The 72,089-nt window shown below is 40.5% G+C and overlaps 2 protein-coding genes across 3 annotated transcripts; both read right to left on the reverse strand.

The window, feature by feature from the left end:
- Positions 1-49,816: 49,816 nt before the first annotated feature.
- On the reverse strand, positions 49,817-50,491 carry LOC104226026 (uncharacterized). Its single transcript, XM_009777916.2, has one exon. It carries the CDS (start codon positions 50,489-50,491, stop codon positions 49,817-49,819), a length of 675 nt encoding a protein of 224 aa, XP_009776218.2.
- Positions 50,492-53,604: 3,113 nt separating this feature from the next.
- LOC104226025 (myosin-binding protein 2-like) lies at positions 53,605-57,552 on the reverse strand. 2 transcript variants are annotated; one of them, XM_009777915.2, is made up of 4 exons: positions 56,075-57,552; positions 55,823-55,975; positions 54,319-55,639; positions 53,605-54,228 (listed from the first exon to the last, which is right to left on the reverse strand). In XM_009777915.2, exons 1-3 carry the CDS (start codon positions 57,291-57,293, stop codon positions 54,360-54,362), a joined length of 2,652 nt encoding a protein of 883 aa, XP_009776217.1. In that variant the 5' UTR covers positions 57,294-57,552; the 3' UTR covers positions 53,605-54,228; positions 54,319-54,359. The 2 variants fall into 2 exon arrangements, with proteins under 2 accessions (XP_009776217.1, XP_009776216.1); XM_009777914.2 differs by having other exon boundaries at positions 55,823-55,978.
- Positions 57,553-72,089: the final 14,537 nt, after the last annotated feature.

Below are 72,089 nucleotides of genomic sequence, written 5' to 3' on the forward strand. Positions count from 1 at the left end.
AGCTTTCTAGGGGAATGCCCCTCACCATTCAAAGTTGTCTACAAAAGAAGTTTTGAGAATTTGCAGAGTTTTCCTTAGGTATCTCGCAGACGTTACCTCGTTAAAAACCTTGCCAGTAAAACCCTTCTTTTGGGACAAAAACTCGGTCAAAGGAAAAGAGAGCAACAAGTGCGTTTTTAGAGCCTCAAAGTTTTCGGGTAGTGTTAGTGTTCTGACAGCTCCAGTCGAGTACCTGCATAAGGGTTAGTTCTAAATTCGAAACAAAAAGGGAGATGGTCATACCTTGAAGTGAGATATGATGGCGATGCCTAGAGATTGATTTGTTACAATCGTGAGGGCTGATTTGTTTCAATTTCCTGAGGCGAAGATGCAGTATGGTTCTGTACTTCATTTTGTCAGGTTCGATCGAGGGTGAGGCCCGATTCGCCCTTTGTTTTAGTCGAGGGCGAAGGCACGAACGTTGGTACCACATTGTGTATTGCGAACATTTCCCTCGCCGCTTGTTGTTCCCCATAGACGGTTTTAATTCCATCCTTTGTTGGAAATTTTATCATTTGGTGAAGGGTGGATGGCACTGATCTCATGCAATGTATCCATGGCCACCCGAATAAGGCGTTATACCTCATATCTCCTTCGCTGACATGGAATTTGGTGTCTTGGGTCGTGCCGACCACAGTAACCGGGAGGATGATTTCTCCTTTCATTGTTTTGCTTGCCATGTTGAATACATTGAGGACCCGAGTGGGGGGCACGATTTGGTTGACCAATCCGAGCTGCTCTACCACCCTCTACCTAAAAATATTAACCGAGCTACCTGGATCCACGAGTACACATTTTATTTGAAAAGAATTTACAAGGAAGGAGATTACCAGTGCGTCGTGGTGGGGTTGAGATAAGGTTTCGGTGTCCTCTTCACTGAACATGAGGGCGTCTTCGGGTATATATCCCCTAGTCCGCTTTTCTGTGGTGAGGGATATTTTTGTTCTTCTCATTACGGCTTCCTGCGGGGCATCAGCGCCCTCCATGATCATGTGGATGACATGTTACGGCTAGTTCGCCTCGTTCTTCTTGGTTGCTTCCCTTTCTTGGAACTGATTTTTGGCTCGATCGCTAAGGAATTCCCGGAAATGTCCTTTGTTAAGCAGTCGAGCTACCTCTTCGCGTATCTGATGACAATCCTCGGTCCCGTGGCCGTGCGTGTTGTGAAACTCGCATACTAAGTTATAATTCCTTTGCGAATGATTTGACTGTATAGGTTTGGGCCACTTGGCGTCTCTGATTTTACTTGTTTGCCGTGAAAATGGTAACAAAAATTAAATTTGTAAATGGGATTCTAAAAATACGTGATCTATTTTTATGCTCTTGTTGTTGTTGTGGTCATTGTTATGTTCGTTGTTGTTGTTATCGTTGGCCCGAGATGCTGTCGGATGGGGAGTCGATCTTCCCCTTTCGTAGGCAGTCATTCGGACTATGCATCGCTGCTCACTCTCCTACCTGGGCCTGGTGCGACACTTCATCCCTTGGGTTTTTCCTTTACCAAGGGATAAATTGGCACTACCGGTTGTTGAGGCTGGGGCCCGCCGAATCTTCAACCTTTGGCTTTGGTGGGTCATGTCTCTATTCTCTGTCTCCTCTGCATCCCCTCCTTTTCCTCTTCTTCATCTTTTTCCCCAGCGGGGACCCCCCGGGGGATTGAGTTGGGAACCTAGAGGAAGCGGCGGTAAAAGGAATCGCCCTCGAGGATGCGTGCTCGAGGGGGCGGCGCTTGAGGATGTTGATACCGGAGATGGATTTTTTAGGATGGACCGAGATCTCGGGTTTCATCACATGTACATCCTTCCGTTCCTCCATTTTTGGTGTAGAGATCCTCTGTAGGCTTTTGTAATTGTATGTAAGGACCCCTCGAGAGCCGTTATATATGGATTTTTATGAATATGAATATACTTCCTTGACTTTTGTTTTGGATTCTTGCCTTTTTATTGCATGCTCTTGTGCCCTTTGAGGTCTTCGAATGTTTTCCTTTGTTGTTGACCGCTGATATATAACTCGGATGCGAGCGTTCTTTCCGATCCTCTGCTGATTGACATGGCTCTTTTTCGAGCCCCTCGTCGTACCTCGTACCAAGCCTGAATTGATCTGATAGATTCGGGCTATCGGGCCCTTCGAGTTGCATGGAGATAGTACGCGGGCTATCGGGCTATCGGGCCCTTAGAGAGCGAATCTGGGGTTGGCAAGCCATAGCCTTTTGTAGCGGAGCGTAGATTCCGTCGTTTTTCAATTTTGTATTTGATATCTGTAGAGCAAGTTTGTAGATGGAGAGCGCGCATTTTGCGTATATAAAATAAGAGAAAACTTGAAGCTTTATCTCTTTCGTATCCGTTTCTGCATTGCTTTTGACCAGGCATCCAGGTTTTGGTATTTTACGGGAACCTCATGGGTCCGCAGCTAATTAGGCAGACCTGGAGGCTTGAGCGACGATCAGCTTTGGGTACCTGGGGCTGTGTTTTGAACTTGATGCAGATAGCTTTTTAAAGCGTAAGAGATAGATTTCTGTTGAGAGGTTTCCTGTACCCAGGCACTATCTCGAGCCTTCCTGGATCCTTCGTGATCGGAGCTTCGCATGCTTATTTTTCTTTTTAGAAAAGGAAACCATGAGATCGGGTACCGCCTTGAGTTGAGTGATGGCGTTGAAAGTTTCCTGAATCTCGACTTCTTTTTTGGCGGAGATCCTCGAGGTCGATCGGATGCTGCATCGAAACTAGAGACAATACGGTTGACTCCTTGAGTCCTGGCTTCTCGTCGGCGGATGCCTCTGGGGTCGGGTATCACCCCATCGATCTATATCGAGGTTGTTGGCTCCACGGGGCTCACTCCGGATAGGTGAATCGTCGCTGTTTCCCGCATATGTGTGGGGCGTCTTCGGCTTCTTCAAAAGGCCTCCCTATTTTAGATAGTTACCCTTCCGCCTTAGCGTAGGGTTCTTCATTTATTCAGGCGCAAAAAGGTGTTGGCGCATGTTCTTGCTTTAGTTTGTCAATTCTACCATAGCCATGGCAACTACTTCAGTGCCGGCCCGGCAAGGAGTGGGGAGTGTCACTCCCGACACTCAAGATCTGCGGGAGTTTGCTCTAAAGACCGTGTCTTTGATAAAAGAAGAACATCTGGAGATGGTGAGGAGATACTGCGGATGGAGCGAGTGGGTAATGCTGCAGGGGATTTCCCCGGATGAGAGTACTACGAATTCTGCTGATGGATTCTTGAGCGTATACCTATATCCTTTCGCATTTGGCCCCATTGATAGGGTCGTGCTTGATTTTTGCTTGAAGTATCGGGTTACTTTGGCTCAGATACATCCGTCATTTTGGCAAGTGGTGCTGATGATAAAGTCCTTTGCGGAGAAGGCTAGGCTTAAATTCACGCTCAGTCACCTCATTAGGTTGTACCGGCCCTTCCATCACCGGGGCCTGCTAACCTGTAGTACCGTTCATCCACGCCTTTGGTCATCGACGATGAAGAAGATGGGGATCAGGAGTGGGCCAGTCGATTTGTCCGGGTATGGACGGCTGACATCATCCCCGTAGAGCTTATTCCATTTCCAGAGGGATGGAATTACGCACGTGAGTCGAGTGTCTGGCGATTTCTCAGATTTTGCTTATAGCGAAAAATCAATTGAGCAATTGTTCTTCTCCCTTTTGTAGAAACTTTATGGACGCAGGGAAAAGTTCTCGATCTGCCCACTAGGTCCAAAGGTTTTTGATCCATTCGACCTGCGACGAGCATAGGTGGCGAACTGTATTCTGTATCATATAGGGAGCGAGATATCAAGGTATGCGCACACGCTGCCTTTGCCTTGGCCTTTGTATATTTGAGATGACATTTTCCCCTTTCTTTTGTACCGGCTTTGTCGTTGTAGGTATCGGGCGGTTCCTTGGGATGAGGCAGTGCTCTTCCAAAGTGGGGAAGGAGTCATCGACGTACGAGCTGAGGGACGATGGCGATAAATGGGATTTGTACCCGTAGTGTGGTGGAGCTTTTAATGGGGCTCAACGGGCCCGTACCTTCGAAGAGGGGGCATCGCCCGAGCCTACTATTCCCAAAGTGTCTAATTCCAGGATGGTGGTTCCCCCGAGTGAATATGCTTTGCCCGAAGTTGGTTCTCCCAGGGCCAGAGGGCAAGGACCAATAGGAGTGTGCTCCGCCTTCGAGGAAGTCCGCCAGCTTCACTTGATGGTGAGTTTTCGGCGCAGTCATCCCGGTATTTCGCATCTTCCGTTCTTTATCAAGTTTTTCTTTTGCAGGCCTTTGATAGGCTCAGATCTGAACTGTTCCGTCAAGGGGCCAGGCTTCGGGAAGCTCTGGATGAGGGTGAGTCCTTTATGCTCCTTAGCGAGGAGAAAGAGGTTTAGTTGATGTATTGGCGATATGAGGCATACCAGAGCTCGAATTACGTGAGCTACTTGATGGAGCAGGTAACCTTTCATAGTACGCGCTTCGCTCCTTTTGACCCTTAAGGTTACCTTTTTTCCCATCTCAGCTGGAGAAAAAGACGGAGGCTTTCGAATACCTCTTGGGCGAAGCCGCCCGCGTCAGGATTACTTGCGGTGGGTTCAGGTGCAAGCTCAAGCTTTCGAGGAGAAAAGCGCCTCAGCCAAGGTTCCCACCTTTGAGGTCCAACATCGTTTGGCTCGTGATGATGCTTCAGTTCAAGTAGATATGATCGTGATGCTCGAGACCGATCTCTTAAAGGTCAGGGCTGAGATAACTGATGCTCGGGCTGAAGCATCATTGAGTCGAGCCAGTGCTGATCAGGAGATGGCGATTCATATGAAAGACGCTGCTGATGACTAGGCCGAGTTGAAGCGGTCCCTCGATTGTGGGAAGAGGATCGAAGAGTATGTTCATTATAGATACCGCAGAGAGGTACTCGAGGAGATCAGCACTAGGGGCTTCGTTCTCTCGGAGGAATTGGCTCGCGCAAGGGCGAACGAGCGTGCTACTCGGTTACTTCTTGCAGCCGTCACAGAGAGCGAATCTGGGGTTGGCAAGCCATAGCCTTTTGTAGCGGAGCGTAGATTCCGTCGTTTTTCAATTTTGTATTTGATATCTGTAGAGCAAGTTTGTAGATGGAGAGCGCGCATTTTGCGTATATAAAATAAGAGAAAACTTGAAGCTTTATCTCTTTCGTATCCGTTTCTGCATTGCTTTTGACCAGGCATCCAGGTTTTGGTATTTTACGGGAACCTCATGGGTCCGCAGCTAATTAGGCAGACCTGGAGGCTTTTAAGTGCGACTTTTGTTGTAAGTAGGCGTTGGGGCCTCTGTGCTTTGCCCAGCTGTTTAGGCTCAATCTTTGAGCACGGCCTTGACTCGAGCTTACCAGACCTCCCAATCTCCTATGCATGCATGAGCGGATGATAATCGTTTTTATTTCTCGCCCTTGGGCGTTTGTTGCTTCCACTATTTTGGGTTCAGTCTCCGAGTCGTGTTGCGCCTCGAGCTTCAATTGACCCTCAAGTTTTTCATGCATGCATGGGCGGATGACGATGGTTCTATTTCTTGCCCTTAGTTGTTTGTTGTTTCAAATATTTTGGGTCCAGTCTCCGAGTCGCGTTGCGACTCAAGCTTCAATTGATCCTCAAGTTTTTTCAATTTTCAAGCTGGCAACAATGGATCTTACGCTATTTGGTCATTGAGACCTTTTAATATACGGCCCAGAGGCTTGAATAGTTAACTATTTTGGATTCGGTCTCCTAATAGGGTTATGACTCGAGCTCATTTTAATCCTCAAGTTGTCAATTTTCAAGCTAGCGACAATGGCTCTTATGCTGTTTGGTCATTGAGACCTTTTAGTGTGCGGCCCGGATGCTTATTTAGTTGGCAACAATAGCTCTTACGCTTTTGCCCGTAGGCATTTTGTAGGCTTTGTATTCCTCTCTTTAAGGTCTTTTTGAAATAATTTTTCCTGACCCATCGTCGGTTCGAGAAGAACCTCGATTTCAAGTCATTATCGGCGATGTTTGAGCACCTCGGAAGGTTCTTAGCTCGTAGGCTGAGTAGGTCGAAGCCTTGTGATTTGGAGCTGACATGGTCGAAGCTCGTTTGCCTATTGAGGGAAGCCTGTTCTAACCGATTCTTTCCGAAGTATATTCGAAGTAATGGCCTTCGATTTTGTTTAGCGACAGTCGGGCGTCCCCGAGTTGTGTTATTTTGGCTGAATCAGCCATTTTGACCATAGTCATATATGTTTGGTCGGAGCCATTTTTGATCCCGAGTGATAGTTTAGGAATATATACCAAGGGTATGCCCTTTTTGGATTCTTACAAATGCAACGTATAGCCTAAACTTTGGGATTTTCAGTTTTATGCCTGTAGTAAGGTCTTACAAAATTGTTCGTGCCTATTGAGGTCTTACAGTTTGTCATGCCTGTTTAGGTCTTACAGTTTTGTCATGCTTGTTGAGGTCTTACAGTTTGTGTTGCTATGTAGAATAGATCTGGTTATACCGAGTCTGCCCGCACGGGGTCTTACGGCCTCGGGTTTCCCAGAGTAAGGCGATTGGCGACAGTCTCCGAGTCATCGCGTTTGGTTGAGCTTGAAGGCTGTCATTAGTTAGCTCGGAGTTAACTTGCTGGGGCATTATGAACCTGGAGTTTTGACCTTGGGGTCGTGCGAACGCCAAATTGTCGACGTCAGGTCTCCGAGTACTTCGGGACGCATTCGGTAGAGGGATCCTTGTCGAGAGTATACTGAAATTTCCTCTTTCGGAGTATGATTTGCTGAATGATATTCTTTTATTGCTTGGAGTAAATACATATCATTTCGTTGTTGTGAACTCCGCCCGCACGGGCGCGGCTCCTTGGACCATTTGGTCTGATACATGATTCCCTATTAAAACTCGATCTGTCATTCCCTGGCCCTTTTAAGCGGTCGGAGCTTTCAGAGAGGGGGATGTCCTCCACCATTTGATTGCAGAAGGAAGGCTTACGATCTTGTCGGGTCCTCCTTAAGGGGTACGCTGCTCCACTAAGAAACTCACTGATGGGACCCTCTTTGGGGCGGATGTCCGGCTGAGGGGAAAGAGTGCGACACGTCTTGTTAAGGCCTTGGGATCCTTGGGTAGAGCTAGCACTTTCGAATGTCCTAGCCAGATGTCTGCATACATGTTAGTAAAAAAATAATGAAGGAAGGAGGTAGTTTTTCTTTACCGCGTGTGTGTACGCGATGTTCCGGGGTTTGATAGGTTCCTATTATTTCGGTGCGTGGATTCTAGTACGGACCTCCGCCGTGCTTAATCGGACATGGCCGAAGATGTGGTTCGCTTACCCTTTCATCCTTTCGAGAATGGAGGTATCGATGTCGGCGATGCGTCATATGATGAGGAATTTCCTCTTGCTGTGTATTGCTTTTCTCTCACGGTTTTAATTTCGTCCCTTGCATGGAATTTCATCCTTCGGGCGAAGTAGGGGCAGCTCTGTCTTTGTGCGTGCGCTTGTGGTTGTCTGAATAAAGTGTCCATGCTTTGCGCCTCCTTTGATGGTAAGGGACTCGGCGTTCCCAACTGAGCAAGTCGTGCGGTATCGAGAGAATGGTCTTTCTCCTTGTTGTAGCGATCGCCATCTGGAATTTGTTAATGATTCGAGAGGTGGTCGTGTTTTTACCCAGCGGTCCGAGTCGCAATATTAACCTCGGCCCGACAACATTGATGTGTTGATCGAACCACCTGAATTCATGAACACATCCTTTATTTGAAATAGATCAAATAGGTAGAAGGTTACCAATGCGTTAGTGTGAGGACGAGGCGAAGTCACAGCATATTTTTTGCTGGATATAAGGGCGTCCTCAAGAATGTATCCCCGGAGCCGTCTTTTCCTGGTAACGAGCATTTTTACTTTCCGCTTTATGAGTATTGGAGGGTGCTCCCGTTCCTCCACTATCGTGGCAATACGTTGCGGATTATTTGCTTCGTTCTTCCTGGTTGCCTTCCTCCCTGGGGGCTGGGTTCGAGCCTGATCGCTCGATAGTACTCGGTGATGATTTTTATTGAGTAGCAAGGCTATTTTCCTCCTAAGTTAGTGGCCATTTTCGACCCTGTGGTCGCACGCGCCATGCGGTTCCTATGTCAGGTTATGGTTCCTTTGGGGGGGATTCGGTCTAATAGGTCTGAGCCGTTTGGCGTCCCTGGTTTCGCTTAAGGTGAACACGATGTTTGGTATAGCAATGCTGAAATCATACTCTAATGGGCGAGGTGCCCCTGTGGGCCATGCCTCGTCGAATCTGTCTCTGTTGAAAATTCCTCGAGGATGTTGCCCTCGGGCCATTTTCCAATCGTTGCGAGGTAGATTGTGTCTCGGTGTGTTCCTCCTATCCGCGACGTACGGATGGTACCTCCCTCTGTTTGGCATTATTTTCTTTGCCGAGAACCTGCTTGGGTACACTGAACCCGATGAGGTGCCTGGATGGTTGTCCATGACCCTGATTCGCGACTGGTGCCGGGTACGGGCATCCGACCAGATCTTGGCTGGGTACTCAACCAAGTTTCGTTTGAACTGCCCTGAAATCGTTGGGCTTGGTTTGTTTAGGCTTTTGGCAAAGGCCTGTGCTGCCCAGTCATCCGAGACCGGGGGCAATCGCGTTTGTTATATCAAGGAATGAGGTGCGAATTCCCGTGGCGCTTCACTCTCCCTTTGTTCGGCCCTGGATGTGTCGGGCTCTCTCGTCGCTGCTTTGATGGCATCGTCGTGTGTTTCTATGGAGGAATCTGCCGGTGTGGTAAGCGAGTTTGCGAGGTCAGGTGTTAGGCCATGATGCCACACCATGGTTCCCTTTGAGAGTGTTTCCCCAAATCTCTTCAACAAGACTAGCTCGAACTCATCATCTCGTGGTCCTTGCCTCTTCCCGCGCACGTACAAGCAGTGATGTGATCGTCGAGATCTGAGGTGCCGTTGTACTTAGGGAATTATGGCATTCCGTACTTCTTTGAAATAGGTTTCGGGACCGCTTCCTCGGGGGATGGCCATTGCATGAACTTCCACGAACCTCACTCGATCCTTTTGGAGAGATCCCCGAGCAACTTTGCTATGGCAGGGTTGGTTACCAATCCGTTGTTGCTTGATCTCTCGGATACTTGTTTGGTGGGGGGAACTGTTTCCGGCGCTGCTGTACTGGGAGTCTCCGGGTGGCTTTGCAACTGAGCGATAGCCAACTGTTGTGCCTGCAACATTTGAAAAATATCGTGAAGACTCACTTCCTGTGCTTCTCGAACCGGGGTTTTTTGGGCTTCCTGTCGACCGATATTCTGTATGATCCCATCGGTGCACGAGGTTTCGTCAACTTGCTGCGCGTATTGCAAACCCGCGTCTGCTGGAATCGGCCTGGATACGATATCAGGGTCGCGCCAATGACCTGAGAAGCCACACCATTGTCGCTGTGATTTTGGAGGTAGTTGTTCTCAACCCTATTTGTCGAGCCAGACATTTTAACCTAAAATCAAGGGATCTTGGACAAGAAAAAGTGTGAAAGATAATTTGCTTTGATCAATGAAACCAGCAAGAAAATAATCACAATTATTTTTAGCCCCACGGTGGGTGCCAAACTATTTACTGTGAAAATGGTAACAACAATTAAATTTGTAAATGGGATTCCTAAAATACATGACCTATTTTTATGCTAGTTGTTAGAGCAGATGATGCTAGGAATATGAAGTTTAATAATGAAATGCAAGCTAAAATGAAGCAACAATCAAATCGAGAGCCTGCTGCCCGGGTATAGGACTGGTCGATGGGGGACCTCGGGGTGGATATCCGGGTCGAGCTCGAGCTATCAGGGATAGTCTGGAATGGGATAATAGTTAGGTTATGATCAAACAAAGCTCTATATGGCCAAGGCCAAGCGATAAATAAAGAATAAGTAAGAAAGCGATAAATTCTAAAGTGGCCTCGAGCCAATGAGAGCAAGCTAGTTAGTGAGAAAAGAGAGAGAGAGATATTATTGATGTTATGGAGAAATAGTTGGAGCAACATCAGCCCTTTACAAGGTAGTGTGGGTTCCCTTTATATAGGAGGGGAACCCGACTATAGTACATGGGCAATAATTGTAAAGTTTGTAGATTTGACAGCTAGACGCCATGCTTCAGCGAAGGCTCTGGATAGGCCGGCCCTGTCACACTTAGCCGTGTGCCTAGGGAACTTCCCCTTCTATTCTAGCCTCGTCCTCTGTCTTCTTCGAGTCGGGCCCCGACGAGCCCCGAGGGAGGGAACTCGGTTGTGGTTTCACGTCCTCGGGGTCTTGAGGCATTCTTACGAAGTGGCTTGATAGCGAGAAATCAAATCCTCTGATTTTGCCGCATACATTACTGATGGCGAGCACGATGTCTGACACATCGATGTTGAAGTTGTATTATGATAGGTGGGCGCACCCTTTGGCATTGTGTTTCGATTGAACCTGGTTCTGTTGAGGAGCCCTCGGGGGTCATGTACTCGATCCATTCTCCGATCATTGTGAGGTAGGTTGCGCCTTGGGGCGTTCCTCCTATCCTCGAGGTATGGTTGATACCTTTCTTTGTTTGGTTTCGGCTCCTTTGCCAGGAGCCTCTTTGGGTATACTGAGCCCGAAGGGGCTCCCAGCTGGTCATCCTCGTCCTTTGATCTTCGATTGATACTGGTTGTGGATGTCCGACCAGGTCACTGCTGGATACTCGATCAGGTTCTGTTTTAGCAGTTTTGAAGCCGCCGAGCTTCGCCGTTCAGGCCTTGGGTGAAGGTCTACACTGCCCAGTCGTCGGAGACTGGTGATAGCTCCATCCATTCCATCTGAAAGCGAGACACAAATTCTCGTAGCATCTTGTTCTCTCTTTGCTTGATTTTGAAACGTCGGATTTTCTTGTCGCTACCTTGATGGCTCCGACATGTGCCTTTACGAAGGAGTCTACTAGCATGGCGAATGAATCTATGGAATTAGGAGCCATGTTGTGATACCACATTCGAGAGTGTTTCTCCGATATTTTTCAACAATACAGACTTAATCTCGTCATTCTTTATATCGTTGCCTTTTACGCGCAGGTGTAGTTAATAACCTATTTATTAGCGTCAGTGGTCTCATTGTATTTAGGGAGTTCCAGCATTCTGAACTTCTTCGGAATGGGCTTCGGGGCCGCTTCCTCGGGGAATGGCCTTTGAATGAATTTCTTCAAATCCATGCCCTTGAGGGCCGGGGGCGTACCTGGGATCTGGTCGACCCTAGAGTTGTAAGTTTCGACCTTCTTATCATTGGCCGCTATCATTTTCTCGCCTGACTTGATCCTTTTGGTGAGGTCCTCCAGTATTTTCACGATGGCGGGATCGGCTACCGATCCGTTATTCCTCGATCTTTCGGGAACTTGTTCGGCGGGGGGAGCTATTTCTGGTGCTGCTGTGTTGGGAGTTTTCGGATGGCTTTTGTAACTAAGAGATGGCCAACTGTTGTTCCTGCAACATTTCAAAAAATAACATGAAGACTAACTTCCATTTCTTCCCGGGCTGGGGTTTTTTGGGCTTCCTGTCGGTCGCCATGTCGTATACTCCTAACGGTATGCGAGGTTTCGTTGACCTGTTGTACGTCCTGTGAATCCTAGTCCGCTAGAATCGGTCCAGGCGCGTTATTGGGATTGTGTGGTGGCGCGTTGACACCCGGAATAGCCACGCCGTTTTCCCCATAGTTTTTGAAGTTGTCGTTCTCGACTCTGTTTACCGAGCCAGACATTTTGATCTGAAATCAAAGATCTTGAACAAGAAAAACGTGAAAGATAACTTGTGCTTGTGTAATGAAACTAGCAAGAAAATAATCACTATTATTTTTAGCCCCACAGTGGGCGCCAAACTATTTACCGTGAAAATGGTAGCAACAATGAAATTTGTAAATGGGACTCTAAAATAGGTGATCTATTTTTATGTAGTTGTTAGAGTAGTTGACGCTAGGAGTATGAATTTTAACGATGAGTTACAAGCTAAAATAGGGCGGTAATCAAACCGAGGGGCTTGTTGCCCGGGCTTCGGACTGATCGATAAAGGGCCTCGGGGTCGATATCCGGCTCGAGCTCGAGCTATCGGGGGTAACCGGGGAAGGGATAACAGTTAGAATATAATTAAAGAAGGCTCTTTATGGCCAATACCAAGAAATAAATGAAGAACAAGTATGAAAGTAATAAGTGAAAAGAGTGTCCTCGAGCGAGTAAGAGCGAGTAAGTTAGAGAGAAGAAGGAGAGAGAGATGTTATTGGTCTTGTGTAGAATAATTGGAGATCTCCTTTATAGAGTGCTAACGACTCCCCTTTTATAAGAGGGGGGAGTCCAAACTTAGTACAAGATACGTTGAGTGATAAAGGAAACGGGATGGGATAGATAACTAGCTTCATAATGTATATGTAGGCTAATGCTAGGCTGCCTAGGTAAACTTGATCGACTTTGCATGCACTCTTCAGAGGTTCCCCGTATTCGTCGGGGTTTCGGCCGATGTTATCCTTGGCTGGGTATCGACAGATCTTGAGGGAAGTAACCAGCTCGAGGTCCCGAGCCTTCGAGGCGACCTCCTGAAGCAATTTGCCCATGAGAAATTTGTCCTCCAATTTCACCGTACACATTAGCATACAACTGACTATCTCTCAAAATCTAAAGAATAACTCTCAGATGTTGCTCATGCTCCTCTCGGGTGCGGGAATAAATCAAAATATCATCAATGAAGACTATCACGAACGAATCCAGGTAAGGCTTGAATAGTCGGTTCATCAAAACCATGAAAGCTGCTTGGGCATTTTTCAACCCAATTGACATCACCAAGAACTCATAGTGCACGTACAGAGTGCGGAAAGATGTCTTAAGGACATTGGATGCCCCAATCCTCAACTGATGGTAGCCAGATCTCAAGTCAATCTTCAAAAATACCTTGGCACCCTAAAGATGATCAAACAAATCATCAACCCTCTGTAATGGATATTTATTATTGATTGTAACCTTGTTCAACTACTAGTAATCTATACACATTGTCATCGATCTGTCCTTCTTCTTAATAAACAACACTGGCGCACCCCAAGGCAAGACACAAGGTCTAATAAATCCCTTATCAAGCAAGTTTTGCAACTGCTCCTTCAATTCTTTAAACTAGGGCGGGGCCATACGATACGGCAGAATAGAAATGGGTTGAGTGCCTGGAGCTAAATCAATGCAGAAGTCAATATCCCTGTCGGGTGGCATACCCGGCAGGTCTAAAGGATAAACCTCAGGAAACTCACAAACAACATGCACGGAATCCATAGAAGGCACCTCAGCACTATAATCACGAACATATGCCAAATAGGCCAAACACCCCTTCTCGACCATACGTCAAGCCTTCATATATGAAATAACACTACGGATAGAATGACCAGGAGTCCCTCTCCACTCTAAACGAGGCCACTCCGGCAAGGCTAAGGTCACAGTCTTGGCATGACAGTCCAAGATAGCATGGTAAGGTGATAACCAGTCCATCCCCAATATGACATCAAAATCAACCATATCTGAATGTATTAAATATACACGAGTCTCAAGACCCCCTATCACAACTATACATGAACGATGGGCACGATCTACCACAATAGAATCACCCACCGGTGTAGACATATATACAGGAGCACTCAAGGAATCACTAGGCATGACCAGATATGGTGCAAAATAAGATGACATATAGGAGTATGTAGATCCTGGATCAAATAGAACTGAAGCATCTCTACTACAAACCATAACAGTACCTGTGATAACTGCATCGGAAGCCTCAGCCTCAGGTCTGGCTCGAAGAGCGTAACTTCGGGGCTAGGCCCCACCACTCTGAACTACATCTCTGGGACGGCCTGCTGCCGGCGGGCCTCCACCTATAGCGGTCTGACCTCCTCCTCTAATGCCTCTAACTCCACCACTAGTATCTCTACCTCCACCTCTAGCACCTCTACCTCCACCTCTAGCAGACTGAGCAGGCTGTGGAACACTCGGTGCCTGAACCTTAGCAATATGCCCCGTATCGCCACAAGTATAACAATCCCTCGGCTACTGAGACTACTGACACTGATGACTTAAATGACTACCCCAAAAACTCTGGAGCGGCGGTGCACTAATACGAGCTGGTGGTGCACTATAGGACTGCTGATCAGAATACTGCATATGAGAACCACGGCCACCTAATGCACCATGAGAAACCTGAAGTGTTGACTGAAAAGGCCTAGAAGGATGGCCTCTACCAAATGAATCCCTGCTTCCAGATAAGGCACCACTGAATCTGCTTGAATGACGAGGCCTCTTGTCAGACCACTGACAACCTCTTTATGATAGAACCATCTCAACCCTCCTGACCACATTGGCCGCGTCCTGAAAGGAAATCTCGATCCTCGTCTCCTTAGCCACTGTAGTCGAATAGGCTAAACGAGTCCCTCAATGAACCTCTTATCACTCTCTCTATCTCTCTCTCTCTCTGTGGGAAGTATAAGAAGAGCATGACGGGCCAAATCAATAAATTTGATCTCATACTGAGTAACAGTCATGGAACCCTACTGGAGATGCTCAAACTGATTCCGATAGTTCTCCCTCTAAGTGATAGGAAGAAACTTCTCTAGAAATAGCTGAGAAGTCAAAGCTAGTGACCCAGCTGGTCTATCCAAACAATAATCTCTCTAACAAGCCTTGGCGGATCTAGACAAATGAAAAGCAACAAAGTCGACCCCATTGGTCTCCACTATCCCCATGTTCCTGAGAACCTTATGACAGCTGTCTAAATAATCCTAGGGTTCTTCAGAAGATGCATTGCTGTAAGTGGTAGTGAAGAGCTTAGTGAACCTGTCCAATCTCCACAAGGCATTAATAGACATAGTTGGCCCTCTCCGATCTGTGCTATAATACCAAGCTGAACTAATCCAACTGGCTGAGCTACTGGAGTCTGAAACTGGGGAGCCATCTGCTCCAGAGTGCGAGTACCAAGAGTCTGGGCTCCTTCTCTAGCCTATGAGATGGCTGGTGCTACAGGAAGCAAGCCTGCTCGTGCTACACTCTCCAGAATGCCCACTAGACGGACTAGAGCATCCTAAAGTACCGGGGTGGCGATGAACCCCTATAGGACCTGAGCTATCCTCACTGGAATTGACTAGGCTGGAATCTCCTCGTCAAACTCAACCTGAGGCTCCACCGCTGGTGCTACTGCTTGATCTCTAGGCTGAGTTCTGCCTCTACCTCGGGCTCTAGCATGGCCTCTAACTCTGCCCATCGTGGGGGCTGCTACTGAGGGCTCGGGCTGCTGGTCAGCTGATGAAGCGGCACATGTTCTCACCATCTGTGAGAGAACAGAGTAGAAGTTCAATTAGCATTAAGAAATCAAGTTGCACCAAAGGAAAAAATAGATGTGAAGCTTTTTTTCCTAACTCTACAGCCTCTGGGGAATAAATACAGACGTCTCTGTACCGATCCCTCAGACTCTAATAAGCTTGTCCGTGAATTTTGAGACCTAAGCAACCTAGGGCTCTGATACAAACTTGTCACAACCCGTATTTCCCACCCTCGGGAGTGGTGATGGCGGTTACTAGTTAAAGCTAGGCAAGCCAACCATCTGTATTATTTTCCTTTTTCCCATTTTAATCCTTTAACAATTAAGAACCAACATCATGTAAAAAGCGGAATTTAATAAGCGGAAGAACAGAATATCACCATTTAAACATTACCGATACAAATCCTTAAACATAGACTACCCGGAACTGGTGTAACAATTTCACAGACTGTCTAGGAATACTACAAATAAGGGTCCGAAAGATAAATGCAACGCTGTCTCTGAAATACATAAAAGAAACAGAATGAAAATATATAAGGAGATGCCAAGGCTTGTGAACGCCTGTAGGACTACCTCGGGTCTCCAAATGGACTGAAGGCAACAACCCCAAGCTAAGGTCCGTATGCTCCAGTACCAGGATCTGCAGAAAAGAGTGCAGAGTGTAGTATCAGCACAACCGATCTCATGTGCTGGTAAGTGCCTAGCCAAAGTGACGAGGCTAGGACCAGACTACCAAATAAACCCGTGTACTTAAATCATATACAGCGGAAAAATAAAGGCAAAACTTTACAATTAAGATAGGAAGGGGGAATCATGCTGGGGGAACAACAAGTAGCAATAGAAACCAACAGTTAAATGTCAAGAACACCATAACTCAATTATCAGTAGAAATCAGGAAATCAAAGACAAGTGCACGCCATCACGCTTCGTGCTTTTACTCTCGTCCTCACCACAAAATCAATATAATCGGCACGGCATCACCATTCGTGCTTTTACCTCACATAATCATGGCAAGGAATGATCCTTCGTGCAATATCACTCATATAAAGGCACAAGATTGTACATCGTGCGGCACGACATCACCCTTAGTGCATTAACACTCTCTCACAATTATCATGCACGACATCACCATTCGTGCTTTAACACTCTCTCACAAATATCATACACGGCATCACCCTTCGTGCTTTACACTCTTCCTCACCCAAGATACAATCACAAAGTAATTTGGGAAAGGGAATCAATAATATCATAATAAAATACCGTCAAGGGAACTATAGCATAACAACAACATCCCGGCAAGGGAAACAATATCATGAGTAATAACATCCGACAAGGGAGATAATATCAAAAGCAATAACATCCTGGCAAGGGAGACAATATCATAAACCTCTTATCTTTTCCACAATTACTTCACAACTCAATTCTCAACTTGACCAACGCTCTACAATGTTCAATTACCAATAATACTTCCACAAGCCTTGTTCAACAATAGAAATCACCATATAAAGCATGAACAATACGAAATGGGGACACATTAATCATAGTATAATACTCACGGTCATGCTTGACACCGACATATAGATACTCGTCACTATGCCTATATGACGTACTCAACAATTAACATATAGCAAATAAGACACAACTCCTAATCCCTCAAGCTAAGTTTAGACCAAACATTTACCTCGATGCCACGAACACAATTCTAGCCTCAACTTCCGCTTTACCTCTTGTTTCAACCAACTCGCTTGTATCTAGGCATAAGTTACTTGACGATATCAATAAATTCTAAATGAATCAATTCTAATGCATAAAAATAGGTTTTCTAATGATTTCCCCAAAAAAGTCAAAAATCGACCCTGGGCCCATATGTTAAAAACACGAGGTTCGAACCAAAATCTGATTACCCATTTACCCACGATCTCAAATATATAATTTGTTTTGAAATTGGATCTCAAATCGAGGTCCAAATTCCCAAAATTTTAAAATCCTATGTTCTACCCAAAACACCCAATTTTCCCCATTAAAACCCTTGATTTTGTATTGAAATCAGGTGAAAAGATGTTATAGATTGAAGAAAATGAGTTAGAAATGACTTACAATTGATTTGGAGAAGAACTTTTCCTTAGAAAATCGCCCAAGAGAGCTTAGGGTTTGAGAGAGTTTGAAAAATGAAGAATTTTCGGCTAAGTTATGATTTACACAGGTGCAGATATTGCATTTGCGATGATATATTCGCAAATGCGAACTCGCAATTGCGGCCAAGGCTTCGCAATTGTGAAGGGAGGCTTGCCCTGTTAACCTTGCAAATGCAAACAACCATTCACAAATGCGAACATTGTTGGAGTCGCTTTTGCGACTAGAGCTTCGCAAATGCGAAGGTCACCCCCCTGCCCAGTCATCACAAATGTGATGGTTAGTCGCAAATGCGAGCTCACAATTGCGAGCCAGGCTTTGTAATTGCAAAGCATGCAGACCTACAACACACCAACAGTTTTCCTAAGTCAAAATTCACTTTGTGGCCTATCCAAAACTGACCCGAGCCCTCGGAGCTCCAAATCAAACATGCACGCAAGTCCAAAAACATCATACATACTCGCTCGTGCAATCAAATCATCAAAATAACATCAACAAATATGAATTCAATCTCAAATTCATGAAATCACTCAAGAACATTGAAATTACTATTTTCTCAAATAAAGGTCCGATTTATACCAAACGAACTCTGATTCTTACCAAACTTCACAGATTCAACTTAATTATTATATAAGACCTGTACCGGGCTCCGAAACACAAATACGAGCCTGATACCATCGATTTCAAACCTCTTTTCATTTCCAAAAACTCATATAATTTCAGTTGAACAATTTCCTTCAAAAATTCATTTCTCGGGCTTAGGACCTCGGAATTCGATTTCGGGCATATGTTCAAGTCCCAAATTTTACTACGGACCCTACAATACCATCAGATCACGGGTCCGGGTCTGTTTACCAAGAATGTTGAACAAAGTCAACTTCATTCAATTTTAAAAGTCAATTTCCTTATTTTACTTAGTTTTCACATAAAAGCTTTTCGGAAATGCGCCCGGACTGCACACGCAAATCGAGGTGAGAGAAAAAAGTTTTTTAAGGCCTCAGAACACAGAATGTATTCCCAAAAAGAGTGATGACCTTTTGTGTCGTCACATTCTCCATCTCTAAAATAATTGTTCGTCCTCGAACGGACATAAGAAAGAAGTACTTGAGTTGGAGAAAAAGATGGGGATATCGGCTCTGCATATCGGACTCGGACTCCCAGGTCGCTGCTTTAATAGGCTGACCTCTCCACTGAACACGAACAGAAGGGAAATTCTTCGATCTCAACTAACGAACATGCCGGTCTAGGATAGCCATCGACTCCTCCTCATAGGACAATTCCTTGTCCAACTGGACACTGCGGAAGTCTAACACGTGGGATGGATTGCTGTGATACTTCCGAAGCATGGACACATGAAACACTGGATGTATGACTGATAAACTAGGCGGCAACGCAAGTCTGTAAGCCACCTCTCGCACTCGATCAAGAATCTCAAACGGGTTAATGAATCTAGGGCTAAGCTTGCCCCTCTTCCCAAATCTTATCACGCCCTTCATAGGCGACACCCGAAACAACACCCGCTCGCCGACCATGAAAGCCACATTACGAACCTTACGATCAGCATAATTCTTTTGCCTGGACTGAGCTTTACGAAGACTATCCTGAATGATCCTGACCTTGTCCAAGGCATCCTGTACTACATCTGTACCCAACAATCGAGCCTCTCCTTGCTCAAACCATCCAACTGCCGACCAACACTGCCTACCATATAAAGCCTCAAATGGAGCTATCTGGATGCTCGACTGGTAGTTGTTGTTGTAGGCAAACTTTGCTAAAGGCAAAAAATGATCCCACGAGCCTCCAAAGTCAATGATACGAGCTCAGAGCATATCCTCCAAAATCTGAATAGTACGCTCCGACTGCCCGTCCGTCTAAGGATGAAATGTTGTGCTCAACTCGACCCGTATTCCCAACTCACACTGAACTGACCTCCATAAATGTTAGGTAAACTACGTACCTCAGTCCGAAATGATAGACACGGGCACACCATGATGACGAACAATCTCCCGGATATAGATCTCGGCTAACCTCTCAGATGAATAGGAAATTGCCACAGGAATAAATTGCGCTGACTTGGTCAGCCAATCAACAATAACCCACACTGCATTGAACTTCTTCTGAGTCCGTGGGAGTCCGACAACGATGTCCAAAGTGATATGCTCCCACTTTATTCAAGAATCTCAATCTTCTACAACAAACCACCAGGTCTTTGATACTCGTACTTTGCCTGCTGATAATTCAAACAACGAACCACATATGCAACAATATCCTTCTTTATCCTCCTCCACCAATAATGCTGCCGCAAGTATTGATACATCTTAGCAGGGCCCGGATGAATAGAGTACTGGGAAATATGGGCCTCCTCTAAAATCAACTCTCGAAGCCCATCCACATTAGGCACACAAACTCGAACTTGCATCCTCAAAATCCATCATCTCTGAATGTAACCTGCTTGGCATCACCGTGCCGTACTGTGTACCTAAGGACACACAAATGAGGATCATCACACTGCCGATCTCAGATAGTCTCAAATAATGAGGAACGAGCGTCTGTGCAAGCTAACACACGGCTAGGCTCAGAAACATCCAACCTTACGAACTGATTGGCCAAAGCTTGAACATTCAAAGCAAGCGGTCTCTCACCGACCGGAATATACGCAAGACTGCCCATACTGACTGAGTTTCTACTCAAAGCATCGGCCACCACATTGGCCTTTCCCAGATCATATAAGATGGTGATATCATAGTCTTTCAATAGCTCCAACCACCTTCTCTGCCTCAAATTTAACTCCTTCTACTTGAACAAATATTGCATACTCATGTGATCCATGAACACCTCACATGATACACCATACAGATAATGCCTCCAAATCTTCAACGCATGAACAATGGCCGCTAACTCCAAATCATGAACTGGAAAATTCTTCTCGTGAATCTTCAAATGTCGCGAAGCATATGCAATGACCTTGCCATACTACATCAACACCGCACTGAGTCTAATATGAGATGCGTCATAATAACCTGTATATGGCCCTGAACCTATGGGCAAAACCAACACCGGTCTCGTAGTCAAAGCTGTCTTGAGCTTCTGAAATCTCGCCTCACGCTCGTTCGACCACCTGAACTGGGCAGCCTTCTAGGTCAACTTGGTCATTGGGGTTGCAATAGACAAAAACCCCTCCATAAACCGACGGAAATAGCCTGCCAAACCCAAGAAACGCCGGATCTTTATAGCTGACGCGGGTCTAGGACAGTCCTTGACTGCTCTATCTTCTTCGGGTCCACCTGAATACCCTCTGCTGAAACAACGTGACCCAAGAATGCAACTGAACTCAACCAGAACTCACACTTCAAAAACTTAGCATACAACTGACTATCTCTCAAAGTTTGAAGAACAACCCTCAGATGTTGCTCATGCTCCTCCCGGCTGCGGGAATATATCAAAATATCATCAATGAAGACTATTATGAACGAATCCAAATAAGGCTTGAACACTCGGTTCATCAAATCCATGAAATTTACTGGGTCATTTGTCAACCCAAATGACATCACCAAAAACTCATAGTGCTCGTACCGAGTGCGGAAAGCTGTCTTAGGGATATCAAATGCACTAATCCTTAACTGATGGTAGCTAGATTTCAAGTCAATTTCCGAAAACACTTTGGAACCCTAAAGCTGATCAAACAAATCATCAATCCTCGGTAATGGATACTTATTCTTGATTATAACATTGTTGAACTGTCGATAATATATACACATCCTCATCCATCTGTCCTTCTTCTTGACAAACAACACTGGCGCACCCTAAGGCGAGACACTAGGTCTAATAAAGCCTTTATCAAGCAAGTCTTGCAACTGCTCCTTCAATTTTTTCAACTTAGGCAGGGCCATACGATACAGCGGGATAGAAATGGGTTGAGTTCCTGGAGCCAAATCAGTGCAGAAGTCAATATCACTGTCGGGTGGCATACTTGGCAGGTTTAAAGGAAATACCTCAGGAAACTTACGAACAACAGGCACATAATCCAAAGAAGAAACCTTGACACTAGAATCACAAACATATGCCAAATAGGACAAACACCCCTTCTTGGCCATACGTTGAGCCGTCATGTATGAGATAACCCTATGGGTAGAATGACCAGGAGTCTCTCTCCACTCTAAACAAGGTAAACCCGGCAAGGCTAAGGTTACAGTCTTGGCATGAGCATCCAAGATAGCGTGGTAAGGAGATAACCAGTCCATCCCCAATATGACATCAAAATCAACCATATCCAGAAGTAATAAATCTACTCGAGTCTCAAGACCCCCAATCACAACTATACATAAATGATGGACACAATCTAGCATAATAGAATCACCTACTGGTGTAGACACATATACAGGAGCACGGAAAGAATAACTAGGCATGACCAGGTACGGTGCAAAATAAGATGACACATAGGAGTATGTAGATCCTAGATCAAATAGAACTGAAGCATCTCTACTACAGACCAGAACAGTGCCAATGATAACTGCATCGCAAGCCTCAGCCTCAGGCCTAGCTGGAATTGCATAACATCGGGGTTGGGCCCCACCACTCTAAACTACATCTATGGGATAGCCTCCTGTCGGCTGGCCTCCACCTCTAATACCTCTACCTCCACCTCTAGCACCTCTACCTCTACCTCTAGTTGGCTGAGCGGGCGGTGGAACACTCGGTTCCTGAACTATGGCATGGGAACCCTAAAGCTGGGAGTTGCTCGGTGCTTGAGGGCAAAAATCTAGCAATATGCCTCGTATCGCCACAAGTATAACAAGCCCTTGGCTGCTGATACTGCTAACCCTGACGGCCTGAATGACCACCCTAAAAACTCTGGAGTGGTGGTGCACTGATAGGAGTTGGCGGTGCACTGTAGAGCAACTGATCAGAATACTGCATATGAGAACCACGACCATCTGGAGAACCGTGAAAATCCTGAAGTGCTGAATGAAACGGCCTGGAAGAATGGCCCCTACCAAAAGAATTTGTGCCTCTAGATGAGGCACCACTGAATTTGCCCGAATGGCGAGGCCTCTTGTTAGACCCCAGACCACCCCCCCTGTGCTTGAACCATCTCAACTCTTCTGGCCACATTGGTCGCATCCTGAAAAGAAATATCGCTCCTCGTCTTCTTATCCATCTACAATCGAATAGGATGAACGAGTCCCTTAATGAACCTCCTCACTCTCTCTCTCTCTCTCAGTGGGAAGTATAAAAAGAGCTTGAAGGGCCAAGTAGATAAATCTAGTCGCATACTGAGTAACAGTAATAGAACCCCGCTGTAGACGCTCAAACTACCTCCGGTAGTTCTCCCTCTAAGTGATAGAAAGAAACTTCTCTAGAAATAGCTGAGAGAACTTATCCCAAGTCAAAGCTGGTGAACCAGCTGTTATAGGCAAACAATAATCTCTTCACCAAGTCTTGGCGGATCAAGACAAATGAAAAGCAGCAAAGTCGAACCCATTGGTCTCCACTATCCCAATGTTCCGTAGAACCTCATGAAAGTTGTCCAAATAATCCTGGGAATCCTCAGAAGATGTACCACCAAAAGTAGTAGTGAAGAGCTTGGTGAACCTGTCCAATTTCACAAGGCATCAGCAGACATAGCTGGCCCATCTCCGGTCTGTGCCACAACACCAGGCTGAACTACCCCAACTGGTTGAGCTATTGGAGTCTGTAACTGGGGAGCCATCTTCTCCGGAGTGCGAGTAGCAGGAGTCTAGGATCCTCCTCCAGCCTGAGAGATGGCTGGTGCTACAGGAAGCAAGCTTTCCTGGGCGATACTCTCCATAAGGCCCACTAGTCGGACCAGAGCATCCTGAAGTACCGGGGTGGCAATGAACCCCTCTAGGACCTAAGCTGGTCATACTGGCGAAGCGGTACGTGTTCTCACCATTTAGAAAGAACAAAGTGGAAGTTCAATTAGCATTTAGAAATCAAGTCGCACGACAGGAAAGATCGACCCTGGGCCCATATGTTAAAAACACGAGGTTCGAACAAAAATCTTATTACCCATTTACCCACGATCTCAAATATATAATTTGTTTTGAAATTGGATCTCAAATCGAGGTCCAAATTCTTAAAATTTTAAAATCCTATGTTCTACCCAAAACACCCAATTTCCCCCATTAAAACCCTTGATATTGTATTGAAATCAGGTGAAAAGATGTTATAGATTGAAGAAAATGAGTTACAAATGACTTACAATTGATTTGGAGAAGAACTTTTCCTTAGAAAATCGCCCAAGAGAGCTTAGGGTTTGAGGGAGTTTGAAAAATGAAGAATTTTCGGCTAAGTTATGATTTACACAGGTGCAGATATCGCATTTGCGATGATATATTCACAAATGTGAACTCGCAATTGCGGCCAAGGCTTCACAATTGTGAAGGGAGGCTTGCCCTGTTAACCTTGCAAATGCAAACAACCATTCACAAATGCGAACATTGTTGGAGTCGCTTTTGCGACTAGAGCTTCGCAAATGCGAAGGTCACCCCCCTGCCCAGTCATCACAAATGTGATGGTTAGTCGCAAATGCGAGCTCACAATTGCGAGCCAGGCTTTGTAATTGCAAAGCATGCAGACCTACAACACACCAACAGTTTTCCTAAGTCAAAATTCACTTTGTGGCCTATCCAAAACTGACCCGAGCCCTCGGAGCTCCAAATCAAACATGCACGCAAGTCCAAAAACATCATACATACTCGCTCGTGCAATCAAATCATCAAAATAACATCAACAAATATGAATTCAACCTCAAATTCATGAAATCACTCAAGAACATTGAAATTACTATTTTCTCAAATAAAGGTCCGATTTATACCAAACGAACTCTGATTCTTACCAAACTTCACAGATTCAACTTAATTATTATATAAGACCTATACCGGGCTCCGAAACACAAATACGAGCCCGATACCATCGATTTCAAACCTCTTTTCATTTCCAAAAACTCATATAATTTCAGTTGAACAATTTCCTTCAAAAATTCATTTCTCGGGCTTAGGACCTCGGAATTCGTTTCCGGGCATATGTTCAAGTCCCAAATTTTACTACGGACCCTACAATACCATCAGATCACGGGTCCGGGTCTGTTTACCAAGAATGTTGAACAAAGTCAACTTCATTCAATTTTAAAAGTCAATTTCCTTATTTTACTTAGTTTTGACATAAAAGCTTTTCGGAAATGCGCCCGAACTGCACACGCAAATTGAGGTGAGACAAAAAAGTTTTTTAAGGCCTCAAAACATAGAATGTATTCCCAAAAAGAGTGATGACCATTTGGGTCGTCACATTCTCCACCTCTAAAATAATTGTTCGTCCTCGAACGGACATAAGAAAGAAGTACTTGAGTTGGAGAAAAAGATGGGGATATCGGCTCTGCATATCGGACTCGGACTCCCAGGTCGCTGCTTCAATAGGCTGACCTCTCCACTGAACACGAACAGAAGGGAAATTCTTCGATCTCAACTAACGAACCTGCCGGTCTAGGATAGCTACCGACTCCTCCTCATAGGACAAGTCCTTGTCCAACTGGACACTGCGGAAGTCTAACACGTGGGATGGATTGTTTTGATACTTCCGAAGCATGGACACATGAAACACTGGATGTACGACTGATAAACTAGGTGGCAACGCAAGTCTGTAAGCCACCTCTCGCACTCGATCAAGAATCTCAAACGGATTAATGAATCTAGGGCTAAGCTTGCACCTCTTCCCAAATCTCATCACGCCCTTCATAGGCGACACCCGAAACAACACCTGCTCGCCGACCATGAAAGCCACATTACGAACCTTACGGTCGGCATAATTCTTTTGCCTGGACTGAGCTTTACGAATACTATCCTGAATGATCCTGACCTTGTCCAAGGCATCCTGTACTACATCCGTACCCAACAATCGAGCCTCTCCTTGCTCAAACCATCCAACTGCCAACCAACACTGCCTACCATATAAAGCCTCAAATGGAGCTATCTGGATGCTCGACTGGTAGTTGTTGTTGTAGGCAAACTTTGCTAAAGGCAAAAAATGATCCCACGAGCCTCCAAAGTCAATGATACGAGCTCAGAGCATATCCTCCAAAATCTGAATAATATGCTCGGACTGCCCGTCCGTCTAAGGATGAAATGTTGTGCTCAACTCGACCCGTATTCCCAACTCACACTGAACTGACCTCCATAAATGTGAGGTAAACTACGTACCTTAGTCCGAAATGATAGACACGGGCACACCATGAAGACGAACAATCTCCCGGATATAGATCTCGGCTAACCTCTCAGATTAATAGGAAATTGCCACAGGAATAAATTGCGCTGACTTGGTCATCCAATCAACAATAACCCACACTGCATTGAACTTCTTCTGAGTCCGTGGGAGTCCGACAACGAAGTCCATAGTGATATGCTCCCACTTCATTCAAGAATCTCAATCTTCTTCAACAAACCACCAGGTCTTTAATACTCGTACTTTGCCTGCTGATAATTCAAACAACGAACCACATATGCAACAATATCCTTCTTTATCCTCCTCCACCAACAATGCTGCCGCAAGTATTGATACATCTTAGCAGGGCCCGGATGAATAGAGTACTGGGAAATATGGGCCTCCTCTAAAATCAACTCTCGAAGCCCATCCACATTAGGCACACAAACTCGAACTTGCATCCTCAAAATCCATCATCTCTGAATGTAACCTGCTTGGCATCACCGTGCCGCACTGTGTACCTAAGGACACACAAATGAGGATCATCACACTGCCGATCTCAGATAGTCTCAAATAATGAGGAACGAGCGTCTGTGCAAGCTAACACACGGCTAGGCTCAGAAACATCCAACCTTACGAACTGATTGGCCAAAGCTTGAACATCCAAAGCAAGCGGTCTCTCACCGACCGGAATATACGCAAGACTGCCCATACTGACTGAGTTTCTACTCAAAGCATCGGCCACCACATTGGCCTTTCCCGGATCATATAAGATGGTGATATCATAGTCTTTCAATAGCTCGAACCACCTTCTCTGCCTCAAATTTAACTCCTTCTACTTGAACAAATATTGCATACTCATGTGATCCATGAACACCTCACACGATACGCCATACAGATAATGCCTCCAAATCTTCAACGCATGAACAATGGCCGCTAACTCCAAATCATGAACTGGAAAATTCTTCTCGTGAATCTTCAAATGTCACGAAGCATATGCAATGACCTTGCCATACTACATCAACACCGCACTGAGTCCAATATGAGATGCGTCATAATAAACTGTATATGGCCCTGAACCTATGGGCAAAACCAACACCGGTCCCGTAGTCAAAGCTGTCTTGAGCTTCTGAAATCTCGCCTCACACTCGTTCGACCACCTGAACTAGGCACCCTTCTAGGTCAACTTGGTCATTGGGGTTGCAATAGACGAAAACCCCTCCATAAACCGACGGAAATATCCTGCCAAACCTAAGAAACGCCGGATCTTTATAGCTGACGCGGGTCTAGGATAGTCCTTGACTGCTCTATCTTCTTCGAGTCCACCTGAATACCCTCTGCTGAAACAACGTGACCCAAGAATGCAACTGAACTCAACCAGAACTCACACTTCAAAAACTTAGCATACAACTGACTATCTCTCAAAGTTTGAAGAACAACCCTCAGATGTTGCTCATGCTCCTCCCGGCTGCGGGAATATATCAAAATATTTTCAATGAAGACTATTATGAACGAATCCAAATAAGGCTTGAACACTCGGTTCATCAAATCCATGAAATTTACTGGGTCATTTGTCAACCCAAATGACATCACCAAAAATTCATAATGCTCGTACCGAGTGCGGAAAGCTGTCTTAGGGATATCAAATGCCCTAATCCTCAACTGATGGTAGCCAGATCTCAAGTCAATTTCCGAAAACACTTAGGAACCCTAAAGCTGATCAAACAAATCATCAATCCTCGGTAATGGATACTTATTCTTGATTGTAACATTGTTGAACTGTCGATAATATATACAGATCCTCATCCATCTGTCCTTCTTCTTGACAAACAACACTGGCGCACCCTAAGGCGAGACAATAGGTCTAATAAAGCCTTTATCAAGCAAGTCTTGCAACTGCTCCTTCAATTTTTTCAACTTAGGCGGGGCCATACGATACAGCGGGATAGAAATGGGTTGAGTGCCTGGAGCCAAATCAGTGCAGAAGTCAATATCACTGTCGGGTGGCATACTTGGCAGGTTTAAAGGAAATACCTCAGGAAACTTACGAACAACAGGCACATAATCCAAAGAAGAAACCTCGACACTAGAATCACAAACATATGCCAAATAGGACAAACACCCCTTCTTGGCCATACGTTGAGCCGTCATGTATGAGATTACCCTATGGGTAGAATGACCAGGAGTCCCTCTCCACTCTAAACAAGGTAAACCCGGCAAGGCTAAGGTTACAGTCTTGGCATGAGCGTCCAAGATAGCGTGGTAAGGAGATAACCAGTCCATCCCCAATATGACATCAAAATCACCTACTGGTGTAGACACATATACAGGAGCACTGAAAGAATAACTAGGCATGACCAGGTACGGTGCAAAATAAGATGACACATAGGAGTATGTAGATCCTGGATCAAATAGAACTGAAGCATCTCTACTACAGACCAGAACAGTGCCAATGATAACTGCATCGCAAGCCTCAGCCTCAGGCCTAGCTGGAATTGCATAACATCGGGGTTGCGCCCCACCACTCTAAACTACATCTATGGGATAGCCTCCTGCCGGCTGGCCTCCACCTCTAATACCTCTACCTTTACCTCTAGCACCTCTACCTCTACCTCTAGTTGGCTGAGCGGGCGGTGGAACACTCGGTTCCTGAACAATGGCATGGGAACCCTAAAGCTGGGAGTTTCTCGGTGCTTGAGGGCAAAAATCTAGCAATATGCCTCGTATCGCCACAAGTATAACAAGCCCTTGGCTGCTGATACTGCTAACCCTGACGGCCTGAATGACCACCCTAAAAACTCTAGAGTGGTGGTGCACTGATAGGAGTTGGCGGTGCACTGTAGAGCAACTGATCAGAATACTGCATATGAGAACCACGGCCATCTGGAGGACCGTGAAAATCCTGAAGTGCTGAATGAAACGGCCTGGAAAAATGGCCCCTACCAAAAGAATCTGTTCCTCCAGATGAGGCACTACTGAATTTGCCCGAATGGCGAGGCCTCTTGTTAGACCCCAGACCACCCCCCTATGCTTGAACCATCTCAACTCTCCTGGCCACATTGGTCGCATCCTGAAAAGAAATATCGCTCCCCGTCTCCTTATCCATCTACAATCGAATAGGCTGAACGAGTCCCTTAATGAACCTTCTCACACTCTCTCTCTCTCAGTGGGAAGTATAAAAAGAGCTTGAAGGGCCAAGTAGATAAATCTAGTCGCATACTGAGTAACAGTAATAGAACCCTGCTGTAGACGCTCAAACTACCTCCGATAGTTCTCCCTCTAAGTGATAGGAAGAAACTTCTCTAGAAATAGCTGAGAGAACTTATCCCAAGTCAAAGCTGGTGAACCAGCTGTTATAGGCAAACAATAATCTCTTCACCAAGTCTTGGTGGATCAAGACAAATGAAAAGCAGCAAAGTCGAACCCATTGGTCTCCACTATCCCCATGTTCCGTAGAACCTCATGAAAGTTGTCCAAATAATCCTGGGAATCCTCAGAAGATGTACCACCAAAAGTAGTAGTGAAGAGCTTGGTGAACCTGTCCAATTTCACAAGGCATCAGCAGACATAGCTGGCCCATCTCCGGTCTGTGCCACAACACTAGGCTGAACTACCCCAACTGGTTGAGCTATTGGAGTCTGTAACTGGGGAGCCATCTGCTCCGGAGTGCGAGTAGCAGGAGTCTAGGATCCTCCTCCAGCTTGAGAGATGGCTGGTGCTACAAGAAGCAAGCTTTCCTGGGCGATACTCTCCATAAGGCCCACTAGTCGGACCAGAGCATCCTGAAGTACCGGGGTGGCAATGAACCCCTCTAGGACCTAAGCTGGTCATACTGGCGAAGCGGTACGTGTTCTCACCATTTAGAAAGAACAAAGTGGAAGTTCAATTAGCATTTAGAAATCAAGTCGCACGACAGGAGAGAATATCTATAAAAAATTTCCTAACTCTGTAGCCTCTTGGGGATAAATTTAGACGTCTCCGTACCAATCCCTCAAACTCTACTAATCGTGTCCGTGAATTCTGAGACCTAAGCAACCTAGAGCTCTGATACCAACTTGTCACTACCCGGATTTCCCACCCGCTAGAGTCATGATGGCGCCTACTAGTGAGAGCTAGGCAAGCCGATTATTCTAATTATTGAACCTTTTTATTTTTTAATACTATAACAATTGCGAGTTAACATTTTATAAGAAGCGGAAATAATAAAGCCAAAGAACAAAATGTAACAATTTAAAATAATGCCGATACAAATCCATAAACAAAAGCTACTTAGAACTGGTGTCACAATCTCACAGACTGTATAGGAATACTACAAATAGGGGTCTGAAAAGTAAATACAAATCTATTTCTGAAATACATAAAAAAAATAGTATGGAAAGATAGAAGGAGACGCCAAGGTTTGCGGACGCCTGAAAGACTACCTGGGGTCACTTGATCGACTGAACGCAGCAACCTCACTATGGTCCAAAAGCTGTAGAACCGGGATCTGAACACAGTGCAGAATGTAGTATCAGTACAACCGACCCCATGTGCTGGTAAGTGTCTAACCTAACCTCTACGAATTAGTGATGAGGCAAGGACAAGACTACCAAATAAACCTGTGCAGTTAAATCATATACAACGAAAAAGTAAAAGCAGAAATTTACAGTTACAGATAGGAGGGGGAAACATGCTACGGGGAATATCAAGTAACAACAGAAAACCAATAGATAAATGTAAAGAACACCATAATTCAATTATCAGCAAGAATTAGGAAAATCAAAGAAAGTGCACGGCATCACCCTTCGTGCTTTTACTCTTGTCCTCACCAAAAGAATCAATATAATCGGCACGGCATCACTCTTCGTGCTTTTACCTAACATAAGCATGGCATGGAATTATCATTCGTGTAGTATGACTCATATCATGGCACAGAATTTTACATCGTGTGTTACGGCATCACCCTTCGTGCATTAACACTCTCAAAATCATACACGGCATTACCCTTCGTGCTTTACACTCTTCCTCACCCATGGAACAATCACAAATCAATAGGGGCAAGGGAATCAATAATATCAAAATAAAATCCCGGCAAGGGAACAATAGCATAACAACAACATCCCAGCAAGGGAAACAATATCATGAGTAATAACATCCTAAGAAGGGATATAATATCAAAAGCAATAACATCCTGATAAGGGAGACAATATCATAAACCTCTTCTCTTTTCCACAATTACTTCACAACTCAATTCTCAACTTGAGCCAACGCTCTACAATGTTCAATTACCGATAATACTTCCATAAGCCTTGTTGAACAGTAGACATCACCATATAAAGCATGAACAATACGAAACGGAGTCACATTAATCATAGTATAAGACTCGCGGGAATGATTGACACCGACGTATAGGTACTCGTCACCATGCCTATACGTCGTACTCAACAATTATCACGTAGCAAATAAGACAAAACTCCTAATCCCTGAAGCTAAGGTTAGACCAAACACTTACCTTGATTCCACAAACACAATTCAAGCCTCAACTACCGATTTACCTCCACCACCAACTCGCTTGTAACTAGCCACAAGTTACTTGACGATATCAATAAATGCTAAATGAATCAATTATAATGCATGAAAATAGATTTTCTAAAGATTTCCCCCAAAAGTCAAAAATTGACCCCAGGCCCACATGTTCAAAACCCAAGGTTTGAATCAAAAACCAATTACCCATTCACCCACGAACTCAAATATATATAATTCATTTTGAAATCGGACATCAAATCGAGGTCCAAATTCTCAAAATTTGAAAATCCTATGTTCTACTCAAAACACCCAATTTTCCCCATGAAAGCCCTTGATTTTGAATTGAAATCATGTGAAAAGATGCTATAGATTGAAGAAAATGAGTTAGAAATGAGTTACAACTGATTTGGAGAAGATCTTTTTCTTAGAAAATCGCCCAAGAGAGTTTAGGGTTTGAGGGAGTTTGAAAAATGAAGAATTTTTGGCTAAGTTATGATTTACACAGGTGCAGATATTGCATCTGCGATGATATGTTCGCAAATGCGAACTCGCAATTGCGAAGGAAGGTCCACCCTGTTAACCTCACAAATGCGAACGACCGTTCGCAAATGTGAACACTGTTGAAGTAACTTTTGCGACTGGAGCTTGAATAATGCAAAGGTCACCCCCCTGCCCAGTCTTCGCAAATGCGATAGTTAGTCGCAAATGTGAGCTCGCAATTGTGAGCCAGGCTTCGCAATTGCGAAGCCTGCAGACTTGCAACACACCAGCAGTTTTCCTGAGTCCAATTTCACTCTGTGGCCTATCCAAAACTCACCCAAGCCCTCGGGGCTCCAAACCAAACATACACGCAAGTCCAAAAACATCATACGGGCTCGCTCGTGCAATCAAATCATCAAAATAATATCAACGACTATGAATTAATCTTCAAATTCATGAAATCACTCAAGAACATTGAAATTACTATTTTCTCAAATAAAGGTCCGATTTATACCAAACAAACTCCGATTCTTACCAACTTCACAGATTCAACTTAATTATTATATAATGCATGTACCGGGCTCCAGAACAAAAATACGGGCCCTATACCATCGAATTCAAACCTCTTTTCGTTTCCAAAAACTCTTATAATTTCATTTGAACAATTTCCTTCAAAAATTCTTTTCTCGGGCTTGGGATCTCGGAATTCGATTCCGGACATATGCCCAAGTCCCAAATTTTACTACGGACCCTACAAGATCGTCGAATCACGGGTCCGGGTCCGTTTACTAAGAATGTTGACCGAAGTAAACTTTATTCAATTTTAAAAACCAATTTCGTTATTTTACTTAGTTTTCACATAAAAGCTTTCCGGAAATGCGCACGCAAATGAAGGTTAGACAAAGAGAGGATTTTAAGGCCTCCGAATACAGAATTTATTTCCAAAACGAGTGATGACCTTTTCGGTCGTCACAAGGTTGCACCGTACTCCTTAGAATCGCAAAATCACACGTTGCTAGTGTGTTACGAAATATCGTTGGATTTTGGTTGAAGAATGAAAATCTTCATTGCCGCAGTGAACTTAATTTGCTAAAGAATAATTTGAAGTTGGTAAGCATTGGGTGATCGTTGGCTATTACTAAATTCAAATTCATGTTGAAGTTATATCCATTTGATGTTGTGTTTCTGCTATATAAATAGTAATCACGTTATAGCTCCTCCAAGATGGAAATATATGAATACTTATGTACTTTGTTTGCTGAACCTTTCTTGAGATTTTTAGAGATTCCATTAAGAATTAGGATTGTCTCTTTTAATATTTGAGTGTGGCCCCCATTTAGCAAGACTTGGCCACAAAAACGCATCAAACTTTGCCACATATCATGTGAATTAAGAGTCACCGTCATATAAAATTCATGGCTGCCACGTTGAGGGGTAGTGTCCTCCCATAATATTATTCACCAAATTTGTCAATCCCCACTAATCCAATAATTAACCAATTATCCACACAAATTAAGAATTATCTCAAAATACTTAAAATACTACTCACTTCCAATACACTTTATACATCTTACTATCATGGTCATGTGGTACGTTGTATGGAACTAGTCTATAAATACTGGGTATTTTAGCTCGGGCCATATTTTATCCCAACATGTCAAACCTAGACGAAAATTCATTTCCTTTGACTTGCTTCCCATCTCACCTTCACGAATTTACTCATCACTTCTTTGAAATAGCATAATCTTTATAATCTCCAAATAATCTTTTCCTTGGACTGATGTCAATTACCCTACGACAAATTCAATGTACAATACTATAGGGTGCAACATCATCGTAATTTAATACTGCGAAGCGTAACATCATCGTAATGTAATACTGTAAGGCGTAACATAATCGTAATACAATACTGCAGGACATAACATCATCGTAATATAATACTGCAGAATGTTATATCGACATAATATTGTGGGGCGTAATACCATATACATGTAAATATACATATATACGCGTATATAACTCTATCTAGTCATGGGTCAATGTAAATGAATGCAATGCATGAGAATTACGTCAATAAAATCTTTTGAAGTGTCATAGACCATTATGCCTTTGATTAATATCATGAAATAAACTTTATCAACGTATGTATTTTATTAGACCCATGAACAGATGATAGAATAATATGACACATGGGGAATCAAGAACATAAGCATCTCTAGTATTTCTATGAATAGAGTCGTTTATGAAAATTGTGCATTTTGCTCATTTCGGTTGTGTCGTATGGATCATGCCAAAAGAAAGAAGGGATAGCCTTAACATACCTGAGCCGATTCTCATGACAATCCTTCCAACACACGTCAATTGCGACAACACGTAACGGCGAATTGAAGTAGGCAAAAATCCATATGATGTTCTTGAGAAGGATTGTACCGTGCTCTCTTAAAATTGCAAATCCCATTGCTATTACACAGTGTAACTTCATATGTAATTTTTGCTCAAAATCCGTTAATTTGCTTAATTCTAATTCACGTTTCTTTGTGAATCAGAAGTCTTATAGTGAAGTAAAGAGATTCTTGAAATTGTGAGCTTCATCTATAAGCTTTAGCAAGCTTATGTATTTCCTCTTAACTTATGTATAATAATCCCTTATCTTGGAGGTCTGTGGGCCACCGATTCTCCTAAATATGCCACATAGCACATAAATGAAGAGTCATTCTTTGGGCTTTTTATTGTCTGCCACGTAATGTTTAAGAGTTTATCCAAAATCTTAATTAATTACCAATTTCTTAATTAACTTGGTAATTCCCCACTAATCCAATAATTAACCAATTATCCATATTATTAAGAATTATCTCAAATTACTTAAAATACTGCTCATTTTTAGCACACCTTGTACACCTCACTATCATGATCATGTAGTACCTTATATGGCACTAGTCCATAAATACCAGGTATTATAGCTCGGGCCGTATTTTATTCCAAAATGTCAGACTTCGACGAAACTCACTTTTTTCGATTCGCTTACCCTCTCACCTTCACGAATTTACTTATCACTTGTTTGAAATCACATAATGCTTATAACCTCAAAATAACCTCATTCCCGAGCTTATGTCGATTACCTTACGACGAAACTTTAACGTACGAAAACGCGGGATGTAACATCTCATTTCCGAGCTTATATGAATTTAACTATGGAATACTTTCACATACGAAAATACGGGATGTAACAATTTTCTCTTCATTTATTTCTAAAATTATTTAGCAAATTTAGTGTGTGTATTTTATTTTGCAGCTCAAACCTACTGACTTAATCAATGTTGTTTCCTTATTACACTTGAAATTGAATTTTCATCTCACAATTATTTCTTAGACCTTTTGTGTGATTTTTCATGTTGGCTTGACCATCAGGCATTTTTTATCCTTTCTAACTCGAAGAAGTTTTGACATTTTTAGACTTTTCATTTTTTGTATCAGACCAAATAATTAGGTGAAGGGGAGTAGCCAAAATTGATACAATCACCTAACTCTTAGTTGCACAAACTCGATTCAGAACATGCAATTGATATTCTATCGATGAAGAAAATAAAATTTCAGAGATAGATAGATAGATACATAGATAGATAGATAGATAGATAGATAGATAGATAGATAGATAGATAGATAGAGATTGTAATTCTTACTGGGGGGAAATCTGAGAGTACAAGTCCAATTTGCCTAGTTTATAACACAGTGTCGTGCCGTCTAGCAACCGTCCTAACTAACTGATTTCTTAAGTTCTTTCTATTAACTAATTGCCCCTTTATCTTTTAATATATATCAGTTTAGTCCTTATCACAATACTCTCCCTCAAGCTAGAGGGTGGAAAAATTAAAAACTCCTAACTTGGATAGAAGAAAGTGATGTTGTGGTTCTCCAGTCCTTTAGTAATTATGTCTTCTAGCTGAAGTTTGGTAGAGATGTACTGAGGAGCTATCAAACCACTCTTAATTTTATCCTTCGCAGAGTAACGATCAAGCTCTATGTGTTTAATTAGTTCATGAAAAATATGATTTATTGCTATCTAAAGAAGAGATTTACTATCACAATGCAGAGCGACTACCATATGAACTGTGACATTCAACTCTTTCAACAACCCCAGCCACCATATAATTTCAGTAGTAGTTGTTTCTAAACTTCTGTACTCAGTCTTAGCTAAAGCTTCTACTGATTGTTTGCTGCTTTTTGGATTTCCAAGAAAGTAAGGAATCTCCAAGCTTGATTACATAACATGTAATAGACCTCTTGGAATTAGGACGTGTATCCCAATCTGAGTCACAAAAAGCATAAATATGATCGATTGGTCCCTTTCTTAGAAGAATACCAAGACCAGGAGCAACCCAAATATATCTGAAAACCCTTGAGAGAGCATCTAGATGAGATTGTTTGAGATGCTATATAAACTGACTCAACAATTGTACTGCAAATCAAAGATCAGGTCTTGTGATAATCAATGGTTATTGTAGTCTATTATAGTTAGCTTATGATTCAGCTTTATAGGTGTAGATGTTTGTTTAGCTGTAATAGGCCCTACTTCTAAGATCAACTAAAGTGCATACTTCCTTTCATTGAGCATAATCCTTTTCTTTCATCTCATAACTTCAATTCCAAGGAATTATATATATAAGCACCCAAGTCCTTTACCTTGAAGTTACTCTTTAGTGTGCCTTTAGCCTCTTCTACCAAAGATAGACTACTACCAGTGATAAGCAGATCATCAACATACATCAGGATAATTACAATAACTGAAGTTGTCCTATTTGTAGATAATTAATGATCATAAGCCCTTTGAGCATAACCTACTTCAACAACTTCTTCAGTAAATTTGATGTTCTACTATATTGAAGCCTATTTTAGACCATAAAGAGACTTCAGTAACCTGTAAATTTTTTCTTCCCTGTTTATTGAAGTCTTGAGGTAAGGTCATGTAGATCACTTCATAAAGTCCCCCTTAGAAAAAAGCATTATTCACATCCATCTGAAGAAGATTCCACCCATTAGAAGCTGCTATACTGACAATAATTTTATTTTGGCAACTAGTGAGAAGGTCTCGTGATAATCCAACCCTTATTGTTGAGTGTATCCCTTAGAAACAAGTTTGGCATTTAACCTCTCTACCTCTCGTGTAATTTTGTATCTGATTTTCTATATCCATTTGGACAATATGACCCTTTTGGTAGATCAACAATCTCTCAAGTACTATTGTCTTTATGTGCTTTGATCTCCTGTCCCATCTCTTGTTGTGGGAGCTTTCTTGAATAAATTAGATTCAGTTAGAACAGAAAACATCCCCAAGTAAGACTAATAAACTATTGATAAGTGATTATGAGATACAAAACATGAAATACTGCATAAGCTAGCTTCATATTGCTTAATATTTGTGGCAAAATCCTTAATCCAAATGGAAAGTTTAGATACTCTATTAGATATCCTGATTTCTACTTCATCTACTATCTACAACAGCTAATTTAGAATGTTTTCTAGCACTGCCTTAGGTAATTTAGGTAGATCTAGCTGGGTTTTATTGACCACCTACTCAGGAATAGGTCCCTCATATTCTTCTACTGCATTTTGCTTAGCATCATCAACCTCTACAAATTTATTGCATGGTTAAAAAATATTTGTGGTGATTGTAGGAACTATGTCTCCTAAGCTATTTGGACATCAGTGCCAATAGAAACTAGTCGATGGGAAATAATTCGTTATTGGTGTCTATCCCTTCCTTAAAAGGGATACAATATTCTCTAAATACCACATCGCTGCAAACCAAAAATCTCTACTCACCAAATGTAACGAACTGACCGGTCCTTTTGAATGTTTTAGCCCCGATACCCTATTTATTGACTCTTATATTCTATATTCTGATTATTTGACTTTTTGATGTGCCTGGTTTTCGTTTCGGGTGTGTTCCGGAGTGAAATTGGACACATAGTCCCTAAGTTAGAGGGTTAAGTTGAAAGAGTTAACTGTAGTTTGACTTATTTTAGATGACTCTAGAATGGAGTTTGATAGTTCCAATAGCTTCGTAAGGTGATTTTAGACTTAGGAGTATATTAGGATGTTGATTTGGAAGTCCGTACATCGTTTCAGCGTGAATTGGTGAAAGTTGGAAAGTTAAAGGTTTATAAGGTTGGGAAGTTTGATAGGGAATTGACTTGATTGATATCGACGTTGGATCCCGATTTCGAAAATTGGAATGAGTCCGTAATGACATTTATGACTTGTCTTCAAAATGTGAAGTCAATTAGAGTTGTTTTGGTGTGAATTGGCATTAGTTTTGGAATTCAAAAATCATAGCTCATAGGCTTGATATTGGGTGGCGATTCGTATAATCGATGTGGTTTAATGTGATTTTGGGCGTCGAGTAGGTCCATTATGTATTTTGGAACTTTGGTATATTCGGACGGGGTCCCCGGGGGTGTAATTCGGATCGAATTCGGAACAAGTTTTGACTTGTGAGATTACTGAAGCACTGCAGCTTCTGGTGCAATCACACCTATGCATTTTGGGTGGCAGGTGTGGCGCCATAGGAGCGGCCTTCGAGCCGCATTAGCTAGTTTGGTCATGGTCATCTGGGGCCGCAAGTGAAGTCCATGCTCTGTAGAAGCGGACTTGCCGATGCGAGGAATGTATCGCAGAATCGGTGGATGCCAGGGAGGCTTAGATCGCAGAACCAGACAACGTCCGCAGAAGCCCTTGCATAGAAGAGAATAAAGTTCCGTAGGTGTGAGACTTCTGGGCTTAAGTCGAATCCACACCTACGATGGTTATTCTGTAGGTGTGGCGTAACAGAAGTGATAAAAAGGCCACAAAAACAAAAGTCGCTGCGCAAAAATAAGAAAATTCGAGGGTTTGATTTATAATCCAATTTTGGACTTAGAGAGCTCGGAGTGAGGTGAATTGTCGGGAGATTTTCAGAGAGATAATTCGGATAAGGATTCCTAACTCGATTTTGATTAAATTACATGAATCTAATGTTCTTTTCATCACTAAATTAGTGTTTTGGAGTTGGTATTTGGGAAAAATATATAAAACTTCTTAGGCTAAAATTTGAGTATTTGTAAGGCGATTTGAGGTCGGATTTAAGTAATTCTTGTATTATTGAACTCGTTATCAAATGGGTGTTCGGATTTTGTAATTTTTGTTGAGTTCCGAGGCGCGGGCCTGGGTTTAGTTTTTGGATTGACTTTCTAATTCTTTGCAAAGATCAGAATTTCATTATTTAAATTAGTTTCCTATAGTTTGTATTTATAGTATGACGTTGTTTTGACTAGATTCGAGCCATTTAGAGTTGGATAATTGAGGGAAAGGCCTACTAGTGGTGTGATTTAGCGTGATTTGAGCTAAGTGACTTGCCTAACCTTGTGTGGGGGAATTACCCCTTAGGATTGGTGTTTTTTGTGATAATGGTGATGTGTGTAAGCCGTGTACGCACGGTGACGAGTGTGTACACGGGCAAAATATGAAAATTACCGGTTTTAGCTATGTAGATTCCTTTCATGCCTTAAATGAGTTATCTTAATATATTATATTCATAATTATTAGTCTATTTTCACATGTCCACTTGTCTTACTCTCTTACATACTAATTGCCCTACATGTTTAGTTGAAGTTATTGTTTCCTTTATTTCTTATTCATTACTTAATTTGACTTTTGTAAACGACTCTAGAATAGGGTTTTGATGGTCCCAATAGATTTGTATGGTGATTCTAGACTTAGGTGTACATCCGGATTTGGATTTGGAGGTCTGTATGGTAATTTGAAGCATTTCGGCAAAATTTAGAAAGTTCAAATTATGGAAGATTGAGAGGTTTGATCGAGTGTTGACTTTGGTGATAGCTTGATTTGGTATATTTTGGCACGAGTTTTAGAAGTTAGAAGATTTGGAAGTTTATGTTCGATTCGTGGTGCGATTCATAGTTTCGACGTTGTTTGATGTGATTTGAGACCTCGACTAAGTTCCTATTGTATTTTGGGATGTGTTGTTATATTTGGTTGAGGTATCAGGGGCTTCTGATGTGTTTCGGATGGTCTACAGGCAATTTCTGTAGGTTTTTGAGTTGTTGATTTCTGGTGTCAGATAACCTTCTTTGAGTTGACCTGCCATATTTTTTCCTTCATCACGTTCGTATAGTAAGTTCACGATTGCAAACCTGTGAATTCTTCTGCACCGCGTTATCGTTTGACCTTCCGCGTTCACGTAGAGTTGGCTTTGTTGGGAAGCCCCACGTTTATCTTCGTGTTCGCATATCCCTAACCACGATCGCGTACTTTGAGCATGTGATGAACCGCGTTCGTACCCTCCTTTCTATGATCGCGTAGAGCTTAATTGGAAGCTAATATTTTTCTTCTTCGCGATCGCGATTTATTTTACCTGGGCAGAATATAAAAGTCCTCTAAGTCGAGGGTTTGACCATTTTCTTCATATTTTGTGTTGTAGACCTCGGATTTGAGCGATTGTTTGTGGATTTCAAGCAAATCATTGGGGTAAGTGTACTTTACCCGAAATTTATTATATTCCATGATTCTATCATCATTTTTATCTTATAATTAGTGTTTTGAGTGGAGGAAAATGGGAATTTTGAAGAAATCTTTCAAAATGAAAAATGATGATTTGAGGGACGAATTAGTATCGGAATTTGATAATTTGTGTATGGTCGAACTCGTATCAGAATTGATGTTCGGCTTTTGTGAATTTTATTGGGTTTTGAGTTATAGGCTCGGGGGTTGACCTTTGGGTTGACTTCTTAGTGTTTGATAAAAGATGAAACTTTATTATCCGGAATGGTTTCTTATGAGTTTTATTTATGTTTTGATGTTATTTTGGCTAGATTTGAGCCGTGCGGAGGTCGTTTCACTCGAGAAGTTCATTTTAGAGTAACGGTCTATCTTCTTTGAGGTAAGTATCTTGTCTAACTTTATGGGGGGAAACTACCCTTTAGGATTGGAGTCTTTGGTGCAAATTGTGTCATCTGAAGTCCGTGTACCTGAGGTGACGAGTACGTGCTCTGGCTTATTTGTGGAAATTCGACCGTTCAGGGCTCTTAGGTTCTTATGTTCATTAGATATGAAGTTTCGTTGTTATGTTAAATTCCCAATATACTAGATTCACCCTTACGTGTTTTAATTGGGATTAATTGCTCCATGTTTTACCCTTATTGTCGATTAAGCTCTTATGTGCCTTAACTGAAATTGTTGTCTCTCTTATTGCTATGTTATCCTTCCGTAAATGTTTATAATTAATGTTGATATCCAGTTTTTCCCTATATATTTTATAGACATACATACTTTTAAAATAGCATATATAAGCATGCACAAGGTTTTTTATAATTTTTCTATAATTTTAAAGGCTTTAAAATGATTCAATTCTTCCCTTTTTACTTATAAAATTTTCAATAATTATCCTTAAAATTATTGTTGTTGTAATTTAGCAATCTAAATCATATATTTATACCAAAATATTGCCTAAATAATTTTTTTGTACATTTTTTATAATTGCATTTATTTTTTTAAAGCCAATTTGTATATAATTGCAATATTCACCCTATTAATGTACAATTACATTTTATTTTATATGCATAAAATGATCTTCTATATTTTTAAAATGTTAAATATCTACTTTAAATCATTTTAGTACACGAAATTATTTTTTTAGAAATCATCTATTATTTATTATAAATTAGATAGAGTTAAATTGGCTATTTAAAACCTAGCCAAATTGCATTTCAATTTTAGCCTAAATTAAACCTAATACCCCAGCCCAATTCCTAATTGAATTACCCGATCCAGACCCCAAACACATCCTACCCGACCCAAAACTCATCAGATTCTGGCCATTGATCTAAAAGATCAGCGGCCCTCGTCTGTTCTTTTCTTTTTAATTTCAAACGACCCCCTAAGCCTAATTATTTCTCCACATTTGTCGCCCTAAGATCCTCTCCACTCTCAAAACACTCTCAACCTAACCCTAATCTTCAATCGCCGACCTCCCATCTCCGGTCATCTCCTGTGACCTCGCATCGTCTCTTAAACCTCCAATGGCTTTTCTCATGCCATGCTCACCTTCTCTAAGGTTTTCAAGGGCCCAGGGCCATGCCGACTTGCATCTAGGGTTCATCTCCTGCCTGTTCTTGGCTATTTCAGTGCGATTTCAAGCAAATCATTCTATATTTGCTACGATCCTTGGATTTCTGGACAGGTTTCTTCATCTCTATATGGGTTCTTTCGAAACCATAATTTCTTGTACAGATCTAGGACGATTTGAGTTTGTTTCTTGAATGTTTTACACTGTCCTTGAGGTTCTTTACAAAAATCGTATGATTTCAAGTATTTTTCATCTTCTTATAAAACTAGGGTTTTCGGAATTTCTTTTAAAACCTTGTTTAACTGATTCTTTGTGTTTAAACTTCTATTTCTTGCATATTTTGATTGATTCTATGAGTCTCCTACATCTTTAACTCGTCTATGTTGAAAGCCCTAATTTTTTAGGGTTCCTCGTTTGGTTCTATGTGTCATCATGACTGACTGGTTCCTGTTTTTGAGTTTCTGTGATTTCTCGTGACTATCTTTCCTTGATATGATCCTAATAAGTTTCTTAGCCTAACTTAAACTGATTCCATGTGCTTGTGTCCATCTTGACTATTCAAGACTTGCCTTTTTATCATTGAATCAGTATTGTTTGACTCTCATATTTGCTAGAGTTGTATGTCGACTCTTGACTATCCATGTCTTACTTTATTTATATGCTAAATACTAACTCTTTCCATGACTTTTTCTTTGATTGATTCTGAATTCCTTGTTTCTTGGTTTAATTTGAAAACATTCCTTTAAAACCTTCGATTCTTACCTTCCTACTCAATATGATCGATTTGCTTGCCTAAATTAACTTTCCCTTACCTTGTCTACATTGTTACTTGATTCTTACCGACTATCTTCTTAATTAGAATTTTCTGAACTTGGCCCGAATTGCTTACCCTATACCTACTGTATTTGAAGTCTGTCCTTATTGGTCGTACATTGATTTTTTCCTTATTTGTTATTTAACTCCTTAATTAAAGGGAAGTAATTACACTGATTAGTACATAGTTCCATAATTGTTGTTGAACTATGATTCTTGCCTTATTTTATACCTATTTTCAAACTGTAAGTACCCTACTCTTTCATTAACACAACACACAAACACATTGGTTCAAAACTCTCTCACACTCAAAACTTTTCTACTCTCTCTCTCTCTCTTTGGTTACTTGCTATTATTCTGAGTTAGCCGACTGCAAGCCAAGGCTAACTATTTTGCTATCATATTCCTCACTTTGTGTTTACTATCTCTCTACTGGTATGTTCTGATTTCAATTCAAGTATCAAAACCAATATGTTTCTTTTACTACTTCAGCTTATCATGTTTCTATTTGTTTCTATCTATGGTTCTGTTATTCAACATGCAATTGACATGTTTACATTACTGCTTTATCTAGCATGCTACTTTAACCTTCTTAGGGCCTTTCAAAATGTGTTATACCCCCCCCCCCAGTAGTCTGTCTCAACATGAATCTACCATATTTTGAATGATTGTCTACTTGTTATCCAGTTTTGATATGGAAGTTGATCTGTCACTTTAAATGGCTGATTCTATGATTGTTTCTGAAACACCTACTGTGTTGGTACCAATAGCTATCCTCTAATCCCTTAAACCCCACAAGAACTGCTATGCTCCTGTATACTATGTGCTCTATGTGTCCCCAATTCCCATTCTCTGTGTGAAGGATTGTTATTTGAGTATTGCTGAACTTGTTTGACTGACATGCTATTTGTTTAATTACACCACTATTTTCAAAAGTTGTTTTACTAAACAACTCTCTTATTTACAAAATTATTTCAACTAAGTCTCTTTTTACACTGCTTTCCTGCTAAAACTTTTTCAAACTACGTCAAGCACTCTCATTTTACTCCTAAGTCCCTAGGTTCTGCCCCCTCAAGTGTGTATACTGCCTTGGGATCCTTCTGAGATTCCTCTGAACTATGGCACATTGAGGCTGGCCTTTCCATACTACACTTACTCAACCCCTGTTATGGAAAGTCTATGTGTGAGCACTGCCCGGGATCCTTGATATCCTTAGGGAACTCTGACGCACCTAGATAATGATATTGTTTATGGAATTTGGCATTTGAGGCTATTGGAGGCTTGGGAAAACCATTTGGGCCTGTGACAGGCACCTTATAGTATAACTTCTTCTTTTATTTTATCTATTTATATAATTCATTCATTTGGTTTGTAATAACTATTTGTAAATGAATATTGGGGTGATTAGTGAAAAGGGGTGGGTAGTTACATGCATGTGGGGTAATGTGGGTAGAAACCATGCCTGTAGGATTTTATACTTGCTATGTCTGTCTTACCATGCTAGAAATCATGCCTATAATGTTTAAGTGGTTCCAACAATAGAAATCATGTCTATAGGTTCTAAAAATATCAACTTCACAAGTAGATATCATGCCTATAGAATGTGATCAAGTTCAGTTTCTGTTACAACAGATACTTATGTTTGTTTTCATTGGATATCATGCCTATAAGTTTCAAACACCATTTTTTTAACAATTAGATACCATGTTTATAGGGAACAAAAATCCGAAATTCTACCTATAGAATAAAAATTAATAAGTCAGTCCAATTCATGTTAGTTTACTTCGAAACTGGCCTAATCAATGGTCTGTTTGCCTTAAATGAATTCTTTCAAATACTGCCTTCACTATCACTAGACAGTATGCCTATAGGAACTCAAGAGTTCGTTTTAAAACTGTTCACTGCTTTACTATATCAACGTAGTTATGCTCCTAGGATATCACTGTTCTGCGTTAGGCAAGCCTATAGGCGTTTTCAAATCCTGCAACTCTGAAATTGTTTCTGCTACTTAAAGTATTTCGGATTTAACGGGTTTAATTAGTAGGTAAGTCAAATAAGATCCTTCATATATTGGCCTAATTCAGTACTTTATAACTCCTGCTCGCTTAGATATCATGTTCTAGGATTTGTTCTCTTTGAATGTTGTTTGAAGACGTGCATTTATGTAGTATGTTTGAGGAGGTAACTGTGAGCCTCTAGTTTGCTTTATATGCAGTCCTAAAATACCTCCTAGAATTTTCTCCTGTTAAAACACCTTAGGGGTTGTCTAGAATTGCGCAGCTTTAGAGGTCCTAAAATACCTCCAGGACCACAAGGAAGGGATGGGTGGTGCACCCATAGGACATTGTCAAGGTTATTAGAACGCTTTAGGCTATGACCAAGGGGAGGGACTTGGGTAGAACGGGATATGATGACTACGCGCTAATGTCACATGTAGCCCCTCACTGGGGAGTGTTTACCGGGCATTGCGTGGGGTGATCCTGTAGGCTAACCAATCTAGGACCCCTCTTCCCAAATCCCCTTTGCTTAAAAACTTTACTTTTTATGCACACAACTTGTTCAAATTCTGTGTCTTATTATTTGAGTCATACAATGCCCAATATGCTTTAAGTTCGGCCGGGACCCACAGTTGTGGACCAAGAGGGGTGCCTAACACCTTCCCCTCAAGATTATTTGGAGCCCTTATCCTAAATCTCTGGTAATGCAGACCATTCCAAGAGTTAATCGCTCTAGGTGCCCTAACGCACCATAATTCCTTAGGTGGCGACTCTTCAAAATACCCAATTCCCAAAAGGAAATTAGTTATTACCCCCCCCCCCATAAATGTCAAAACCCGGACCTTTCTTCCCGGTAAAAAAGGGAGGGGAAAAAGAGGGCGCGACAGCATGGCGACTCTGCTGGGGATACCTTTAGGCTCTTACCATACCAAACTTATCTTTTTATGAATTAGTCCAAGCATGCTTTATCCCGTACCCTTCTCCCTTATTTGAATTTAACTGTTCGTTTTCTTTTAAGCATTTATGGTTCTTTATCCCTGAAACTGACTTGTCTCTTCGTTTTCTTTTTCCTGTAACTATCGTTCAATTATTTAAATATTGTATTTATTTTCCTACATGCAAATACTTGACTACGTGTTATTAATTGCTACATAAATCATGCTCCACATCATATTCCACTCATGCGTATCAAATTTTATAGCAACGCTTAAATGAGTCTTTGCGTTCTTCCAATTTACCACCCTTAAATTTGGAAAGGATTATTTGCAGTAAAACCAGTCGATCAGTGGTGCAGTCGACGGTTCCGTGTCTTCCCCCTCAAGTTGTCCACTTGAGGGTACCAGTCTAAAATCCCATAGTAGCCTTACTCTGGTCAATATTGTGCACACATCATGGTCAAACCTAATCGGATCAATATGTTGTCCACATAATGATCCTTTAAGATAAGCCTTATCCAAAAGTCCATCGGGTTTTCCATAATCCCAACGGATACAATCATGTTCTATGCATTAATTTGGAGAACTAAATGACGATATGCTGATCGTAAATGTATAAATAGTCGAGTCTGGTGGGGGTAAGGCCTAACCCTTTTGTTTTGTAGAAAATGAGGCACGAGGTCCCCAGATTCGGTATGGTTAGCAACATCCCACCACTGCTGCTAGATTGGTGGGAGGACCTTTCCTCAAGTGACAAGAAACATGTGAGAAAGTACCTGGATAACTTGCCTTTCTTGCTGGATATTGAGCCAAACAACAAGTTGATCGAGGCTGCCACATTATTTTGGGATAGTGAAAGGGCTGTGTTTCGTTTTGGCGACATAGAAATGACACCGCTTCTAGAGAAAATTGGAGGGCTTGCGGGATTGACTTGGGATAGTCCCGGGCTATTGTTACCAGAAAACTGTACTGCAGGGGATTTTTAAAGATGATGGGGCTGAAGAAGAATGTCGACCTAGTATTCTTGAAGGAATCTTAAATACCTTTTGAATACCTATATGAGAAAGTATGGCTATAGCAAGTCTTTCTGTACCTACCATGATGAGATCTCTCTCACTTCTCTAGGTCACATCCACCGCATAGTGTTAGTATTCATTGTATGCTTCTTAGGCCTGATAGAGTTCCCAATGAAAAAGGGAAGAATCCATACTAGGTTGGCCATGGTCGCTAAGACTTTGATGGAAGGGATTAATGGACAGACATATGCTATAGTCCCCATGATCATAGCCGACATCTACAGGGCTCTGGAGTGCTGTCAAAGAGGGGTCAAGCATTTCGAGGGTTGTAACTTGTTGCTGCAGTTATGGTTGTTGGAGCATTTCTAAAAGGGTCACTATCGCCAAGAATTTCCGCGAAGGGTTTGGAACGACCATATTGCCTTCCATCACCCCAAGAGGATGACTTACATTCCAGATAGATTTGCTCACCCAGAAAGTGCCAAAGAATGGGTAGAGTTTTTCGACAATCTAACCATGGAACAGGTGCAATGGATGTTTGAATGGTTCTGAATAGACAAATTCATCATCAGATCCAGGGATGCTCCACACTTAGTGCTGATCAGGTTGAGAGGGATATACCCATATGTCCCTATACAAGTTATAAGGCAAGCAAGTAGAAAACAGGTTGTACTAAGGGTTGTCAAGATGAGTCAATTCAGGGCAGACTTTCAAGACGATGACGTCCCTTACAAGTGTCAAGCTCAGCACATGTGGCACTATAAAATCATTGTGAAGAAGAACACCATTGAGCCAGACAGGTATCATGCAGGGTGCGAGCCTCTCTACCTGGCATGGTTAGAGGATAATCTGAAAGGAATGGTGATACCAGGGGCCGGTCGAGGGAATAGAATCATAGATGAAGAAGCTGAAGCTCAAGTCAAATACAACCGATTGCGCAAGAGGGTCCACGACTCTGATAATGAACATCGGGAAATACATGAGAGGAATGTGAGATTAATCGAGGAATGGAAAGAAATGGCAGTTACTTCCAACAGGAAACTGGAATATCTGGAGCGAGGAATCATGGAGCTGGAAGGTAAAGTCATAAAGAGGATTGAAAATTGCCAGAACGCTGAAGGAGCTAAAGGAGGACATCTGGCTAGAGCCTACTTGCTGTTGGGGCTACATAAGCTAGGGGATCTATATGATGGAGTCCGGAAGATCGAATCTGGGGAAGGTCCTTATGGGACCAAATAGGCTAGACTTATTTGCTTTTTCCTAAAATGTAATAAGGCCAGATACCAGTAGCGGCTTATTTTTTATCATCTTAGTGTCGTTTTGGGATTTGTCTATTTTTATATTATCAAATAAAAAATTTATTAGAATTAAAAGTTTTCCAAATTTATTTGTCGCTAGGCCTACCTCGGGCACAACGAGGTTCCCAAAGTAGGGCACGAATTTATATTTCCGCAATATGTGTTTAAATACTGCAAACATTTCAGGATCCTCACTGACTTGTTACCTTTTGTTTTTGCTTATTTTTCATTATTCACATCCCCTAAAACCTATTTTCAAATGTAAGGCTCACGCGGCGATATAAGGAAAGATTGTGATTGAAAATGAGGAATGTGAATAAGAGGCGGTACCTCGGTTGTGATTCTTGATTATACGAGGCGGTACCTCGGTTTGTTTTCACTATACACGAGGCAATACCTCATTGTGTTTCTTGCTGTTTGTTTCATGTTTCAAAGCATTGCAGAAGGAATATTTCTTGTTGCTTCGATCTTTATTATTCTAGAAGTTGTAGTCCGTATAGGATCCTCGTAGCAATTTAGTTGCTTCTTTTATGTTATTTCTATTGTTAACTTACGGTACTAGTTCTTGCTATTATCTTATTCTATAACAGTTATTCTTCACTTTTCGTTACTTATCCGTACTACATTTTTATACTGTCTATTTCATATCCTAATAGGTATCTTCACCTGGCCTCGTCACTACTTTACTGACATTAGGCTTGATACTTAATAGGTACTGTTGAGACCAAAAACACTCATGCTACTATACGTTGTCGTCAAGTAATAGAGTAGTGAGTAGAGTATCGTTCCCACGAATACTTATGATTAACTTTTGGCTGGGTCAAACTCCAACAGCTTATCGATTCAAGAGATTTCTCACAAAATATGTAATTGACTAATTTACTACCTAAAAATTATCGTGCAACGAAATAACTAAAAATCAACCACAACACTTATGTAATTTCGGATAATAATCAGTAGGAGAGGATATTCCAGGATCATAGGCTAGTTAACAATAATGTTGCATTCTTGGCTTAAATGACTAATTGGTTTATCTGGATTATTGATTGGCATGGTTGATATTACTCATAAAAATATGTCGAGTTCTTACCTGCCTATTCAAGCTAACTTAATGCCTACATGTCTATGGAATTAAGATTAACAAGAATGCATTTATACTTCCTGTATTTCAACCAAGCAAGGCAATTAGGTATATTTCTATTCTAATTGCGAATCTGTTCCCCGATCTCCGGGTTCAAGAACTTGCTCTATTTAAATCTATATGCAATCTAGAATTCTCACTTTCTAGTTCAACTCTAGATTTGTAGATAGTATTTCATTGTTAGCTACTCAGCAAAATAATTAAAAACAGAAATAAATAAACAACCCAATATGATAAACCCCAACTCATCAAATTAAACTTCAAACATCACATTCATGTGGCACCCATGACCCCAGAATATTAGGGTTTTGAGACACTCATGTTCATACAATCATAAAAAATAATGTTTTTTTTTTACATAAAATCAATGAATACTAGAAAAAAATAGAAGAATTGATCAAATCCGTGCTCCCGAGTGTTCCGTACTTTTCTTTTCTTCTCAAAGTTTTGTACTCACCTCAAAGTCATGTTTTTGGTGTATTTATACCGTGTAGAAACTAACCAGGATGAAGATACCCTTTCCAAGCCGAAGTAGGAAACTACTCTGCGATTTTTTTTAATTATTTAAAATTGTCGCGTCGCTGGGTACGGCGCACCACATCAGAGATCCATTTGGCTTGGCGCGGCACCGCATGCGGCATGCTAGGCCATTTTTCACAAATTCCACCTCGTTTTCGATATTTAGCTCACGAGTTGCACCTCGACTCTATTATGTACTTATTTTATGTCCAATTCATGCTTGTACCTGCCAAACACGTCCCACAACTCCTGAACTCTAATAATCGTAAACTATAATTATCTAAAATATTCTAAAAAAAAGAAGAAAAAAAAAGAAAAAAAGGTTAGAAGCATTAATAATTGGTTTGTCTTCCAACAAGCGTCTGATTTAACGTCGCGGCATGACTCAACACGTTTTCAAGCATCGGCCAAGTCCACGTATTGCGACGTGCAATGTCACCACCCCAATAATGTTTTATTCTATGCCCATTTACCAAGAAGGTACCACATGAGCTCGTATCACGCAATTCCACTGCTTCATGAAGCCTCACACTTACCACAATGAAAAGACCTGACCATCGAGAATTAATCTTTCCGGGGAAAAGCTTCAACCTCGAATTTAACAAGAGAACTTCTTTACCTAGCTCAAACTCGCGATGTTGGATGTGCTTTTCATGCCACCTCTTGGTCTTTTCTTTATACAATTTGACATTTTCATACGCATGCAATCGAAACTCATCAAGCTCATTAAGTTGTAGCAATCTTTTTTCAACGGCTATGTCCATATCCATATTTAACTTTTTAATCGCCCAATAGGCTTTGTGTTCAAGTTTGACGGGCAAGTGGCATACCTTCCCATAAACCAACTTATACGGAGAAGTACCTATATATGGAGGTCTTGTATGCAGTTCGATATGCCCCCATAATGTGTCGTCCAGCTTTCCGACCCAGTCCTTCCTATTTTTATTTACTATTTTCTCCAGAATCTGCTTCACCTCTCTGTCTGACACTTCCACTTGACCACTCATTTGGGGGTGATAAGCGGTGGCAACCTTGTGCTTAACTCCATACTTGGCTAGAACTTTATTCAACAATTTGCTATAGAAGTGAGTTCCTTTATCACTTATACCGTGTAGAAACAAACATGGACGAAGATACCCTTTCAAAGCCGAAGTAGGAAACTACTCTGCGATAGGGGTGGGCATAATACCGGCTGAACCGAAAAAACTGGTCGAATCGTAAATTCCAATTTTCAATATCAGTTTAATCAGTTATTCGGTCGGTGTACGATTTATAAATTAGTAAATTTTGGTATTCAGTGCAGTTAACGTTTTTAGCGTTTCGGTTTTTGGTTAAACCGAAAAAACCGAAGTTTGCAGCGTACAATACAACCGAAGGGATAGTTATTAGTTAGGTGTTGGTTTGTCGGGGGAATTCTTCATTCTTTGCCTCCCCATTTTTGTGACTCTCTTTTCTATAGCAGAGTGTGCGATTTTTGTACACTCGTGCCGCGCTTGTGGGGATCATCAGCGAGCATGTATTTTTTCCTATCAGGCACATTTTACACTGTCGCATCGCGCCCTGCGGCGCCCCATGCGGCACGATAGTGTTATTTTCATAAAGTAAAATTGTTTCATCCTCTTTAGACATCCAGACTTGGTACACGACCTTCGAACACGATCTCGGCTTAACTTATTGGACTTTTACTTAGACTTCAAAGCTCAAAATTGATCGATTCAGCTCTGAATTAACCTTTTGGCTCGAAATCACTTCCTTTAAGGCATAAAACACATACTAAGTGTAATTTACTATTATTTAAGCACAAACACATGTAAAATGCAGTAATTAGAGTGCAATACTACGGCTAAAATATGAGTTTCTAGCCTACCATCAGGTACCATTGTGTTGTACTCATACTATGCTTCTGCACATATTTTTTGTGCAGATTCAGGTATGTCAGCTCGTGCCGATCGGTAGAGATTTCTTGCTTGCTGCTTTTACCGGAGACTTCAAGGTATGCCTGCTCGGCGTCTGCAGGCTCGGAGTCTCCTTCCCTTATTCTCGGTTACTGTTGTATTTTCTCGCAAACAGTGATGTATCAAATGTTTTAGTTATTACATAGTGCTTATGACTCTATTCCACAGTTCTTGGGGATTGTATGGTTGAGACTTTGCTTTTAGTAGTTATATGAGTTATTCAAACTGGGTGGAGTATTTTGTTATTTACATCTGTTTAATTGTTGTTAAATATTAGGCTTACCTAATCGTAGAGATAAAGGGCAAGAAAAAAAAGAAGATAAATATTTAGAAATCTCAATATAGGATTGCATAAAAGCATGATAGATAACCACTTTGCGGTAACCCAAAAAGAGGAGAAGTTTTATTTTGTGTCTCATACAATTGACACTAGTTGTATGAGACTCCTTTTTGTCTGACAAATTTGTGGACCTCAATCTTATATTTCTGGGTCCACAGAAATCTGAGTCCACAAAGCTGTGAAACAAAAAAATTGTCTTATACAACTAGTATCAATTGCATGAGACGCAAAATTAAGAAGGATTTTCAGAATATTCCCTAATGAGTACCCTAGGGATTAATGTAGTCAATCAGTCAGAATTACATATTGAAAGATTGTAGGAATACTTGTTTTTGCAATTCTTTATTAGAGAAAAAAACAGAAATAAAAAAGACACGTTCTGATGACTGAGGTATGTGTGAACAGCCCGGACTTGTGTGCATGTGTATTATTGCTGCAGATGATGCATAGTACAATTTGATATAATAATAATAACAATAATAAATCACGAGTTTTAAAGAAGGAAATTAGAAATTTATTTCTCAATATAGTTGGCTGATGAAGAAGGTAAAAATGAAGTATTGGATACTAATGATAGTTAGATTTTGGCATAAGGGATATCTACAAAAAATAACAGCCATTTTAACTCCATGGGGCAAGAAAAAAATTCACAGGTATGGTCTTGATGGGAAATAAGCCAAAAATGTGGGATCATCCTTATAATGTCCCAACTACCAAATTTGTTCAACATTTCTATCCATTTTGAGGACAGTTAGAACAAAATAAAATTCAAAGGATTTAGTGACAGTTAGAACAAAATAAAATTCAAAGGATTTAGTTAGACTCAACCTAACAAGTTTCTTTCTTGTATCCATTAAGGTATGTGAGATCAATTAGAATGAAATTTGATCTCAGGATATTTCAAGTTTATGAAATGAATTCAACTTTCCTTCGTATGTGAAAGTATTGTTTTTAATTACTTCATTTACACTTTAATCTTTACAATTTGTAATTTATGATTGACAAAACAAAAATAAGAAAAAGAAGAACCTAGTTTAGATATATAAATATTATGCGACACTCAATGAGTCAAAAACTCAAAATAATGAATTTAAAGTAAAGGTCACTAGACAAATGTAAAAAAAAAAAATATTGTCACATCGACTCAATGTGACAATATGAAATCAATTTGAATCCTTGGAGATTGTACGAAAACATTACCCTATGACATGTTATTTTTGATGGGTCCACATTGCAAGTTACAATAAATATTAGCGTAAATTAAAGATTAGCCTTAACCCTTTTATGAATGACTGGATCACAAGGAAAATATGCTTAATTAACAGAATTGCTTATTAAAGTATCATGTTGGAGGAGAAGGTGAGCTAATCCATCATGACTATGTCTCATAAACCTTCATTATTCTAAACTGTCATTAATTATGCTGAGTAAGCATGATTAGGTACTTACCTTGCATATAAGTATGTTAGTAGTACATTTTTGGAAATCATTCCGTTAAAGCTACCTCTGCTGTAAAACTCCTTTATGGTTTTCGCTAATTAATGCATGTGTCGTCGTTTTCTTTTCTTTATAATTAGAAGTGGACTTAGTTATAACACATAGTTATTGTCAGATACCTACCAAAGTGTTGTTTATGCGTAAAGCAAAATGCATCTTTGAAAGCAATCTTCGTTTCCTTCTCGTTTTTTCCTACTATTTAATCACAATACATATTGCAATATTTTGTACATCCTATCTGTGCAATGAACTCTGCAACAAAAAAAGGAATTGCAGTTTACTTACCTCCCAAACCCCCAAACTGGAAAAAGAAACTTAATAATGAAAGTGAAACAAACAAAAACACTCACTTCATATATACTTACAAGTGGATACATTTTGTATACAACTAGATAACTCTGCCTTCCAAAATAATAAACAAACCTCATATGATGAAATGATGCAAAAGAAAAAGGATAAAGAAAAAGGAAGTTACTTACCCATCTATTCTTTACCCCCTAAAAATTCAAAAAATATAGAGTATTTTTTTTTTACTCCTAATTGTCTACAACTATAAAAATAAAAAAGACTTTTTGAGTACCTGACACTGGAGTCTTTGTTGGACCTCTCCAGCTTTGCAAGCCAGGCATTCTTTTCCCTTTGACAGCATGCAAAAGACTGGGTGGCTTCACCCTATACCTAGTCTACAAGCACATATATTCATCATCCCCCCTTTTGCCCAAAAAAGGTGGAGATTTTGACCCAACCCCACAAAAAACTGTTGGATTAACTTTTCAAAAATGGCATTAACCATTTCCAGGAGCTTCCCTCTCAATTAAGGGATTTCCTTTTGCTGAATTGCTTTCACCATGACTTCACATTTTTATCAGCTATTCGTAGATTGATCAATTGTCTCATTGATTTTTATTTTTTTCAAAGCAAAATAGCTGCCAGTATACTCCGAGATCATTCTCTGAAATTGGCAAAAAGAAAAAAAATGATTAAGTTAGACAATCTGGTAGAAATATATGATATTATTGAATCAAAGAGAAAATATAATTACCAAGTTATCTTCTTTGGCATGGTAATGGGACAAGAACTTGACTATAGTATGGTACCATCACTCAAGCTTCTTGCACGAAGCTCAACGTTCCTTAGATCACGAAGATGTTGTAGGATTTCCTGAAGAAGATCCATGCCTTTATCGCCTTTCTTCAACGAGCTTACACAGCTCTTTAGGAACTCCCTATCTGCCTCAAGGGCTTGTAGCCTTTCATGGAGATGATCCAACTCTTCTTCCACAGCTAGCTTCTTGTTCTCTAAATCAAAGTCATGAACCCCATTTAGTGTAGCATCTCCATTTTCATCACTCATTGAGTCAAATAGAGGAAGAAGTCTCTTTCCCTTGGCATTCACAATTCTTCTCTCATGAATATGATGATGTTTCCCATTAATTTCCTTCAAGTAACCATTGGCATGAGAATCTTCCTCTATATGGTTTCTATTATCTTGATATGAATCTTCCATCAGCCTAACATCCTCAAAATGTTTTGCATCTTCATCATCCAAGCTGACAAGTCTTTCCTCCAAAACCTTTAGCTGCTCAAGAATCGCCATTCTCTCTTCCTCGAAATCAGCCAATGATTCCTCCAAATTTATAACTGCACCAACAGGAGTGTTATGATTCATGCCTTGTTGGTGACAAAAAAAGCTATCATCTTCCTTTGCTTCTGGATTCAAATCAATAGAGAGTCCATCACTATCCTCAGAGGAGAATGTGCTACTGTCCTTGCTTCTCTTCAACATCCTCATCTTCTCCTTTGCCTCATATTCCAATAATTTTTTCCTATATGCTTCCAATTCTTTCTCTAACTCTTGCTTTTCCCTCTCCCTCTTCACCATAAGCTCATTCATTAGCTGCAAGGCTTCTTGATCGTACTCCGATTGTTCTTCCATCATTCTTTGGTATTGCAAAGCTTCCATCTGCATTGCTGCTTTCTCTTCTTGAAGCCTATTGATCATAGCCATTGTCTGACTTGCAGCCACAGCAGAAGCACTTCTCTCTTCTTCCAATTCTGTGTACAGAGAATGTACAGCCTTCCTCTCAGATTTTAATGCTGATTTCAGATGTTCGACTGTTGAAATTGTATCTCCACTCTCTAACTCGCTAACCACACTTCCATCCAGAGAATCTGAATCTTTCTTCTCAACAAGTAGAAATTTCTGATGGAAGCTATCAGTAGAAGTTGGTGTATCGGGAACTTTATTTTCTTCGGTCTCATTTAAGCTGGAACAGATTGAGGACGGGTTGTTCATCCTATGTCCGCTCAAATCAACTGATAATGTTCTCAATTCTACTTCTGTTTCTTGATATTCTTTATGACCTAATATGACACACAAAAGAGTTTTTAGTAACTTTGGAAAGCAGAAGCTTATGGGACAGGGTTTACTCCTCATTTTACTTCTTACAAAGAAATTATCGGAAATGAAAGAAACAACAGATTCCTTGCTGCAAAGAGAGTAACAAAATGTGGTTTTACAGTGTAAAGAAAGAAATCTGAACTTACCATGAACTTGTACTTGATGGAAATGAGCAGAATTTCTGGAAGGTTTTTCATGTATATATGAAGTAAGTGCTTCATCTGCTTGATCCAAATCAGGAATTTCAGTCCCAATTGACACTTCTCCATCAGTTTCATTGTTTGGCATTTCAGAAATTTCTTCTGAAACCAACAAAAAAAGGTCCTATATACTTGAAGTAACCAAAAATACTAAGTCATAGAAGATGAAGTGATAGATCTAGGTTTTGTAGTAAATACCTGGTGAAACATCTGAATTTTCCTCTTTCTCTTCTTCCCTTTCCTTAGCTGCAAGAATTTGAACTTGGCGATATCTAGATGTTTTTTGAGCATTTTCAGTCTTGGCAAGTTGTTCATAAACCTCCTGGCATTCTTTGGCATAGAAAACTAAATCATTCTCCATAGATTCAACAACTGCAAATTCAAGCTCCCTCTCATTCCCTCCCAAACAAACTGCAGCCTCCACTTCTATACTTGTATTCTCCAGAACTGCTTTAATGTCTTCCTTGACATCTTGATTTTCATCCTTCTCTTGACTTCTACTCTGATCTTCTTCTTCATTTGCTGAATGGATTAATTCGACGGGGACCAACATATGACCACTGCAATCAATGAAGAATTCCAGATGCTGAGGGGGAATTTCAAGAGCTAGATCCTCAATCTCACAAGCTTGAACACCTTCATCTTTCAACATCTTTTCGTTGTATTTCTCCTCAATGTATTCAGTCACTCCTTCAAGAATTAAATGTACATTTTCACCTTCCAACTTTTTAACATCAGAAGAAAGGAACTGATTGTCACCATTTTTCTCGATTTTATCTTCATCTCTCGCAGCATAATCTGATCTATTTTGATCCAAGTCATCACCTTTTTCGAAAAGATCATTAGCCTCAATGATCAAATTCCCTTTGTGTGTATATTCCAAATCATCCCAAGAAGGTTTGATCAACATATAAGGAGTTGAAAACTTGGTCTCCAAGCTCACACCGCAGCAAGAACAATTCAAAGCCACCTCACCACCATTTTCCAGTGTCATTTCCTTGCCATTTTCTATCATTTTAATGTCTTTCATCCATGGAAAAAAAGCGAAATTATCAGAAACCCCAAGAAAACCAGGGCGAGCGGACGAGCAATCCTCGCACGTATCTTGTGATTCAGCTAGCCTTTGATGCTTTGAGCAGAATCCCAATTTGGAAACCTCCGTGGCATGAGCCTCACAAAGAAGATCTCTATGTATGTTCCTGTTTTTTCCATGATCAAACAGATGATCAACTCGAGAACACCATAAACATGGTGGTTTTAGACCAAAATACTCTGCAAACTTGATGATCAGATAGGATAAAAGAGAGTTGAGAAGAAGTAGTACTATCAAAGTCCATTCCAAGACTGCATAAATCAGAATAAGAGTGATCTTGTTGGTGTTTCTGTATAACATGGTTGCAAACTTGTTAGCTCCCATTTTTTGTTGCTCTGCTCTTTCTACTATACACACAAAGGAAAATACGGAGATTGCACAAGAATGAGGGGTGAGGTGGTGGGTGTTGTTTGGGGCCGGGCAGAGGGGGGGGGGAGGAAGCTAAATCAAGAATCAATGGAAGATAATCTTGAGAGAGAGAGGGGGGGGGTTGTGTAGAGAGGGTTGGTGGGGTGTGGAGGAGAAAGAAAGGTAGGAAAAGGGTGGAAGTAGATGAAGAGGAGTTTTTTATTTTAGACTGAAAAAAAGGGCGGTTTGAATAATGAGAAAGGGAAAGCCAAAGGAGACTTGATGCTTTAGAAAAGAATTATAATGATGTGACGGAAGAGAGAAAAAGAAAATAAGGCAAATGATTTTTTTTACTAAAAGAAAGAAGTAATGCCTAATTATTTAAGAAATTTGGGAGCCTTGTTAATTCTGAACAAGTTTAGTTGTCACACAATTACACATTCAACGGTTAACATATTTGCTGAATCCTTCTTCGCGTTATGCTTCGGTTAACTGATCTAATGAGTAATGCCTAATTATTGCTTCACATTCACCGAACCATGAAGTCCTTTGCCTAAATTTCGTTTACCTTTTTTACCCCTCAAAAACTAATTTTACATAGGATAAAATTATAATTTAATTATATTTCTGATATTTAGTATTTTAAAATCAATTAAAATTTTAATTATTAAATGTTATCTTATTTGAATTTTGTAAATATTTCTAATATGTAGGAATAAAAACTATTAGAAATTACAATGCAACTGAAACCGTTGGTCACACACGAGTTTGAATAATGATCACACATAGGTAAAATCTATTTAATAGATATTTATAAAGTTATTAAACTTGGCACGTGTTTGGCCAAGTTTTTGGGAGGGCAAAAGTATTTTTTTTTTCCAAAAAATACTTTTTTAGAAATTTAAGTTGTTTGACCAAGACGGAGAAGTAATTTTGGGCAGCAGGAGAAGGAGTTTTTCTATTTTTGGAAAGAAGCAGAAAATTCTAGCTTGTTCCAAGAAATAAAAGCAGAATCGAAAAATTAATTCCCGAATCTTTAAAATAATTATCAAATTAAATTGTAAAAGTTACCTACATAGGTAACAAATTTACAATTACATTGCATAATAATTAGAAATCCCAAATAACAAAATCAAAGAAAGATTTTACTAGCAAAAGAAGGAGATACGACATCGCTTGGACTAGTTTTTTTTTTTTAGTTTCTGTCATTCTTTTAAAAATTAAAGATATCATATACATGAATTGTCACGGCCCCAATTTCCCATCTTAGGATGTTGTGATGGCACCTAGTCTCTAAGACTAGGTAAGCCTAACATTTAATAATAACTTAACAAAATAATCAAACAGAGATACTAAAGCAAAACTGATAAACTCGTATAAACTTCCAAAATAGGATCTCAACCACACTCCTCCCAAAATCGGTAGAATTGAGTCATAAACTCTACAAATAATCTAGAAAATCTACTGCAACACTGTCTGAATAAGAAAATACAAAATGATATGATATGGAAGATGACTCCGAAGCATGCGGACGCCGAGCAGGTCTACCTTGAAGTCTCTGGAAGGCAGCTAACAGTCAATCACTAATGTCCAGCACAAGCAGACATATCTGGATCTGCACAAAAAGATTAGCAGAAGCATTATATGAGTACACCATAATGGTACCAGTAATTATAAGTCTAACCTCGATAGAGTAGTGACAAGACCAGGTCGAGAAACCTACCAGGATAAGATAAACAGAATAGAAATATAATAACAAGATGCAATGGAAAACGGAGAGATGAATATAACGAAGCAGTCTAATAATATAATGTAATGACAGAATTGTAAGTAAAAAGACAACGATAAGGAAACAATGAATGAGAACCATAGTAGTCAAATACGGAACAAATTGATAAAACAAGGAAGAATAAAAGTAACAAGAACAGTTCAAGAAATAACTCTTTCCAACACGAGATGCACAACAAGAATCACAACCGAGGTACCACCTCATATACAACAAGAATCACACCCGATGTACCGCCTCATATATAATAAGAATCACAACCGAGGTACCGCGTCGTATTTATATTTCTCAATTTTATTTACAATCTTTCCTTAGATCACCGAGGGAGGCTTATATTTAGTTTTGAAAATTATTTTTTCCGAAATAGCTATCCGCATTTTATCTCCCACCTTATCGCACCGTGTGGCTTCAAGTAGTTCCCCTACTAGCAATACGCTTATCAAGCCCGCCTTATCTCACCGCATGTGTATCAAACCCTACCCCTTATACCACCGCATGCATATCAATATCACAACATAATCACAACTCGCGCCTCAAGTGCCCAAATGCTGCAAATTGCAAAAAAAATAAACAATATCAATATTTTCACAACAAATAGCCCATGGATCAACCACAATGTGCACAAGAATCTCAACAATAACAAAATAAATGTAAATTGTTCAGCAAGAAAGGTATCCTAACAATCAACAACTTCACCTCAACGTGATATCGACTTTCCCAACTTCAACACCAATAACTTAACAAGAAGAAACTTCACGAAATAACAATTTCAAATACGAGTAATTCAACAATTAGAGATGTAACAAGTCCATTAGGAAAGAAATAACTTCAACTAAGCATATATGGGCAAAACGACAAGTAAGAGGTAAAACAAGTATTAACTATATCAATTAAAGGAAAGAAATAACTTCAACTAAGCATATATGGGCAAAACGACAAGTAAAAGGTAAAACAAGTATTAACTATGTCAATTAAAGCATGTAAGGGTAGATTATCATGTAAGAGCTGATTAATAATTGGAGATATAACATATTGTGAAAATTCGAATAAAGGCATGGAAAGAGTATAACAACCTAAACCGATCAATTACCGCATATAACTCGTATACACACTTGTTACCTTGTGTACACGGCTTTGACATAAAACAAATAGTATAACCAATGCTAATTCCTATGGAGTAGTTACCCCACACAAAGTTAGGCTAGATACTTACCTCAACTAGACCAACTCAATCCTCGAAATAGCCTTTCCACTAAAATTCGCCTTCACACATCTCAAATCAAACCAACATTGACTTAATATCATCAAACAATGTAAGAAAAATAATTACAATAGATAAAGCTATGATCTTTACTTTTTTTCAAAAAGTCCACAAAAGTCAACCCAGAGTTCACCCGGTCAAAACCCGGGTCCAAGGGTAGATTCCGACTACCCATAACCCCACGAGTTCATATATGTGATTAACTTTAAAATTCGAGTCCAATTCGACTCTCAAAACTCAAATTCTTAGTTTTCAAAAACTTGACAAAGTTTCACAAAATTTTACTTTGATTCATATGATTTTGGTATTAAATCTAAGATATATTGATGAAATCTAGTTGGAAATTGATTAGAATCACTTACCCCAATGTTAGTAGATGAAATTCCTCTCTCTCCAAAGTATCTCCTACCGAGTCTAGGGTTCTAAAAAGAGAGAATGTGTTGAAATATTTCGACTCTCAACCCTTTTGATCAGCTGCAGATGTCACAATTGCAAACCCTCGCGAATGCGGCCACTGACACCTAAGAGGAGGTCGCAAATGCGGGATTGGCTTCGCATTGTGCGAAGCCTGTTCACTTTACAAATGCGACATTTTTATCGGACTATGAGTGATCAGGTTGAGTTGATGGAGTAACGATACTTGGTATTTTTGAGCATGGTGGAATCTTCATCTATGATGTGGTGTCGCCGTCCTTGATTGAATATAAAGTGTTAAGTTCGCTGGTGTAATGGTTTTCTTCAATTCTCCTTTGGAACAGAGTATTGTGAAAGGTGCGGGGGAAGCAGCTGTCAGAGATCACAGTGTGCGATATTTCAGGATTGAATCGGTGTTCCTAGTGTTGATGGCTCGAGAAAGATGATTTTTGGAAAGGTTTAGAGCTGGTGGCGACCTGTTATTCAAGTGCTACAGAAATGGATTTTGACTTAAGGCAACAACTAGGCAGTGAAGGATGAGGAAGGACATGTGGGAGGTGTCTTGCGGTGGTTAAACTTCTAGAAGGCCAAGTGTGAGAAGCAGGAGTCAAGTAGTTGCTTAAAGATGAGTTTGACCAAAATGGGAGAGGCCAACCGCCTATGATTGGATTGCATGGTTATCTACTTGTAAGGTTTCTAGTCATTCGTGTGTTGATGGGTCATTACGACTAAGGGAAAGGAAACATCAGTGGTGATTCGAGCAAAAGATTGAGGAATGTGTGCTATATTGGGCCTTATAGGTTCATGTGCTAGTAGAGACTTGGAGTTGATTATATTCGGGACCAAGTCATAGTAGGTGTGTTACACCCCATGCTTTCATAGGTGGAAGTACGCCATAGGTAAATTGATATAAGCTCAGAAAATGAGATGTTACATCCCACATTTTTTGTACGATAAAGTTTCGTCGTAAGTTAATCGATGTAAGTTTGGGAATGAGATTATAAGCATTGTACTATTTCAAACAAGTGATAAGTAAATTCATGGAGGTGAGAGGGTGAGCGAATCAAAGAAAATAAATTTTGTCGAAATTTGACAGTTTGGGGTAAAATACGGTCTAAGCTATAATATACCGTAATTATGGACTAGTGACATACGAAGTACCACATGGCTATAATAGAAAGGTGTGCAAAGTGTATTAAAAATGAGTAGTATTTTAATTAATTTGATATAATTCCTAATTATGTGGATAATTGGGTAATTATTGGTTTAATGGAAGATTAACCATGTAATTAAAGATTTGTGAATAATTGTAGGTGGGGACAAAGCCCCCCCTGTGTGGCAGAAAGTAGAGAAGGATTGGAGATGACTTGGCTTTGGGCAATCTATTAAAATAACACAAGGAAAGAGATGGCTTAATACGTATCCCTACACTTGTCTTGGATTAATACGAAATTCATAATGTAAGTGGGTTATACAAAATGGCAAAATGCAAAGAAACCTTATCTTGAAAAAATATCAAGAATCCAATACGTAAGTGGGTTATACAAATGCAAAGAACTCGTATGTTGAGTAAATACCAAAGTTCATCCGGCAACCAAATTATACAGAATACAGAGGCAAGGATAATAGTCACTCCATGTTATAATAGCAACAGGACTTTTCGATTCTAAGGGAGTAAGGTGTAATCCTTCTCAAGAATATCACACGGATTTTCCCTACTCCAGGTATGTTAAGGCTAAGCCCTTCCTTCATTTTGTCATGATCTCGTAATTACACGAGTTTGATAACGAAGCATAAAGAAAAATCCTTATCCAGAAATTTACGTATGTTTTTCTAGTTTTGTATGTTACAATATTCTCCTTATTAGGACTTCATATTCAATTGAGTATTTCCTTCTTACAGTCAAGAGAGCAGAGAACCTATATATACAGTATTACAATATTTGCATTATCATCGAGCTGTAATCGATGGGCAGAACCCTATTGGGCAACCTCTGATCAGAAGGTAAGTTATATACTGAGCCTACTCTGGCCGAGCGCCTATGAGCGAGCCCAGTTGGCCGAGATACAGAGCCTAGTATGGTCGAGCGCCTATGAGTGAGCCTACTATGGCAAAGTATATCTATCTATCTATCTATATATACCGAGCCTTATAAGGCCGAAAATCTATTATACTTACTATATTGTGAGAGTTGAGTCAGTATCAGCAAGGGAGCATATCTTTAGATTATCTTTGACTCTTAGTTATATTAAGTTATTATATTATCAGTTCAGTTTCAGCTCTCTGTATATTGCCTTACATACTTGGCACATTATTTTGTACTGACTTCCCTTTTCTTGGGGCGCTGCATTTCATGTGTGCAGATTCAGATAGGCGGGTAGATCTCCTTATTAGGTGTTGCCCGAGTTTAGCTTGATCGGTAAGCTCTATGCTCTTCGGAGTTGCCAGGTCTAGAGCTTTATGTACATCTTGTGTGTGTGTATCTCTATATATATATATATATATATATATTATGGGTAGGTCGGGTCCCTATTCCGATCACAGTATATCCATCAATAGAGGCTTGTAGAAATATTTTGTCAGTTAGTGCAGTATAATGGTCTTGTAGGCTTTGTATGTATATGTTGTTGGTTTGCCAGCTGTATTAGTGATGACAGTCTTGTCGGCCTAGAATTATATTGATATTTAGTTAGCATGCACAATTATCTTGCAATGTGGCCCATGAGCAAGGTATGACACTATATATTCAAAGTCCCTTAGTCGCAAGTTGGTACCTAATGATAGGTGAGGAACCGGGTGCCGGTCTTGCCCCTATGTTTGGGGCGTGATAGGATGACTCTCATCAATGGTCCTAGTGAATTTAAATGTTAAAATGCGGTGCCTAAGATTTCAAGCCCGTAGTATGGTTAAGAATCGAGATTTTGCAGCGGATTATGAAAAAGGGGCTTGGACTGTTCTATGTTATCTTCGGCTTGTAATGTAGCATTAAGAGGAATGAGTGAAAATGACTTCGGATTCGTAGATGAATTTTCAGAATGGGTGTACCAGTTGAGCATGTGAATATGCGCGCAAGGATGGTATGAGATGGTTCGTGGGATTTGAGATAGCATAGTCTCGTGATATAAAGTCACTCAGGATGAGTACAAAATTGGGTTCGTGATGTTTTGAATGAAGCTATTATTATTCCTAAGGCAAGTCTAGGGTAAATTATAAGAAGTCGGATCAGTTAGCCATGGTTGGTTTGGCATGATGGTGGCAATGATCAGTTCCTTTAGTGTGTTGAGTTACACATGTGCTTTGTGGCGGTACGTGCGAGGCTTGACGACCGTCATAATTGATTTTATTTGGAGGTATTTGAGTATTATGGCTTGTTATGTATAGATGGATCCCGAAAGAGTTATGGTGGTTTAGACTACTACTTGAGGTCTGTATTTTCTGCAGATATGAGAATTCAGTCACGTGTTGCCATAGTTCTCTTGAAATGAGTTGAGTAAAAGGTTTCTATATGATGATGTGTCTACCCTATTAGTGGTTCAAGAGTTATGAGGCAATTCTTGTACTCTTGCGCATTGGCATGATTAAGTGCATCGAGCAGCATGGGATTTGGAATTTGAGGATTAAGGTTGCAGTTTGGTGTCGACAAGAATGTCACCAGCTCAGATTAGTAGGGAAAAAAGTGTCACACCTCCTTTTTCCGCCCCGCGAGGGTACGTAGGGAGTTTTTTCCAATTAAAGGACAATCGAAACGGGATTTATTTATTTATTTCAGAGTCGCCACTTGGGAGATTTAGGGTGTCCCAAGTCACCAATTTAATCCCGAATCGAGGAAAAGAATGACTCTGTATTACAGTCTGCGAACCAGAAATCCGGATAAGGAATTCTGTTAACCCGGGAGAAGGTGTTAGGCATTCCCGAGTTCCGTGGTTCTAGCACGGTCGCTCAACTGTTATATTCGGCTTGATTATCTGATATAATACGTATTATAAACTTATGTGCAAATTTTATCCCTTAGCCGCTTTTATTATTATTTTTTTTTTATTTATTGTTATTATTTTACGAAGAATTGCAACGTTGTAAAAACGTATTTCAAATCACGTCGCAATCAATGCACCCGTGGTTATCGACACATTTCGACTCCGTTGAGATTTAGATTTGGGTTACATAAATGCACACCCGTATTTAAGAAAATAACATTATTAAATACGCGCCTAGAGCGACTAGCGTATCATTATTTTGGGTAGGGCCGTGAAATTTGCTAAAACGGCTCCTCCCTAATTCTAAGCAATTAAATGTACATTTCTTGAGGGCCCCGCAATCTATACATTTTATTAAGCGAGGCTCATCTCATTTATTTTAAATGGACAAATCTTAAAGCGACTACATTTTGCTATTTAAAATTAGTCTCTAAAATGAATAAAGAAAATCCTAATTAATTACGTTTTTTATTTATTTATTATTATTATTAAGAAAACATGACATGCTAATTGCTTGATTAATACAAATATTGATGAAAAAGGAATTTTATTCTTAATTTCGAAATTATAAATAAAATAAAAGTTCAACAACTAATATCCAAAAGAATCAAATACAACTCAACATTGTTATATAAAAAAAACTATTGATATTAATTATTCACAACCATTTGACACTAGATTTAGCTATAATTACTAAAGCTTATTAGAAAGTTTATTAGACTTAAACGTTCTTCTAATCTTGCTTGAACTCAAATCATGTCTTAATGCCTAATTTACGAAATTTAATTTAAATTCATGTCTTAGCTAAATTTAGCTACTTATTCATGATTAACCTACTGTTGATAATCTTGAAACCTTCCTAACTAGTGAGTTAACCTGTTTTGCCAAACTGATTCATTAAAGACTAACTTATGTTATTATTATTTTTTTCTTATTCCAATTATTATTTAGTAATACATGAAATAACTTAAATACAATCAACAGAAGGAACAAAGAAAAACGAAATTAAAACTTCAAATTTTCATTCTTCATATGTATTCATGCTTCATATTTCGGATTACAATAACCAGGTGTCAGTTGTGTACCTGATATTGGAAGCAAAAAAATGAAGATGAGAATCAGCAGCAGTAATAACAGTATAGCACAGCAGCAACAACCCAGCAACAGTAACAACCCAGGAAAAGAGTTTGCAAACCAGTAGAGCAGTAATCCCAAAAACAAAAGCTTCAAGCTTTGATGAAACAACAAATAATTCTGATTTCAAACAATGAAAGAAAGCAGAATATTTTTTTTAGTTTTTTTTATTTGAAAGTTTAAATATTTTTCGGAATTTTCTCTCTCTTAAATGTTCAGCCCTTTTCTCTCTCTTGTTTTCAGATTCGTTTTCTCTCTCTCGTTCTTATTCTTTCTTGTGTATCTGTCTGTGTTTTTTTTTTCCTCTCGTATCCCTCTCTCTCCTGTCTTATCTATTCTGATTTCAAGACTTCTTATAACCCATCCCATAAATCTTTCAATTAATTAAAATCAATACTTTTTCTCTACCCAACCCATTATCTTCCCACTCATCTCCGTTACTTTAAATAAACATATCACACCACCCCATTATATTTTGTCCCTCATGCCTAACATAAATAAATACAAGATTCCCCCACTAAATTTTGTCTTGTCCCCCTTTATATTAAACAACTATATCACAACCCACCTCATTTCATTTTGTCCCCCATGCTTCATATAAACAATTACAAAATGTACAATTCCTAAACTACCCCTCCGACCTTACTGAAATTACCAAACTACCCCTGAACGTACTGCAAATTACCAAACTACCCATCAGCTATAACACATCAATTAATCAAACTTAACCAAAATATAGACAATATGATTAATTTCTAACAATGTTCGAACAACAAATTTCATGAACATGATTTCTTCAACATTTCAACAACAAATCACATGAACATGATTGAACAACAAAGAACAACTAAAATTTGATTGAACAATATTTTAGCAACAAACAATCCTACTTTCGGATTCAACAACAACAACAACAAACGAGTATATTCAGATTTCTAAATCCAATAATATTGAACCTAAAATCAACTCTAACAACATTACAACAAACAATTCCTATATTAAACTTAAACAAGATTATGAGACAAATTCAAGAAGTAATCATAAATGATAAACAAGAAATCAAACTATACAAATTTCGGATTCAAGATCAACAAAACATAATATGAACATGAATTAAATCTAAAAATTAAAACGACGGATTCAAATGATTAAACCAACATACTTCTCTATTACAACTAAGTTATTTTAGGCAAATAACAAAACAAAACTTAACAATTATGAATTTAAACTTGAACTTAACAATATTAAAAAAAATACATAGAACACATGAAACAAATTAATTAAACTTCACTTTGTATTTAACCAACATTAAACTAACAACTATTTACCTAAACAACAAAACAAACATGAAATAAACATGAAAAACAAATTAATTAATTTCCATTTGAAATCTGAAAATTAATTCAACAAAACATATGAACAAACTAGAAAATTATTTTAACGATGAACAACGAACAAAACAAGAATCAAATATTTAGCGATTTTGGATCCGAAAAGAACGAACAAGATATGGACGAAATTTGAAACATAAACCAACTAACCGATTCAAAACAACGACGAAGAAACGAAGAAGACGAAGCTTGCATTGAAGAAGAACTTTGAAGCAGTAGCAGCGGCGTTATCACGACGGAGAAGCTGCAGTGAAACAACAGTGTCGGAGAGCTGGATGCGACGAGAAGCAGCTGAAGCAGTTGGCCATGGCGAGCTGTAGCATCGCGGCATAGCGCCAGCAGCAGCAGCAGTCGACGCAGCAATGCGAGCAGTTGACGCAGCAGCGTGGAGAAGATGGCGACGGGGTTGTCGACTGAGTTTGGGTGGTGTCCGCGTGGGGCTGCTAGAGGTCGACGGACAGTAGCAGCTGGAGACAGCTTTCATGGCGACGCTCAAGCTTTGAGGAAGACGAAGTGAGGCAGCAACTCGTCGATGACAGAAGCAACTGTTCGTCGAGCTCTGACTCGAGCAGCCATGGACGTTGCAAGCAGAAGCAGGAACGAGCTTCATGGATGACGCAGCTGGAGCGAGGTGGAGGAGTCGATGTATGCTGGACGAAGAAGAAGAAATAACGAAGGTGTTCGGCGAAGGGGTCATCGCTTGGTTTGAAGGAGACGGAGGCAACGGGGTCGTAGCAGCCATGAACGGCTGCTGCGTGCACTGTGTGTGTGCAGTGAGGGTGAGGAGGATGGAGGGGCAGCCATTGATGTGTGCTTGAGGAAGCTTGAGGAAGAAGAAGAAGATAGGAGGGGGGGGGGGCGGATGGTTTAGCAACTTTTTAGGGTTTTCTTTAATTTTTTCTTTTTGTTTTGTGTTGTTTGTAAGATAATAGGGGTGTTGGGTTATGGACTGGGTCGACCCAATTCGAAATGGACTGGGTCGTAGGGAAGATTGGGCCATTTTTTGGGCCTGGGGCTTGAAATCGAAGAAGAGGCCCAATTCCGACTTTCTTTATATTTTTGCTCTCTTTTCTTCTTTTATTTCTCTAAAACTAAATTATAAAAATACTTAAACTATTATTAAGAACTAAATTAAGTTATAAAAGCGCAAATTAACTCCCAATAACAATTAACGCGCAATTAAGTAATAATTAAGCATAAAATTGTATATTTGGATATTAAATGCTAAAAATGCAAACGATGCCTATTTTTGTAATTTTATTTTTTGTAAAACAAATTTAATTACTAAAAATTGTAGAATTAAATCCTACATGCAAAATGCGACATATTTTTGTATTTTTATTAATTTAACAAATAAACATGCACAGACAAATACAAGTAATTATTCAAAATATCACAAAATATCACAAAATTGCAAACCAAGAAAAATTACTTTATTTTTGAATTTTTTGGAGTAATTCTCATACAGGGCAAAAATCACGTGCTTACAGCTGCCCCTCTTTGCCCGAAGACACGAAGGGTTTTCGTGCAAAGATAAAGCGAGCGATTTTTGCCCATCCGAGTACTCCGTGTGAAGCATTTTTTGAAAAAGATTTGACCGAACCTTTGCTTCAAAGGTTTCCTACATATCCTGGGCTAAACAGGAATCAGGTCAATGTAGTTCGGGAAGTTTTGGTAGCTGGGACTACCGTGGGACTGCAATGTTACTGTTGTTGCATGCTATTACTACTGCTTACCGATCTCCTTGTTACACCGTGCTTAAAAGAAAACAAGAAGCTAGGCTAGGCTGCAATTTGTTCTTGTTGCCTTGCTTCCTTGTCTGCTTACATTTCTTCTGGTGCTTTTCTTCTTTTGACACATGTACTTGAGTTTGTACTATGACCTCTTGTTGCAACCTTCTGTTTCCCGGTGCCGGGGAATTTTATTATTTCCTGCTGGGGATTCCTATTGTAACCCTCTGTTTTATTGTCCTCTGACTTGATCTTGAAATGTATGCCTCTGTTATCTGGGCGGGCTCCCAACTTCAATACTTGAAAATTAAAGACTTGAAATGTATGTCTCTGTTATCTGGGCGGGCTCCCAACTTCAATGCTTGAAATGTAAAGACTGAAATGTATGCCTCTGTTGTCTGGGCGGGCTCCCAACTTCGACGCTTGAAATATAAAGACTGAAATGTATGCCTCTGTTATCTGGGCGGGCTCCCAACTTCAATGCTTGAAATGTAAAGACTGAATGTATGCCTCTGTTTTATGGGCGGGCTCCCAACTTCATCAACTGAAATGTAAAGACTGAAATGTATGCCTCTGTTATCTGGGCGGGCTCCCAACATCAACAACAACTTTTAAAAATAAGCGCCATTCCTCTCTTCAGGCGGGCTCCTGACTTCAACAACAACTTTGAAAATAATCGTCATTCCTCTCTTCAGGCGGGCTCCTGACTTCAACCAATACATCGCCATTCCTTTCTTTAGGTTGACAAGATTTCAACAACTTTTAAAAACGCCTTTCCTCTCTTCAGGCGGGCTCCTGACTTCAACAACAACTTTGAAAATAATCGTCATTCCTCTCTTCAGGCGGGCTCCTGACTTCAACCAATACATCGCCATTCCTTTCTTTAGGTTGGCAAGATTTCAACAACTTTTAAAAACGCCTTTCCTCTCTTCAGGCGGGCTCCTGACTTCAACAACAATTTTGAAAATAATCGCCATTCCTCTCTTCAGGCGGGCTCCTGACTTCAACCCATACATCGCCATTCCTTTCTTTAGGTTGGCAAGATTTTAACAACTTTTAAAAACGCCTTTCCTCTCTTCAGGCGGGCTCCTGACTTCAACAACAACTTTGAAAATAATCGCCATTCCTCTCTTCAGGCGGGCTCCTGACTTCAACCAATACATCGCCATTCCTTTCTTTAGGTTGGCAAGATTTCAACAACTTTTAAAAACGCCTTTCCTCTCTTCAGGCGGGCTCCTGACTTCAACAACAACTTTGAAAATAATCGCCATTCCTCTCTTCAGGCGGGCTCCTGACTTCAACCAATACATCGCCATTCCTTTCTTTAGGTTGGCAAGATTTCAACAACTTTTAAAAACGCCTTTCCTCTCTTCAGGCGGGCTCCTGACTTCAACAACAACTTTGAAAATAATCGCCATTCCTCTCTTCAGGCGGGCTCCTGACTTCAACCCATACATCGCCATTCCTTTCTTTAGGTTGGCAAGATTTCAACAACTTTTAAAAACGCCTTTCCTCTCTTCAGGCGGGCTCCTGACTTCAACAACAACTTTGAAAATAATCGCCATTCCTCTCTTCAGGCGGGCTCCTGACTTCAACCCATACATCGCCATTCCTTTCTTTAGGTTGGCAAGATTTCAACAACTTTTAAAAACGCCTTTCCTCTCTTCAGGCGGGCTCCTGACTTCAACAACAACTTTGAAAATAATCGCCATTCCTCTCTTCAGGCGGGCTCCTGACTTCAACCAATACATCGCCATTCCTTTCTTTAGGTTGGCAAGATTTCAACAACTTTTAAAAACGCCTTTCCTCTCTTCAGGCGGGCTCCTGACTTCAACAACAACTTTGAAAATAATCGCCATTCCTCTCTTCAGGCGGGCTCCTGACTTCAACCAATGAATCGCCATTCTATTCTTCAGGGGGATCCTAACTTCAACCATTTTTTCAAAAGTGCCATTCCTTTCTTTGGCACGATTTTAACAACCTTTTTTTTTTTTAAAAATGCCTTTCCTTTCTTCAGGTGGGCTCCTGATTTCAACCAATAAATCGCCATTCTATTCTTCAGGGGGGCTCCTGACTTCAACCATTTTTTTTTTCAATTCAAACTTCTTTTTTTTCTTCAAATTATCCTAGGAGAAAATTCATCAGACTAGGATTTGATATCTTATCTTAGGAGAAAGATTCATCGAACTAAGATTTGATATCTTATCTTGGGAGAAAAATTTCATCGGACCAAGATTGTGACTCTAGGAGATAAATCGTCAGACTAGGTCCATTTTGTTGTGATCTTAGGAGAAAGATTCATCGGACTAAGATTTGGTATCTTATCTTGGGAGAAAAATTTCATCAGACCAAGATTTTGACTCTAGGAGATAAATCGTCAGACTAGGTCCATTTTGTTGTGATCTTAGGAGAAAGATTCATCCGACTAAGATTTTATTATATTATCTTGGGAGAAAAATTTCATCAGACCAAGATTTTGACTCTAGGAGATAAATCGTCAGACTAGGTCCATTTTGTTGTGATCTTAGGAGAAAGATTCATCCGACTAAGATTTTATTATATTATCTTGGGAGAAAAATTTCATCAGACCAAGATTTTGACTCTAGGAGATAAATCGTCAGACTAGGTCCATTTTGTTGTGATCTTAGGAGAAAGATTCATCCGACTAAGATTTTATTATATTATCTTGGGAGAAAAATTTCATCAGACCAAGATTTTGACTCTAGGAGATAAATCGTCAGACTAGGTCCATTTTGTTGTGATCTTAGGAGAAAGATTCATCCGACTAAGATTTGATATCTTATCTTGGGAGAAAAATTTCATCGGATCAAGATTGTATCGGGAAAGAAATTCATCAGATTAGGACTTTTATCCTAAGGGGAAAATGTAAAGATCAATGATTTGAGAAACTTACCTTCGTAATTTCTTCTTTTCTTTTCTCTTTCCTTCGCGCTGCTTTGTTCTTGCTTGCTGGGGATAATACCACTGCGGTAGTCTTCTTTCTTCCCCTCCTTCAAATTCAAATTTTTTTTTATTTTTTTATTTTTTTTTAATTATTTATTTTCTCTCAAAACTGCTGGGG

The sequence above is a fragment of the Nicotiana sylvestris genome, chromosome 8, assembly GCF_000393655.2.
Source record: "Nicotiana sylvestris chromosome 8, ASM39365v2, whole genome shotgun sequence".
In the NCBI taxonomy this organism is placed as follows: domain Eukaryota; kingdom Viridiplantae; phylum Streptophyta; class Magnoliopsida; order Solanales; family Solanaceae; genus Nicotiana; species Nicotiana sylvestris.

Bases quoted from the DNA above. Each gene is read 5' to 3' on its own strand.
- LOC104226025 (XM_009777914.2), bottom strand. From the start codon at position 57,293: ATGGGAGCTAACAAGTTTGCAACCATGTTATACAGAAACACCAACAAG. The intron at 55,979-56,074 runs GTATTTACTACA...TGTTGGTTTCAG, and splicing joins AAATTCAGATGTTTCACCAG to AAGAAATTTCTGAAATGCCA. The intron at 55,640-55,822 runs GTAAGTTCAGAT...GTGTCATATTAG, and splicing joins CCATCAAGTACAAGTTCATG to GTCATAAAGAATATCAAGAA.
- LOC104226026 (XM_009777916.2), bottom strand. From the start codon at position 50,491: ATGAGTGGTCAAGTGGAAGTGTCAGACAGAGAGGTGAAGCAGATTCTG.